Consider the following 72,089-nt stretch of genomic DNA (forward strand, 5'->3'; position numbering starts at 1 on the left):
CTTTATCCTTCGTTACCCCTTTTGAGCCTTATTTATTTTCTTTCATACCCCTCGTTCGGAATCAATAGCAATGACTAGGAAATACGAGCCTGGAAGGTAAAGAAAAAATCAAAAAAAAAAGAAAAAGAAAAAAACGAAAATGAAAAAGAAAAATGAAAAAAACAAACAAAAGAAAGTCAGAAGAAAAAAGAGGAATTGGGAACTACGTTTGACCTGATTCCTTAAAGAGGATACGTAGGCGCTTCACGGCTCGGTCATAGGGTGCATAGTGCGCATAATGTGCGTAATATGCATAGTGTAACAAAAAATTTAAAAAATATATATAATAAATAAATAATCCCCAAGCAAGAAACTGGGGCAAGAGTTGCGCTTGTTATAAACAAATATGATTTCGAAGGTTGTAATTTTGAACCCCAAATTGATTTGTTTTTGAGCCTTTAATACCCTTTCTTTCTAAGCCTATCCAAAAAACCCACATTACGGTCCAAAGAAAGACCTTCTGACCAGTCTGCAAAAGATGCCAAGTCAGACAAATGAGAGTCTTACCGGCGAACATAACATTCTGTTCCACAGCAGAAAGGACTCTAATCTCCAGCAGAGAGAGTCATACCGGCAACACTCCAAATCCCCAGCTGGAAAGTGATATAAATGAGAGAGTCTTATCGGTGAAAATCTTCACGGACACCATAAGGCGATGAAAGCTGAGAGAAAAACCCAAAATGAGAGAGGCTTGATAGTGAAAACCTTTCGGGCACTACAAGTCGAATAAGATTAAGAATCAGATGGGGAATTGCCAATTGAAGATCTTGAAAGATGATTGACAGCAGAGGATAGGCCACATATGCAGGTCATGACCATTAGAGTCGGTGTCTGCGTTTGATAGTTTTTTTATTTATAGTTTCTTTCGTTAAAGAGTCATCTTTTTTCTTTTGTCTTTTATTCTGTTCCCTTTTATCTTTTCCTTTCATAGAAATTTCCCCAGTAGAGTCTGTTTGGTCAGAACCAGTGGGAAATGACTTCAAAATAGGCCATCAGCTTTCCAAGATAAGATCTGACTAATACATCCAAGTGATATAGTCAGGAAGGAACAAGCGCGAGGCCAATGTCAAGAAAGATATCCCCAGCAAAAGGGAATTGACAAAAGGATCGACGAGTGTCAAGAGGGATATCCTTGCCGAAATCAAAGGTTATTAAACCTCAAGACCAAAGCCCGTGGACAAAACAAGGAGAGCAATGAGTATGATTTGGGAAATTCATATGAGACTAAAAGGTCGGGAAAATGCAAGTCTCCGAGCCATGCCACGAAAGAAGAGAGATATCCCCAGCATAAAAGGATTATCCCCAGCAAATAATATCATCCCTTGTGGAATGCAGAGTAAGGAAGGAGAAAGGGAAAAGCCATCCCAGTGGAGTATCACAACCAACTACCACGCTTTAAGCTAACAAATTTTGTTTGATTTAAAACAGGTAAAGGAAATGGCATTGATGTCGGAAATGCATGCCACAAGAAAGATTGTCAAACTGGGGCAGAAAATTTTCTTTTCAGTTAGAAAATTTTCTGGAAAATCAGGTACCCATTTGGGGAAGAATAAAGATAGCACCAAGGAAGTGGTCTTTGAACCAGGGTTGCCCCCAACATAATAAGTTTCCAATGGAGGAAATTGATCCCCAGCAGACAGAACAAAGGGATGACATTTGTGCTCAGAAAAACAAAAGCCATTATCATCCCTAGGAGCTTCCAGAAGAATGAAGCATCGATTTGAAGGGATAAAATTCCCCAGCAGCGTTATCCTCAACAACGTTATCCCAAGAAGATAACACTTTTATCCCCATCAATGTTGAGAGAAAATAAATTCTTAAAAAAAAAAAAAAGAAAAAAAAAATTGAATTTGAAGGAGGGGAAGAAAGAAGACTACCGCAGTGGTATTATCCCCAGCAAGCAAGAACAAAGCAGCGCGAAGGAAGGAGAAAAGAAAAGAAGAAATTACGAAGGTAAGTTTCTCAAATCATTGATCTTTACATTTTCCTCTTAGGATAAAAAGTCCTAATCTGATGAACTTCCCTCCCGATACAAAATCTTGGTCTGATGAAATATTTCTCCCAAGATAAAATCTTAGTCGGATGAATCTTTCTCCTAAGATCACAACAAAATGGACCTAGTCTGACGATTTATCTCCTAGAGTTAAAATCTTGGTCTGATGAAATTTTTCTCCCAAGATAAAATCTTAGTCGGATGAATCTTTCTCCTAAGATCACAACAAAATGGACCTAGTCTGACGATTTATCTCCTAGAGTCAAAATCTTGGTCTGATGAAATTTTTCTCCCAAGATAAAATCTTAGTCGGATGAATCTTTCTCCTAAGATCACAACAAAATGGACCTAGTCTGACGATTTATCTCCTAGAGTCAAAATCTTGGTCTGATGAAATTGTTCTCCCAAGATAAAATCTTAGTCGGATGAATCTTTCTCCTAAGATCACAACAAATGGACCTAGTCTGACGATTTATCTCCTAGAGTCAAAATCTTGGTCTGATGAAATTTTTCTCCCAAGATAAAATCTTAGTCAGATGAATCTTTCTCCTAAGATAAGATATCAAATCCTAGTCTGATGAATTTTCTCCTAGGATAATAATTAAAAAAAAAAGTTTGAATTGAAAAAAAAATGGTTGAAGTCAGGAGCCCCCTGAAGAATAGAATGGCGATTTATTGGTTGAAGTCAGGAGCCCGCCTGAAGAATGGAATGGCGATTATTTTCAAAGTTGAGGTTGAAGTCAGGAGCCCGCCTGAAGAGAGGAAAGGCGTTTTTAAAATATTTTTGTTGAAATCTTGCCAACCTAAAGAAAGGAATGACGATGTATTGGTTGAAGTCAGGAGCCCGCCTGAAGAGAGGAATGACGATTATTTTCAAAGTTGTTGTTGAAGTCAGGAGCCCGCCTGAAGAGAGGAAAGGCGTTTTTAAAAAGTTGTTGAAATCTTGCCAACCTAAAGAAAGGAATGGCGATGTATTGGTTGAAGTCAGGAGCCCGCCTGAAGAGAGGAATGGCGATTATTTTCAAAGTTGTTGTTGAAGTCAGGAGCCCGCCTGAAGAGAGGAAAGACGTTTTTAAAAGTTGTTGAAATCTTGCCAACCTAAAGAAAGGAATGGCGATGTATTGGTTGAAGTCAGGAGCCCGCCTGAAGAGAGGAATGGCGATTATTTTCAAAGTTGTTGTTGAAGTCAGGAGCCCGCCTGAAGAGAGGAAAGACGTTTTTAAAAGTTGTTGAAATCTTGCCAACCTCCTGAAGAGAGGAATGACGCTTATTTTTAAAAGTTGTTGTTGATGTTGGGAGCCCGCCCAGATAACAGAGGCATACATTTTAGTCTTTACATTTCAAGCATTGAAGTTGGGAGCCCACCCAGATAACAGAGGCATACATTTCAGTTTTTATATTTCAAGCGTCGAAGTTGGGAGCCCGCCCAGACAATAGAGGCATACATTGCAGTCTTTACATTTCAAGCATTGAACTTGGGAGCCCGCCCAGATAACAGAGGCATACATTTCAAGTCTTTAATTTTCAAGTATTGAAGTTGGGAGCCCGCCCAGATAACAGAGGCATACATTTCAAGATCAAGTCAGAGGACAATAAAACAGAGGGTTACAATAGGAATCCCCAGCAGGAAACAATAAAATTCCCCGGCACCGGGAAACAGAAGGTTGCAACAAGAGGTCACAGTACAAACTCAAGTACATGTGTCAAAAGAAGAAAAGCACCGGAAGAAATGCAAGCAGACAAGGAAGCAAGGCAACAAAAACAAATTGTACTCTAGCCTAGCTTCTTGTTTTCTTTTAAGCATGGTGTAACAAGGAGATCGGTAAGCAGTGGTAATAGCATGCAACAACAGTAACAATGCAGTCCCACGGTAGTCCCAGCTACCAAAATTTCCCGAACTACATTGACCTGATTCCTGTTTAGCCCAGGATATGTAGGAAACCTTTGAAGCAAAGGTTCGGTCAAATCTTTTTCAAAAAATGCTTCACACGGAGTACTCGGATGGGCAAAAATCGCTCGCTTTATCTTTGCACGAAAACCCTTCGTGTCTTCGGGCAAAGAGGGGCAGCTGTAAGCACGTGATTTTTGCCCAATATGAGAATTACTCCCAAAAAAAAATTTCAAAAATAAAATGATTTTTCTTGATGTGCAATTTTGTGATATTTTGTGATATTTTGAATAATTATTTGTATTTGTCTGTGCGTGTTTATTTTCTAAATCAACAAAAAATACAAAAATATGTCGCATTTCTTATGTAGGATTTAATTCTACAATTGTTAGTTATTAAATTTGTTTTACAAAAATTAAAAATTACAAAAATAGGCATCGTTTGCATTTTTAGCATTTAATGTCCAAATATACAATTTTATGCTTAATTAACACTTAATTGTGCGCTAATTGTTATTGGAAGTTAATTTGCGCTTTTATAACTTAATTTAGTTCTTAATAATAGTTTAAGTATTTTTAAAATTTTGTTTTAGAAAAATAAAAGAAGAAAAAAGAGCGAAAATATAAAGAAAGTCGGAATTGGGCCTCTTCTTCAATTTCAAGCCATAGGCCCAAAAAATGGCCCAATCTTCCCTACGACCCAGTCCATTTCGAACTGGGTCGACCCAGTCCATAACCCAACACCCCTATTATCTTACAAACAACACAAAACAAAAGAAAAAAAGGAGAAAAAACCCTAAAAATTCCTAACTAATCCGCCACCCCCCTTTCCTATCTTCTTCTTCTTCCTCAAGCTTCTCCACCTCCTATGGCTTCCCTTTGCCTTCAACCTCAAGAAGCCATGACTACACACACACACACGCACGTCACCCTCACGACCCCGGCTCAACTAAATGACCCCAGCCCTATCCGCCATTGAAGCTCGTCAAGCTCGAAGCTTGCTCGACTATGGCTGCTTTCAGCTGCTTTTGCTTACGTCCAAACACGCCCCCAGCTGCTGCTGCTTCGTGGTTCAAACTTCAAGCCCTGAGCTGCCTCGTCCAGCTTCATGCCTCGTCGTTCATGGCTGAACATCCATTGCGACAACCCAACTGTTGCTGCGTTGTTCTTCTTCGTCTCCGTCGCGGCCAAGATCACGCAGCAACTGCTGCTGCTCACGTTTCCGCCATGGACGAGCAAGCTTTGATGCTGCCATGGCCAGCTGCGGACTGCTGCTCCTTCCTCTCCATCTTCTTCGTTTATTCGTCGTTGTTTCGAATCGGTTAGTTGGTTTATGTTTTCAAATTTCGTCCATATTTTTTTGTTGTTCGTTGTTTTTCGGATTCAAAATCGATAAATGATTCAATGTTTGTTTTGTTTGTCCGTAGTTGAAATAATTTTAGTTTGTTCATATGTTTCGTTAAATTAATTTTCAGATTTCAAAATAGAAGTTTAATTAGTTGTTTTCATGTTTATTTCATGTTTGTATTATTGTTTAAGTAAGTATTTGTTAGTTTGATGTTTGTTAGATTCAAATTGAAATTTAATCAACTATTTCTTCAATTTGTTTCATGTGTTTATGTATTGTTAGAAATTGTTAATATTGTTAAGTTCAAGTTTAAGTTCATAATTGTTTCTTCGTCGATCTTGTTATTTGTTTAAAGAATTTAGTTGTATTAAAGGAATATATTGTTTTAATCGTTTAATCCGTCATGTTTGTTGTCTTAAAATAGATTCATTCATGTTCATACTTTGTTTGGATGATCTTGAATCCGAATTTTGTATAGTTTGATTTCTTGTTTACCATTTATGATTATTGCTTGAATTGTTCTCATAATCTTGTTTAAAGTTTAATATAAGAATTGTTTGTTGTAATGTTGTTAGAGTTGATTTTAAGTTCAATATGATTGAATTTAGAAATCTTCATACTTTGTTTGTTGTTGTTGTTGAATCCGAAAATAGGATTGTTTGTTGCTAAAATATTGTTCAATCAAATTTTAGTTGTTCTTTGTTGTTCAATTTGTGTTCATGTGATTTGTTGTTGAAATGTTGTTAAAATCGTGTTCATGTGATATTGTTGTTATGATGTTCATCCATGTTCATATTGTTGTTTGAACATTGTTAGAAATTGATCATATTGTCTATATTTTGGTTAAGTTTGATTAATTGATGTGTTATAGCTGATGGGTAGTTTGGTAAATTTGTAGTACGTTCAGGGGTAGTTTGGTAATTTCAGTAAGGTCGGAGGGGGTAGTTTAGGAATTGTACATTTTGAAATTGTTTATTTGAAGCATGGGGGACAAAATGAAATGGGGTGGGTTGTGATATGATTATTTAATATAAAGGGGGGACAAGATTTAATTTAAAGGGGAATCTTGCATTATTTTAAATGAAGCATGGGGGACAAAATATAATGGGGTGGTGTGATATGTTTATTTAATGTAATGGGGATGAGTGGAAAGATAATGGGTTGGGTAGAGAAAAAGTATTGATTTAATTGATTAAAAGATTTATGGGATGGGATTATATATATGGGAAGTCTTGAAGACAAGACATAACAAGAAATACAGAGAGAGAACACATACAGACGAGAAAAAATACACACACAGATAGAGAGAAAAAACGGACAGAGAATAGAAGAGAGAAAAATTCCGAAAAAATATTTAAGCTTTCAAAATAAAAATAAAAGCTAAAAAAATCTACTGCTTTCTTTCTTTGTTTGAAATTAGTATTAATGGTTGTTGTTTCATTTAAAGCTTAAAGCTTTTGTTTTTGGGATTACTACTCCACCGGTCTGTTACCGGTTTGTTACTGTTGCTGGGCAGTTGTTGCTGTTGCACTGTTATTACTGTTGCTGATTTTCATCTTCATTTTCTTTTGCTTCCAATATCAGGTACATATCTTTTAAACTCATGTTGTGAAGAGCTTCAACATGGCAAGTAAATGAAGTTTGGAATTATAAGGATGTCTTCTACTCATTTAAATTTTATTAGTTTAAATTTCAGTTTTGTTTTAGTTGGTTAATATAGTATTAAATCAATTAGTAGATTAGTTCTCTTTCTTAATAACTAATGGCTTAGTTATTTTAGGAACGCGATCAACTCATTTCTTTTAATATATGAAATAATGTCAATGATTTTTTTTACAAAATATAGAGTTAAGTGTTTGCAAATAGTCGCATAGGCAGAGAATAAGAATTGGTTTATTTATCTCAAACTCAATCTTTGTAAACAAATTAACCAAACAATTATAACTTTGGACTAAAAACAAGTATATGAGAAGGATATGGGATTTACAAGCACGAATTGCAACATTTTATGTCAAGGATATGTAGAAATAGAATTCGCATTAAATATAACAATAAAAATTCTTCAGAAACTATTAATTTGTTTATCAAATTAATTCTTTTTCCAGTTTTATATGCGATTCGATTTTTGGATATGTTAATGTTGTATCCACGATAAAAATGGTAGTATTTTTAGTTACATGTTGTTTGTTTCTTTTTCATATCATTAATTCTTTAAAATTTGAATAGTTTTGAGGTATATAATTCATACGCGTAAAATAAGACTTGTAGCAACGCCTAATAAATTTTGAATTCTTTGTCAAGAAATTTGGTGGCATCCCAATCGGTAATTCTCCATGATTCTTACATTTAAAAATAGATGGATGCAATAAACATTTATGGAAAATCTATACTACTATTAAGAATCTTTTGCGTGATTAGGGATGCGTTCGCGTAACCTGATTATATTTCTAAAAGCAATTCGGATTATGCGTTCGCGCAACTTCGAACGAACATTTAATAAAAAGGGGGCTCTTCGGAGAATATCAATATTAATTTCATATAACTCGAGATGTGCGGTTCAATATTTAATTATACAAGAGCGACGAACGTTCTTAATTTTATTTTTAGCACAATTTCGAACTTAAGTCTTCTTTTTTTATAATAAAAAATTTCGAAAAAATAATAATAATAATTATTATATTATCATTGTGTATACGTACGCGTGACACGATTTTCACGTTAAAAAATATTAATATATAAAACGAATACACGTACGCGTGATTCGATTCGAAGAAGGGTCTTTAATTATAAACAATCTAAATAGAAGCGGTAACAATAAAATCATGCAATAAAAATGTATTTAACAAATCAAAATAATCAAGCCGAATATAACAGTTGAGCGACCGTGCTAGAACCACGGAACTCGGGAATGCCTAACACCTTCTCCCGGGTTAACAGAATTCCTTATCCGGATTTCTGGTTCGCAGAATAATAAACAGAGTCATATTCTCCTCGATTCAGGGATTAAAATTGGTGACTTGGGACGCCTTAAAATTCCCAGGTGGCGACTCTGAAACAAACAAACAAATCCCGTTTCGACTGTCCTTTAATTGGAGAAAACTCCCACGCACCCTCGCGGGGGCGGAAAAAGGAGGTGTGACGGCCCTCGAGGGATGAAACTCGACCGTGGTCTCGAGCCTTCGAGATATGTTTTCGAGGCGTCGTAATGATGGAATATTGGACCCTCCGATTTTATCGTATACAGATAGTCTCTGAGTTTCTTAGAGTAGAACGATAATAAACGACCTTGATATCCATCTTTTCGAACTTCCCGCGGTGACATCATACTTATGGCGTCAGCTTTTGTGATAACTGAGGCGTCTCGTTGACTTTGTCTTTTCAGTGCCATTTAATGTACTGCCGATACTCATTCTCCAAGGTGATAATATCGTCGCTGATTCAGTTCCCAAAAATGCATTGATTGCATTTGCCGATACGTCTTTCAAAGATGTTAATGGAACCGTCGGTTACTTTTTCCAAAGGGTATTGATTGTGCATGTCGATTGTGTTACCCTTTCTTTATAAATGGGAGCTTTCCGGAACCAATTCTTTATTCAAGTGTTCTTCAATAGCCTTTCACCCCTTTCTTCTCTTCATCCTCATCCATTGTTATTTCCCATATTTTGGGCTTGCGACCTTAAGGTTACATGGCGACATTCTCATCAGTTGCGCCGTGGCCTTTTTCCAAGGCTTTCCTTTACCGAGTGAGATCGCACTAACTTCTTATTGTTGTTGTTGTTACTGTTGTCATTATTGGCTCGAGGCGATGAGATAGAGGGGCCGATTTCTTCCGACTCAGGAGGATGTTTGGACTCTACACCGCTGCTCAGGAGGGTGTTCGGACTTTACACCACTGCTCACCTCCCTACCTCGGCCTAGTGTAGCACTTCATCCCTTTTGTTTTCAGTGGGTTGAGGTGGCATTTCTGGCCGGTAACCTGCATGGCACAATGTCCCAAGAAGTGGACTCATAGTAGTCGTGCAGGTAAGGCCGACGCTCGCCAAGTCTTCTACTGGGCTGTGATTTCCTTAGCCTGGTAAGAGCTTTTGCTCTTTGGCGGGCTACGTTTTTTTCTTCATCTTTTTCTGCTTTATCACTTTCCTCTTCTTCATCTTCTCCCTTGAAGATGCCGTTTTAGGAGATCGAGATGAGGCCCACGAGAAGATGGTGCTCGAAGATACTGCCGCCGAGGATGCACCCTAGAGATTAGATTAGACTCTTTGCTTTCATTTCTTTACTTTTTGCTTCTTTGTTTCTGTGTAAGGACCCCTCTGGGGCTTTTGTAATCATATGTAAGGACCCTTCGTAGGATTTTGTAATCATGTGCTTATGAATACAAAGATTTTCTTCAATTTGCCTCTGATTTATGCTATATTTCTTTTTATTTGCATTTGTGGAGAATTTGAATGCACAACTCCACCAATTGGTATGAGTATTGAGCCCGGGTGAAAGTACTTCTTCTGGCCCTTGATCGATCAAAAACGATTCCCCATAAAACCCTTTGCCGTTCATTGGATGGAGCTTGGATTGGTTTGATAAACTCGGGCTGTCGGGATCCCCGACTCTGAGTTGAATGAGAGTAGGGCTTCGATCTTTCAGCATGAGACTTAGCCTTTTAGACTTCATGATAATCTTTGACGGGGGGATTTGTTCGGACGCCTAAGAATAAAGATAGCCTTTAGGCTTTCGGGAGCAGTCCCCGAGTGGGGTTTGCTCAAGCTCGGGTTGCCTGGGGACTTGTTTTGAACTCAGTGTAGATAGACTTAAGGCATTGCAGATAGATCTCGAATGAGGGCTTGACCGAGTTTAGATGGTACCTCGAGGCCAAGCCCATATGCGTAGAGTTTTAGCGCTTATTTTCTTCTTGAGAGAAGCCCTCGAGATTAGGTACCATCTCGAGTCTCGTAATAGTATTAATGGCCCATTGAGCACATCTTCTTCCTAGTGGAGGTCCTCGAAATTGGGTACCAACTCGGGACGTATAGTGATGTTATTGGCTTCCTGGAACCTATCTACTTCTTGGTGGAGATCCTCGAGATCGGGTACCATCTCGGGACTTGCAATGGTGCCAATGGCTTCCTGGAGCCTATCTTCTTTTCAATGGAGATCCTCAAGATCGGGTACCATCTCGGGACTTGCAATGATGAAAATGGCTTCCTGGAGATCCTCGAGATCGGCTACCATCTCGGGACTTGCAATGGTGCCAATAGCTTCCTGGAGCCTATCTTTTTTAGTGGAGATCCTCGAGATCGGGTACCATTTCGGGACTTGTAATGATGCAAATGGCTTCTTGGAGCATATCTTTTTTAGTGGGGATCCTCGAGATCGGGTACCATCTCGAGACTTGGTTGATGCGGGGGTCTCCGACCCCGAAACGTCGTATGGCGGTATTAAGTATATGACAAGGTTATGAAATGACCTAGGCGATTTCGCCGACATATCTTCCCATGGCGATGAAAGCCCTAGCCAGTATTTTTAATCGGCCTTTAAGGCAGGCGGGTAGTCTCCGCTTTCTCCATATATAGGGTTGTCTTCACCTTTTTGGAGATTTCGCTGTTCTGAGTAGCTATCCTCTTTTATAGAGTTCTCCTTTCCTGCGTTAGGTCCTTTCTCATTTCAATTTTGATGCCCTTACTCAAGTTCCCGCTCCAATTCTTTAGTTTTACCACAGTCATGGCTGCTACGTCAGGGTCCGCTTGGCAAGGAGAAGGGAGCTCCGCTTTTGGGCATTTTGTTTCGGGAGGGAATCTCCCGTCAGAAAAGACTTCCAACGTTCGAGGTTATTGGGAGTATGCCTCGAATTTCATTTCTTTAATAGGAGAGGAGCACCATGATTTGGTGAGGAAAGATCGTGGACGGGGAGAAAAGGTAGCATTGCAAGTACCTTCCCCGGAGGAGAGTATCATGGGCCTTGCCGAGGGATTTTTAAACGTGTACACGTACCTTTACGCTGGGCCCCCTTGACGGGGTTGTGCTTGAATTCTGTCGAAAGTACCAGGTTACCCTGGTGCAGATTCACCCATCATTTTGGCGGGTAGTATTGATGATAAGGTTCTTTGCGGAAGAAGTAGGTCTTGAATTCACTCCTAGTCATCTCATCAGGCTGTATCGGCCCTTTCACCATCGAGACCTACTGACCTTGCGATGCTGGTCGACCACGCATTTCGTTATTGATGATGAAGAAGACGGAGATCGGGGATGGATGTGCCAATTTGTCCGAGTATGGACTATCGATATTATTCTAGTGGAGTTTCTGCCATTTCCTGAGGAATGGAATTTTACACATAAGTGGTACACTCGTGCCTTCGTAGTCTTGTTTATGGCGAAGGCGGGCTCCGTAAATGTGCCTTCTTTTCCTTTTTTGTAGCAATTTCATAGATGTTGTGCAATGTCCCCGACCTGCAGGATTGGGCTCAAAAGTTGGCGATCCACTCGACTTATAATGAGTGTAAGTGGCGAGATTTATCTAAAGATAGGTGGGAGGCAAAACACCATGGTACATGCTATGTGATTTGCTCCCCCCTTTCTCTCGGAAGGGTGCTTTTTCTTTCTGTATACTAACTCTATCATCGTAGGCATTGGGGAGTCCTTTAAAGTGAGGTCGTGCCCTTTAGGAGAGGGGGAAGGATTGCCGGCTTCAGCACCGAGGGATGATGATAATAGCATTAAGAAAAAAGGGGCTTTGCAGGGCGATGATGATTATAGCAAGACGGGTCCGGCCCGAAGGCTCAGAGAGGGCGTATCAGCCGAGCCTACAGCACCCGGGATCTCTGGCTTTAGAGACACGGTGTCCCTCCTCCGCTGTCATCTTCCTTTACCGCCGAAGGTACTTCGAGGAATGAAATTTCTCCGTTGCGGGCTTCTTCTCCCGTTGAAGGTACTTCGAGGGGTGTTCGACACCAAATGACGCATATATCGGGAGATCGTGCCCCAAACCGGGGCGGTTCTAACGGGGTAGATAGAGTTAGACTAGTAGATGTGCGCTCAACTTTCGAGGAAGCCCAACGGCTTTACTTTGAGGTAGGTTTTGGTCGTTCGTACTGGTTTTGTAGCTTTGTAATTTTCACTTTCTTACCATGTTTCTCTTCCGCAGAATTTTAACAAGCTCAAGTCTAAGCTGCTTCGCCGTGAGGCCAGGCAATGAAAAGCCATAGATGGGGAGAAATTCCTCAGGCTCCTTTGTGATGAAAAGGAATATGAGTTGGCACACTTGCGGTACGAGGCGAGTCGCAGTTTGAACTACGAGAGCTACCTCGAGGAGAAGGTAACTTCTGTTTCAAGGGAGTGTGTATTTCTTCTTCTAACTTCTGAGGCTAATGTTTTGTTTACTTCAGTTGTAGAAAAAGACGGAGGACCTGGAGCGTCTTCGGAATGAAGCTGGCCGAGCCAAGCGCGAGTACGATGAGTTAAAAGCTCAGGCGGACGTTCAGGCTTCAGCGGGGAAGAGTGCTCTAGCTAAAGCCTCCGCCTTTGAGGTTCAACTCCGCTTAGCTCGTGATAATAGCTTGGCTCTAATAGATAGGATTACAAAGCTCGAGTCTGAGCTTTTGAAGATAAAGGCCGAGGTTGTGGATGCCCGGGCTAAAGCCGTAATGAGACAAACTAAGGTTGACAAGAAAGTGGCGGTCTATTTGAAGGACGCTGTCGACGCCCAAACTGAGCTGAGAAAGACTCTTGACCGCGAGGGCAGGAGCAAGGAATACGCTCTGTGTAAATCTCTAAGGGAAACCCTCGAGGAGATCCATGCTAGGGGTTTTGACCTCTCGAAAGAGGTGAAGCGAGCAAAGGCGGACAAACATGGCGCTAAGTCACTTCTGTCCGACGCCGAGGATATGGAGGATAAGTCCAACGGGCCATAGTCCCCAAAGGGGACGTATATTTCCCTTTCTGTTTATGTTCATGGTACTTTCAAAGTACGTTATAAATGGAACTTTTATTTTCTTGCATATATGTATAAAAGGAAAACCTCGCGGCTTATTTATCCTGCATTTCTTTTTGCCTCGATTTTAGCTAGATGAAATGGTCCTTGAGTTAAAAGGAACCCTTAGATTCATGGTATGGCCCTGGGGCTCATTAGGATGGCCCGTAGGCTCTTACGCGCTTGGTTGATACGACCTTTTAGTATAAGCCGGCATTCGACCTCTTATGCTTGTGCTCTTAGGCATGTTTGGTCAACTATTTTGGGTTCAGTCTCCGAGTCGGGTATCAACTCGAGCTCATTCGACCCTCAAGTTTTTGAATTTCAAGTTGGCCCTTAGTCTCTTATGCGTTGGGTCGGTACGACCTTTTGTTTGGGCTGGCGATAGTGGCTCTTACGCTTTGGGTATATGCGACCCTTTATGTGGGCTGGCGATAGTGGCTCTTACGCTTTGGGTCGATGTGACCTTTTATATGAGCTAGCGTTAGTGGCTCTTACGCTTTGGGTCAATGCGACCTTTTATGTGAGCTGGCGACAGAGGCTATTACGCTTTGGGTGGATGCGACCTCTAATATAGGCTTTATTTTTCCCTCGATAAGGATTTTTTGGAATAATGTTTGCCTGACTCTTCGACGGTTTGATATGAACCTCGATTGTAAGTCTTTATATGGTGATGATCGAGCACCTCGAGAGGTTTGGCTCGGTGGCTGAGTATCTCAAATCATTATAGTGGGAGCTGACATGGTCGAATCTCTTTTGCCTATGTCGAGGGTAGCCTGTTTAACCGGTTCTTTTCAAAGTACATTCGAAGTAATTGAAGGCCTGTGATTCTATAGCGACAGTCGGGCGTTCCCGAGTCGCATTAGTTTTGCTGGTACAACCTTGTGACCGTAGTCATTTGTGTTTGGCCGGAGCCTTTCAGTCTCGAATGAAGTAGTTTCGGCGTCTATATCGAGGGCATGCCTTTTTAGGGGTCTTACAAGTTTGATATATAGCCTTAACTTTGAGATCGGTTTTATGCCTTTAGTAAGGTCTTACAAGTTTTACATGCCTTTAAGGTCTTACAGTTTTTGATACTTGGTACAAGTATGGTTAATACCGCTTGAGGTCTTACAAATATTGTTGTTGCCTTATGTAGGTCTTATAAGACCGAGTCTGCCCACTTGGGGTCTTATGGCCTCAGGTTTTGATAAGTCGAGGGACATGGCGATTGACGGAAGTCCCCGAGTCATCGAGGATTTCCCGGTTCGGGAGACATTACTTTTAAACTTGGCATTGCCTCATTGAGGGCTTATGATTTCAGAGTTTCCGACCTAGAGGTCATGTGGCCTTGAGTTTTTGACGCCAGTCCCCAAGTGTTCGGGGCATTTTTGGCTCTGGAGCCGTTTTGTGATCTTGTTGTTGCCTCATTGAGGGCTCATGGGTTTGAAGCTCTGACCCGGGGGTCATATTGTTTCGAGTTGTCGACGCCGGTCCCCAAGTATTCAGGACGTTTTTGGCTCTGGGGCCGTTTTTCGCAAAAATGTCGAGCTTCCTTAAAACACAAAATGCTTTTGAGAAGTATTCTTTGATTATTTGGTACAAGTATACACATTTTTGCTGTTTTGGGCTCGGTTGTTCTATGCGGACATGGTTCGTTTGATCGTTTGGCCCGGTACATTATTTCCCTATCGAGACCCCACTTAACGTATCTTGGCTTCTCCGAGTAGGTGACCTTCCAAGGGGATGCCCCCCCAGTATTTGAGGTTGATTGCGAAATAAGCCTTGAATACTTGTTGGGTCTTCTTTAGGTAGCATATAGATGTTGCCTCATTAAAAACCTTGCGGGTAAAACCCTTCTTGGGATAAAAAACATGGTCGAAGAAAAGAGTTCAACGCATGCTTTTGAAACCTTAGGCCTTCGAGTTGGGAAGCACTTCGGTCATTTCGATCGGATACCTGCATTCAGGTTAGTATAAAATGTAACTAAAAAAGGGAGATGACCATACCTTAGTGCTGACAGCGCTTCAGACCTCGATGCGATTCAGTCGCTTGCTATGAGGACTCGATACAGTCTTTTACTTTGTTCAATCGGGCGTAGCTGAGAATGTAACTTGTTATTGCTATTTTATTGTTTGCCTATCCTTTGGCTCCTTTGGTGGTGGAGGCATTGGTGTCGGTGCTACATCATGCACCGCCAACATTTCCTTTACAGCATGATTCTCCCCGTAGATGGTTTTTATCCCATCCTTTGTCGTGAATTTCATTATTTGATAGAGGGTGGATGGTACTGCTCTCATGCGGTGTATCCACGTCCTTCCGAGCAAGGCGTTGTATCTCATGTCTCATTCGATGACATGGAATTTGGCATTTTGGGTTGTGCCGACCACATTGATTGGGAGGGTGATTTCCCCTTTCATTGTTTCGCTCGCCATGTTGAATCCGTTGAGGACTCAAGAGTTGGGCACGATTTGGTCAAGCAGTTCGAGCTGCTCTACCACCCTCGACCTGATGATGTTGGCCGATCTACTTGGATCCACAAGTACACGTTTAATTTGAAATGTATTTACAAGGAAAGAGATTACCAGTGCGTCGTTGTGGGGTTGAGACAAGGTCTCGATGTCCTCGTCGCTGAATGTAAGAGTATCCTCAGGTATATAACCTCGAGTTCACTTTTCTTTGGTTATGGATATTTTTGTTCTTCTGATCATGGGTTCTTGCGAGTCATCAATGCCTCCCAAGGTCATGTGGATGACATGTTGTGGCTCATCTGTTTCGTTATTCTTGGTCGCCTCTCTTTCCCAGAACTGATTTTTCGCCCGGTCGCTGAGGAATTATCGGAGGTGACCTTTGCTGAGTAGCCGGGCTACTTCTTCCCAGAGCTGGTGGCAATCCTCGATCCTGTGTCCATGCATGTTGTGAAATTCACACACTAGGTTATGATTTCTTTGCGAAGGATCTGATTGTACAGGCCTAGGCCACCTGGTGTCTTTGATTTTACTAATGGCAAACATGATGTATGATACATCGACGTTGAAGTTGTACTCTGACAAGCGACGTGCCTCTGTTGGCCCTATGTGCCTATCGAATCCAGCTCTGTTGGTGAGTCCCCGAGGATTCTGACCTCGGTCCATCCTTCGATCATTGTAGGGTATGTTGCGCCTCGGGGCGTTTCTCCTGTCTTTGGTGTATGGTTGGCACCTTTCGTTGTTTGGCTTTGGCTCATTCGCTAGAAGCCTGCTTAGGTATACCAAGCCCGAGGGGGCTCCTAGTTGGGCATCCTCGACCCTGATTTTTGATTGATATCGGTTGTGCACGTCCGACCAGGTCACGATGGGATATTCAACCAGATTTTATTTCAACTGCTTCGAAACCATCGAGCTTCATTCATTCAGACCTTGAGTGAAGGCCTGCACTGCCCAGTTGTTGGATACTGGTGGTAGTTCCATTCGTTCCATTTGAAAGCAAGATACAAACTTTCGTAGCATCTCATTCTCCCTCTGCTTGATCTTGAAGACGTTAGATTTCCTTGTTGCTACTTTGAAGGCACCAGCATGTACCTTAATGAAAGAATATGCTAGCATGGCAAATGAATCTATCGAGTTTGGGTCCAGGTTGTGATACCACATCATTGCCCCTTTAGAAAGTGTTTCCCTGAACTTCTTCAGTTTGACGGACTCGATCTCGCCGTCTTTTAGGTTGTTGTCCTTTACTGCACAAGTGTAAGCAGTAACGTGCTCATTGAGGTCGGAGGCTCCGTTATACTTCGGAAGGTTGGCATTCTAAACTTCTTTGGAATGGGTTTTGGAGTCGCTTCCTCTAGGAACGAGCTTTGTACGAACTTCTTTGAATCCACACCTTTCAGGTTCGGGGGTGCGCCCGGAATTTGGTCGACCCTGGAGTTGTAGGTCTCAACCTTTTTGTCGTTGGCTTCTATCTTCTTCTTTCCCGACTCGATCCTCTTTGTGAGGTCCTCGAGCATCTTTATGATAACAGGGTCGGCTACCGACCCATTATTGCTTGATCTTTCTGGTGCCTGTTCGGTCCGAGGGGCTATTCCCGGGGACGCTATACTTGGGGTTTTTTGGTGACTCTACAGTTGAGTGATTGCCAGTTGTTGTGCCTACAACATCTCAAAAATAACGTGAAGGCTAACCTCATGTTCCTCCCGAGCTGGGGTTTTTCGGACTTCTTGTTGATCTCCTTGATGCACGCTCTTGTTAGTGTGGTAGCTTATATCGACATGTATGGCATCACGTGAAACTACGTCCATGGGAGTTATTTCTGGTGTATTCTCAGGGTTTCGTGGTGGTGCACCAACACCTGAAACATCCACACCATTCTCTCCATGGTTCTCAAGATTGTTGTTTACTGAGTTAGACATATTGACCTGAAATCAAAGATCTTGGACAAGAAAAAAAGTGAAAGATAACTTGCGTTATGTAGCTAAACCAGCAAGAAAATAATCACTATTATTTTTAGCCCCACGGTGGGCGCCAAACTGCTTACCGTGAAAATGGTAATAACAATTAAATTTGATTTTGTGATTCTAAAAATACGTGATCTATTTTTTTGCTAGTTGTTAGGCAATAGATGATAAAGTAAGAGATTAGAAAACAAGATTATATCTAGAAAATGATGTAATAGTCTAACCGATCGGCTGGAGATCGGGGCCTCGAGCCGTCGTATATGGGACCTCGAGGTCGAGTTGGGTGACCGACTTGGAGTGGTCGAGGGAGGAATAACAGTTACGAGAGCTATGACAGTGGCTCTTTATGATTAATGATAGGTAATAAATTAGGAACAATGGATAAAACGCAATAAATGTAAGCAATAAATGAGAGTAATGAGATCAAGAAAATATGTTAGAGAGCAGAGAGAATGTTCTTGTGTATTTAGTATTGAGCAACATGTATTTACAAAATGACAAGGATCCCCTTTATATATGAGGAAAAATCCCAACATAGTACAAATACATTTATTATAAAGATATGGAGATGGGACAACTAGTTGATGTCATGATTCGGGTTTGAACTTAGCTCACTAGGCTTTGTCTGCTCTAGTGATGCGCCTTGGGAACTCCCCACTTTCTCTCCGTAACTCTCGGTATGTGCTGCTCTGAGGTCGAGCATTGATGGCCCTCGAGGGATGAAACTTGACCGTGGTCTCGAGCCTTCGAGACATGCTTTCGAGGCATTGTAACTACGGAAGATTGGACCCTCCGATTTTATCGTATACAGATATCATCCACCTGCAATTATTTATAAGAGTGTCATAAGTCGCACAATCATGATTGATGTAAAAAATTACCTGTTGTATCTTGTTTGACTCAAAAGATATGGGAACATTTTTGAATAAATCAATCAAAAGAAAATGAAGGGGTAAATCTTAGCTAAGCATAGTAATCTCTAGAACAGAAGATAGACCAGGAAAATATAGAGGATAAGAACTTTTTATCTCCTTTTAAAGAAAAAACAACAATAATCCAGTCAGTCGTTTATGTAAGCAAGTTTACAGCAAGTATTATGAGTTGGGAAAGATGTCCCGAGAGACTTACTTGGTTGTTTTACGGTCTATATATATAAGGGACCCAACCCTTCTAAGCGCTAAAAGACAAGTTATAGGGAATATTCGAAATAATATTCCTAAGGTCCCCTAATGGGCCTGCCCTACTGCAAAGGTCGTACAACCTCTTGTTCGCCTTAAGTTCATCCTCTACAGGATGTCATACTTCGAGGATCTTGTCATTCGTCATACTCATCAACAGTCATGGTTGTTCAAATTTGGACCCACATAGTTAGTCCCTCCTCTTGTCGAGGTTGTAACTTGGTGCGTCCTCGATGAGCGGACACCATGAATTCTTACAGAGAAATTTGATCCTACGAGGCGTTACGGTCTGGCCAATGTCATCTTCACGTGCGTCATCATTACGCGTGTTTTCGAGACAGAGATTGATAGCTTGTTGCTCCAATTTTGGTGCCACTCTGTAACCTTCCGCTTCGATTCTGGCGCCACCCAATCCTATAAATAGGTGGAGGGTTTGTTTTTTCGAAAATTCTTGGCCATTTCATTTCTGATTACCCCTCCACATTTCTCCGAGCCTGCCCTGGCAACCTTCTACTTCTTCTTCTCACACTCTTTGTTCACAACTTCTTATTCTTCTCTTTTTTTTGCTGTGTCACTGCCTCTTTTAACGAAAGTATGCCAAGATCACATCGATCTCGTGAAGGGATTTCTGAGGCTTCCCCACTGTACATGGCCCCCCTTCAGGCGGTGGAGATATGGTGGTAAAAGAAAGTGATAGTCTTCCTACGGTGGAGGAGTTACTGCCGAGACACCCCATGTCTCGACGTCACTTCCTCAAAGATCCCCCTTATACTCCTACCCCTGTATTCTCTAAAGACAAAACAAGTTCACATTGATGCTCTTCGTGCAAAGTATGGCATTCCCGCTCACGTTGACATGGTTCCAGCGGGAGGGATTTCGTAGAGGTCCACAGACCTGGGTACTGCGTTTTCTACGAGTACCCTTTCATGATTGGCTGTTATTTTCCCCTCCTCCCATTAGCGGAAAAGTTTTGTAGGTTCTACAAAGTTTTCCCGACACAACTTTCACCATATACGCTTAAGATACTTCTGGTGTTGACAAAGTGTGCGGAGTTGGCGAAATGCGATGTTTCTATCCACCACCCTTTGCACCTGTTCTCAGCCAGCTTCCATATGGGTACTATGGTGCATTTGAGGCACCGTGGCACAAAAGTGCTGGTGGTTGGGACTAACGACCGAGCAAGTCGCAAGTTTTGGCATAAGTATTTCTTTGTCAAAACTGAACACATTGTTTTTGATTCCGCCAGGTTCCCGGAGCAATGGAAAGAGACTCGTAAGTGTCTCCACTCATTTTACTCTTCCTTCATCTATATCGTTATAGGGTTTGTTTGCTTCTCATTTGCAGCTATGGGAAGTTCGCCCCACCCTATTGCTGGCATAAAGGATTGGGTAGCCCGTCTGTTGCCCCATATAGTGGAAACCCAAGATTGGCCCGCCTTCATAAAATGTTATGGCCCGAGAGTTCCTTTTAGTAAATGTTTTCCCTTTACCACTTTGTTGGTTATATATCGTCGTCCATTGATTCGACTCTTCATGACGACAGGTCGAGGAGCTTCCAAGCGGAGGGTGCCAGTCCCTGCATTCCAATAGGTCATCGCTGCTATAGGAATGCAAATTACTTTGAATGAGTCTGTTCGAGGGGGTCATCCTCAATCAATTCAAGTAGAAGGTCCCTCTCGGGTCATGGTCGTGAGGGAGGAGGCTTCTTCAATACCGACCCCGCACCTCTTGGACGAATCCTTTAACGGGGACGAGTCATTGTCAAGAAAAAGAAGGGGAATGGAGCTTGGGAAGGATGTGGCCATGGACGCTAGTCGAAGTAGGGCATCGTAGACGGCACCTGTACCCACATTTATGGTCGACACCATTTTAGCGGGGAGATCTCGACAAATGGAAGTAATTTACCCAGGGGCCGGCTCCGTGCACTCCGCTGAGGGTGGCACATCATCCTATGTTGGAGAAGGCCGTCGTGTTGAGGGCGAAGGCTTAGTTCAGATGTCGACCCAGAGGACGTTCGCGAGTTCGTAGGTCGCCATACTCACGTGGAGGTCAGAGCAGAAGGATCTGATCGTCACATAGTTATCCTGGGGGACTACAACTTGTTGTTGAACTACGATCAAGTGGCGTATGTTTTAGCCCCTCTATGTGCTACCCCTAAAAACGAGGTGCTTAGGGCAATGAGAAACATGGATTTGTCCCAGAACATCGCCGGTATGGCCTTATAGGTAGGTGCTTTCTTTTCCTTTTCATCGTAGGCTTGCGTTGTGATTTTCGACCTGTATTTTTGTTTTTAACTTCTTCTTTTTTTGTGCTAGACCCTTATCATGGAGACCGAGAGTCGAGAAAGTAAGAGGATGACCATATACGGGAAGATGTATTCCAAGTATCAACAGTATCGCGCTACGCATTGTGCAATGACCGATATTTATAATCAGGACCCTGACTTTCAGTTGTTCCGTGAAGGACTCAAATAGAGGGAGGAACAACTAGCGCATGATAACTGGGGATTATGGTTCATTTTACACTCCTTCTTACTTGAGTTTTGATTAAAAATGTGTACAAAATAGTCCCAAAGGCTTACATGTTGTATTTGTTTGCAGGGTTTGGTAAAAAGGTGACAATTAGTCAAAATCAGCTCAAAAAGGAGTAAAGCATGCACAAGTACCAAGAACAAGTCCAGGCACAGTGGAACAGATCCACTGCGGCCGCATTCCATTTAGTGCGGTTCGCAGTGATGAGATTCAGAGAGTGAATAATCCGAAAACTCAAGCATTGCGGCCGCAAAGCATTTTATGCGGACCGCAATGGACTCATCGCGGCCGCACTCGATATTATGTGGTCCGCAATGATGGAGTTTGGAGATTTATTGCCAATGCGGTCTGTGGTCCTCTTTGTGCGGACTGCAGAAGAAGCCACCACAGACGCGGTGCATTTTACGCGGCCCGCGGTGGCCAAGTTCATAGAGCAGAGATTTAAAGCCAAAAGCCTCACCGCGGCCGCACTCGATTTTGTGCGGACCGCACTACTCCCGCATGGGTATTTTTGTCCAGAAAATTCGGCCTAGTATAAATACTTTCTTTTCTCATTTTTAGGTCATGAGTTGTAATCTGACTTTGAGCTGCGCTCATGAACAATAGCTCTTAACCATTTTGAGTAATTTTAGAGTAGTTTTATCATTGAATCTTCAAGTATTAGCTTGTAATTAAATTCTATGGGTTTTTCTTCATCTATTTCTTTATTTTCTTCTATTATCATGAGTAGCTAGACCCATTAGCTAAGGTTGTGGATCAACCCTAGTGTGGGTATTTGATGGGTTTTGAGTTTTAGGGCTTGAATGTCTATGGGTATTTGATATTTGGACTAATTTGTATTTTCCATGTTGAATTAGTGGTTGCAAACACTAATTTATGCCTTTTTGACTTGGGCTCTTCTTGAGAAAAAGAGCTTGAGTCTAGGAAAATTAGTCCAACAAGGAATTGAGGCGTATTCAAGAGATTGATAGCCCAATTAAAAGTTTAAACCTAGAGATAGTAATACCCAACTTGAACCTCAATTTGCACAAATTATCATACCCAATTGGTCTTGAGAAAGTCAATTAGGGCAAAATCACTCAAACTACCGAGAGGTACAGAGTGAGAAGTTTTGTGCATTGGTTATATCGTAATCCCCAACATACATGACAACCTAGCCTTAGACTTGAGAACCAGTCAAGTATCCACCTAGGAGAAAGTCACTTCCCTAGTGCCTCCTTAACTATTTAGACAACCTTTCAAGTATCTTACTCTTAGCTTAATTTAGCATCTTATTAGCATAATATTAGAAGTAATCAAAGACCAATGATGTTTGGAAGAGCAATTACACATCTCTAATTTAGATAGGAACCTAATTCCCATTTCTATCTCCCTGTGGAATTTGACCCCGTTCATCTCGGGTAAAAGCTGCTTCGACCACTCTCGCTACTTTGTAGTAGTGCAGGGTTGGAACCGATCACTTTTTAGCGCCATTGCCGGGGAGCTAACAGTTTTGGCTATCTATCTAAATAGTTTTGTGTATTGTTCTTCTTTCCTTCTGTGTTGCTAATTTGTGTGTGTCACAACTCCAGGTACAAAATGGCAGTAAACAACGCACCTCTTGGAGATCTTCCATTGGGGGAGGAGGTAGATGACAATATTGATGATGAGGTTCCTATTGTACCTCAAGGACAAAGGAAAGGCCGCCAGGCCAATGATAATATTCCAGACCCTTCCTCACCACCTCCAAGAGTGGCTCATCGAGTTCTACCCAACCAAGGATATGCAAGTGCAATTGTGTCGCCCCGGATCCGGGCGGGCAATTTTCAAATTACAAATGTGATGCTGACATTGCTAGAGAAACGTGGGTATTTCACGGGCGCTACTAACCATAATGCTTACAAACATCTCAAGGGTTTTGTGTATACCTATTGGGGGAGCAAGCAAACTAATGTGTCGGAGGATGCACTTCGGTTGATACTATTCCCTTTCTCACTTAGAGGGAAGGCATTGGATTGGCTTGAATGACTTCCCAACCATTCCATCACTACTTGGTATGGGTTGGCGGATAAATTCATTGCAAAGTTTTTCTCGCTGGGGCATATGGCAGCATTGCGAGATAAGATCTTAGCTTTCAAGCTGGAGCCCATCGAACCATTACATGAGATATGGTAGCGATATAGAACCATGGTAACGTAATGTCCCAACAATGATATGACTGAGGTAATGATCCAAAAGACTTTCTACCGGGGCATTAACACAATAAACCAGTGCATAGTGAACCAACTTGCTGGGTGTAATTTCATGAAGCTGTCTTATGATGAGGCTTGTGACATTCTTGATGAGATGGATGACACGTCCTCCGCTTGGCAAAGTAGAGCCAATGTGCCACAGGGTGATCCCATGGTCACTCACTTGCACAAAGAGCTACATGACCATGGGCAGGCTATAGCAGAGCTGACAACAACAATGAACCAGCTAGCAAAGGCATAGTTACAACAGGTTCAAAATCCACGCCAAGTAAATGCTATGGAGGGTGTCAACATGCTAGTGAACAAAAGAAGACAAAGAGGTCAATAGAACCAAGGGAGTTCAGATCAATTTGATTATGATTGTGGTGGATTCCAAGATGATGGTTATGATGGGTAGAATGAAGAAGTGCAATACGTGAATAAAGGCCAAAGGGGCAATTCTTCCAACCAACAACAATGTATACCCCAAGGCAATTGGGGCAATCAACAACAACAAGAGAATAGTAATTGGGGGAACAACAACCAAAATTCTAATTGGGGCAATCAGAACAATAATTAGAACAATCAGGGTAATTGGAATGGCAACAACAACAACTGGGGCGGTAACAACACTCAAGGTGGTTGGAACAATGGCAATCAGGGTAATTGGGGGCAAGGCTTTTAAAGGCCCCCAATGTATCAACAACCGAACAATCCACCCCCATTTCCATCCCAAGGTCTTAGTTCGTCCAACAATGAAATGGGGAGAATTGAAATGATCTTTGAACAGATGATAAAAAAGAATGCGGACTCTGATGCTCAGTTGGCTTCCCACAATACTTCAATCAGAAACTTGGAGGATCAATTAGGCCAAATATCACAATCTTTAAATACTCGCCCTAAGGGGGCTCTACCAAGTGATATGGTAGTTAACCCGAAGGGTAGGAACAATCATTTTATGGCGGTAACTACAAGAAGTGGAAGATGCGGTGATGTGAATGCCTCCAAACAAAAAGAAATTTTGAGTGATGAAGTTGAGTTGCAAGAAGATGAGATTCCTTTGGTGGTTGAAAATGTGATTAATGAGAACGTGAATGAGGAAGTGAGGACTGATATTCAAGATGCCTAGGCGGAGACTCAGAATGACGTGAACCCATCTAGGGAACACGTAATAGATATAACGGAAATAGTTGTGCCTAAATCCAAGACTCTTTTGCCAAGGCCACCTCCACTTTATCCTCAAAGGCTCGCGAAGCAGAAAAATGAGAATCAGTTTAAAAAGTTTATTGATATGATGAAGAGCTTATCCATTAATGTGCCTTTGGTGGAGGCTCTAGAACAAATGCTGGACTATGCTAAATTCATGAAGGACTTGGTGACAAAGAAAAGATCAATGGATTGTGAAACTATCAAGATGACCCAACAAGTTAGTACAATAATGCACTCAATAGCCCCGAAGCTAGAAGATCCCGATGCTTTCACCATTCCTTGTACCATTGGGAATGCGGACTTTGCAAAGGCTCTATGTGATTTGGGGGAAAGTATCAACTTGATGCCCTACTCAGATTTCAAGACTTTGGGTATTGGGCAACCAAGGTCGAGTTCCATGAGATTGCAAATGGCGGATAGAACTATGAAGAGACCATTGGGTATTATTGATGATGTTCTTGTCCGGGTGGACAAATTTATCTTGCCAGCTGATTTTGTGATCTTGGATTGTGAGGTAGATTATGAAGTTCCAATAATATTGGGAAGACCTTTCCTTGCTACTGGGAAGGCCTTAGTTGATGTGGAAGCAGGGAAACTCACCACCCGGGTGGGCGATGAGAAAGTAGTCTTTCATGTGTGCAAATCAATGAAGCAACCCAACAGTTCTGAGGTGTGCTCCTTTGTGGACCTTGTCATGACAGTGATAGTTGGTGATACTAGTTCAATTGAGGAACCTCTAGTGTTGAAGTTGAAGTCGTTGCCTCCACACCTCAGGTATGAATTCTTAGGCCCTGTTTCAACTTTGCCAGTTATTCTTTCCTCTTGTCTTACTAACATGCAGGTTGATAAGATATTAGCGGTGCTTCAAAAGTAGAAGAAGGCAATTGGATAGACCTTAGCTAACATTCGGGGGGATAAGCCCCGCATTCTGTATGCACAAGATTATTCTGGAAGATTATGCAAAGCCCTTCTTGGAAGATCAAAGGAGGTTGAACGAGGCAATGCAAAAAGTTGTGAAAAAGGAGGTGATCAAGTGGTTGGATGTCGGGGTTATGTACCCCATCTCTGATAGCTCTTGGACTTTGCCAGTGCAATGTGTGCCGAAGAAGGGTGGCATGACCGTGGTGGCAAATTCGCAAAATGAGTTGATTCCTACCAGGACAGTCACTGGGTGGAGGGTGTGCATGGATTACCGCAAGTTGAATAAAGTGACCTGCAAGGATCACTTTCCATTGCCTTTTTGTTGATCAGATGTTAGATCGACTTGCTGGGCGTGCCTTCTACTATTTCTTGGATGGGTATTCTGGATACAACCAAATCTTGATTGCGCCGGAAGATCAGGAAAAGACCACATTCACTTGTCTATATGGCACCTTTGCCTTTTCTAGGATGCCTCTTGGGTTGTGCAATGCGCCGACTACATTCCAGAGGTGTATGATGTCCATTTTCACCGACATGGTGGAAGATATTTTGGAGGTATTCATGGACGACTTTAGTGTTGTGGGTGATTCATTTGAAAAATGTTTGAAAAATCTTGATAGTGTTGGCCCATTGTGAAAAAACCAATATTGTTCTTAATTGGGAGAAATGCCACTTCATGGTTGAGGAAGGCATAGTTCTTGGGCATAAAATTTTAAAGCATGGTATAGAGGTGGACAAAGCAAAAATTGATGTCATTTCAAGGCTCCCTCCCCTATCTCTGTCAAGGGAGTTAGAAGTTTTTTTGGGCATGCGGGGTTCTACCGGAGATTTATCAAAAACTTTTCAAAGGTAGTGAATCCCTTATGAAAGTTATTGGAAAAAGATGCCAAGTTCGTATTCGATGAGAGATGTATACAAGACTTTGAACTTCTTAAGCACAAGTTGACCACCACTCTTATTATTACCTCACCCAATTGGAGCTTGCCTTTTGAGCTCATGTGTAATGCGAGCGATGTTGCGGTTGGGGAGGTTTTGGGTCAAAGAGTGAACAAAATGTTTCATCCGGTGTACTATGCGAACAAGACAATGAATGATGCTCAAGTGAACTATACGGTGACTGAGAAGGAGCTTTTGGCTATTGTGTTCACGATGGAGAAATTTCGGCCGTATCTCATGGGTGCCAAGGTCATAGTTCATACCGATCATGCCGCACTCTGGTACTTGATGATGAAGAAGGATTCCAAAGCTAGACTGATGCGATGGGTCTTGTTACTTCAAGAGTTTGATTTGGAGATTGTGGACCGGAAGGGTAGTGAAAACCAAGTGGCGGACCACTTGTCCCTCTTGGAGGAGGAGGGGAGGCCTCGTGATGGCCTAAAGATCAATGATTCATTTCCCGATGAGAAACTCCTTTCGGTGTCGGTAAATGGTATGCCATGGTTTGCGGACATTACTAATTTTCTTGTGACTGGTATAATCCTATGTGAGCTCTCTTCTAACCAAAGGAAGAAGCTCAAACGGGATAATTTGGATTTATATTGGGATGAGCAGTACTTGTTCAAGATCTGCACGAATGGTGTGATCCAAAGGTGTGTCCCAGAGGAGGAGCAATTGAGTATCTTAGAGGCTTGTCATTCCTTTCCCTATGGTGGCCATCATGGCGGGGCGAGGACGACTTCAAAAGTTCTTAGTTGCAGGTTTTATTGGCCAACTTTATACAAAGATGTAAGTGAACTTGTGAAGAGATGCGATGAATGTCAAAGAGCGGGTGGAATTTTGAAGAAAGATGAGATGCCTATCAATACCATTCTTGAAGTTGATATTTTTGATGTATGAGGCATTGATTTTTGGACCCTTTTGTTAGCTCGTATGGGAACACATACATTCTTGTGGCGGTTGACTATGTTTCAAAGTGGGTTGAAGTAGTGGCTTTACCTAACAATGAGGCCCGGAGTGTTGTTGCATTTCTCAAGAAGAGCATTTTTACAAGGTTTGGCACTCCTCGTGCAATCATAAGTGATGGGGGGTCTCATTTTTGTAATAGAGCTTTTGACATTTTGCTTGCAAAGTATGGTGTCAATCACAAAATTTCTACTCCTTATCATCCTCAAGCGAGTGGCCAAGATGAAGTCTCAAATAGGGAAATCAAGAGTATATTGTCAAAGAAGGTCAATGCAAATAGGACTAATTGGTCAAAGAAGTTGGATGATACTCTATGGGCTTATAGGACTACTTACAAGACTCCGATTAGTATGTCTCCGTATCGGTTGGTGTTTGGGAAAGCTTGCCATCTACCGGTTGAGTTAGAGCACAAGGCCATGTGGGCTTTGAGGAAGCTGAATCTTGAATGGGATATGGCAGCAAATCTTCGTATGGAGCAGCTTAATGAACTTGATGAATTCTGATTCCATGCCTGCTCCAGTTCGTCCTTGTACAAGGACAAGATGAAGTACCTTCATGATAAATATGCTCGTGGCAAGGAGTTCAAAGTAGGTAATTTGGTTCTCTTGTTCAACTCTCAGTTATGTCTGTTTTCGGGAAAGCTTAAGTCGAAATGGAGTGGACCTTTTAAGGTGGTGTTTGTGACTCCGTTTGGTGCACTTGACTTGAAGAACAAAAAGGGAGATTTTCAGAGTTAATGGACACAGGGTCAAGCACTACCTGGGCAAGATTGATGATAGCCACATGGTGGCACTGCTTCATTTAAAGTGATTTGATGGTAACCTGCGTCGTGCCACAACGTTAAATCAGGCACTTCTTAGGAGGCAACCCATGTGTCTTTCTTTTTGTTTTTCTTTGGTTTTCTTTGTAGTATAGAATTTTCTTTTGGACTAACTGGTTGTGAGATGTTGTAGGATTGTTTTGATGCAATGCAGGACCAAGTGGGAAAAAATGCACACACTCTGAAGTTTGTAATGCGGACCGCGATCCATTTTATGCGGCCGTAAAGGCCTTAGTGCGGGGGTAACAATTCAATGCGGACCGCAGGGTTAATTGGTCAAAAATGAGGAGTCTCTGAAGTTTTCCACGCGGCCACAATGAATTTTGTGCGGTCCGTGGTGGACCACTGCGGTCGCATTGCATTTCTCGCGGTCCGCAGTGGACATCTCCCCAGTACCTCTTGTTTCTGGTTACTGCGGACCGCGGTGCCATTTTGTGCGGTCCGCGGTGGGTAGGTGAGATGGGACCTAGTTCTTTTTTCTATAAATAGGACCTAAGTCCCTCATTTCAAACTTTTCGACCCTTTGCTCTCTAATAGAAAAAAGTTACTGTTCATACAAGCCCTAATTGCACGATTTCATTCACTCACTGTCAATCATCTGTGTTGCATCTCACTAACCGGTAATCTTAATTTTTCCATAGTTTTTAACTTTGTTGTTTTCTTTTAATTAGCTAGTTTTTCTTCTTTTTCTTCCCGTTTTCCTGCAATTCTGTATCGTAGGTTTGTTTCATCATGCTGGGATTAGGGTTAATTAGTGATAACTAAGGACTAAACACCTAAGGAATTAATAATATATGATTGTAGGATTAAATTGAGAAAAAATTTGAACCCTAGGTTGGTATTGTTGTTGGGTGTTTACCGCGGATCGCGGTGGATTTTGTGCGGTCTGTGGTGCTTCTGTGCGGTTCGCAATGCTATTTTGTGCAGACCACGGTGGTGAAACTTCTGAAAGTTGATGATTGAGGACCGCGACCGCGATGGATTTTGTGCGGTCCGCGGTGCCTCAATGCGGACCACAATTCATTTTGTGCGATCCACGGTGCCTAGAATCAGAGAGTGGGTAGTCTGATCCCCACTTCAGTGCGGACCGCGGTGCATTTTGTGCAGTCCTCTGTAGCATTTTTGTGTCCACACTTCATTTTGTGCGGTCCGCAGTCTGCAATTCTGACTGTTTGCAATTTATTTTCTGCACTGTTTCATATGTTACTGGATACTAACAAGAGTAGAATGTGTCCTCTTTGCAGATCATGGTGAAATCATGAGGCAGAGGCGATAAACAAAAAGGGAAAGGAGAGTCCTCCCGAGGTAGGGGACGAGGCATGATTAGATTGACCCGCAAGCCCGACAAGCCATCAAAAATACCAGAAAGATCATAAGGGCTGCTGATAGAGCTATTTACCACTCGGGGAGTGAGTATGTGCCCTTCCGGGAGGCGTCTGACTCAGGCTCCGTGCCAGAATATGTTTTTGACTGGTTGGAGAGGAACATATTGAGGGATACACCTCCGGGCTCTCCTACTACCCAAGCATCAGTGCATATATCTTCTGAGTTATCTGAGGGCTCAGCTGCAGGAAGTGACAATGAATATTCCACCTCGCCTACAACTTCACTATCCGGAGAGGATCCCGTAGAAAAAGAAGGAGAAGAAGAAGTAGGAGGGGTGAGCCCCAGGTAGGAGGGGTAGAGAGAACCAGGAACCCGAAGGCATGGCAAGACATGTTTGTGAATGAAGTGGCCTACCACAAGTTCAGAGAATTGTAGCTGAGAGAAAGTTAATACCTGAGAGGAAATTCATCACACGGGACCTTTTGCCTCATAACCCAAATGTGTTGAGGCAGTTCAAAGAGAGAGCAGGCTGGGACTACTTCATAGGACATATGGAAGATGCCAATGAGCACTTAGTCAAGGAGTTCTACACCAATGTTGCCCACATCAAAAAGGGTACCACAGTGACTAAGGTGCGAAATCTGAAAGTGAAATTTGATGGAAAGATGATAAATGACTACCTGGGCTTCCTGGAGGAGGATGAAACCTTTTACTTAGACAAGGTAGCTTTGGGGGAGGATGCCCGTCCGTGGCTAGCTAAGTACTTGGAAATCCCAGGTACCACCCCAGCATGGTTGACAGCGGGGGTAAAAATTCTAAGAAGAACCCTTAACTTCGAAGCAAAAGGGTGGGAAACATTTGTTTGTAGCAGGCTTGACCCCACCACTCACAACAACTCACTTCCTATCTCCCGGGAGATATTGGTGGCATCGATCATGGCTAGGTACCCGATCAACATCAGAAATGTGATGTCTAGGGTGATTACACGGGTGGTGAACGAAGGTGATAGATCCTACACCTTCCCCAATTTACTTACCATGTACTTTGAGGATCTAGATGTGGAGAAGAGGAGATTTGATGTGAAAGTGCAAGCAAAGGCACCGTTCTCCTGGTACAGCACCAAGGGTCCTGACAACGCCAAGGACCCTAAGGGCAAAGCCACTACTTCAACTGGCCAGTCTAAAGATCCAATAGCAGTAGTCGCTCCTACTCAACCTCCCTATGCCACACTAGACATGGCCCAGGACCCTCCACTTCTACAGTTCCGGAGATCCCCTCATCCATAGCATATCCTTTGACTGCCCACCGCCTGAGCCAGACCCTTGCCAGTATCAATAATTAGATGCACACAACCACTTCTAAGCTGTCTATACTATATACTTCGGTGGCATCCCAGTCTGCACCTCCTCCGCCATAGGTCCCACAGTTAGTCGAGGACACTCTCAAGGAGCTTCTGGACAACCAGAAGAAGCTCCTAGAGAACCAGAAATTGATCATGGATGTTGTTGATTCTCATGGAAAGGCATTGAAGGATCTTGCTAAGGAGGCAAAGAAAATGAGAAAGACGCGTGCTTCAAAGGAGTCGGTGAAGGAGTTAAGAGTGGAGGTAGAGAGGTTGAAGGCTGATCACTTGCCTCTGGATATTTTATTGCATGACCCGGACCCAGCAGCCTAGCCTTAGCCAGAGCAGGAGACAGAGAGGCCACCCAAGAGGAAGAGGGTGATTTCTCGTACGGATGGTGTTGTTATAGAGTTAGAGGACCCGTAGGGAGGTTCCTCTAGCCACCCTCAGATTCTAGTACTGGCCCAAGACTCAGTACATGCCCAGGTCCCAGTGGAGACATAGATTACAGGGAGCCAGTCACAGGTTCCCAAGCAGACCGAGGACCCAAGGACCCAGACTCAGGATCCTATGCAGACGGAGGGCCAATAAGGAGTTTCTTTTTCCTCTCTATCTTTTCTTGTGCTTATTTTGGGTAGTTAGTATTGAGGACAATGCTAGCTTTCATTTGAGGGAGTAGCCCTATTTGGATGGCTGTATATATGACATTACCTTTTTCTTTATGCTTTCTTTTTACCTTTGGTATGTATATAATTTTATCATTTTATTGTACTTTTTACTTTTGGTCTATATATAAAGTTGCATTCTAATGTATATATTCATTCTCCCTTAGGTATATTCGACTTAATCCCCTTTTGTGTATATTCATTTTACTTTCTGTACTTTTTACTTACATAGTTTCTTATTTTATTTTTGTAGCTTCTTGTTTTGAGTTTTTGCGTGCAATAAGCCTTTGATTTTCTTAATGCCACGGTTCTTTCCAAAGGTGGAATTTGTATGAACTGGGTGGCTCTTCCCGATGATGGATGACATGACAACCTTCTTAAGGGTTTGAGTTTGTCTTCTTTTTGCTTTTTGTGTAAATAATAGCTAGTGAGTAATGGTGTCTCAGGCAAAGCTTCACTTGGGCCTAACACATTTTCCTTTGATACTATGATCAAAAACAAATTGTTGTGTATAGGATGGTGAAAGTAGTGACCTTGAGACTCTTGTATTGGCCGATAATCATCAAGTGATTTTTCGGGACCATTGTGTTGCTCAAATCTTAGCTAAGGTTTTTGTGGGCCCCCGACTCTATCTCTTTAACAATCCCATAGCTTGTGTGGTGAGAAGTTGAATTGCAAGTCCAAGTCCCGGGCCATTAGTCTAGAACTTGCCCTGAATGTTTGTCTAGGAGAAATCCTAAGTGTAATTTAACTTGAGACGTGATTATAGGCTCTCCTTGATCCGAATGATGTATTGAACACTTCCATATCCTACCAATGATAATATCCCTAGTCAACCCTTTTGAGCCATAGACCTTTTTCTTTCACAAACCATGATACAAGCCTTTACCCGTTCTAAAAATACCCTCTCTTGGCACCCGTTCTTTTCTTAGCACAAGGCAAAAGCATAAGTTTGGAGGGAGAGACGAGGAATGCAACAAAGTGGAAAAAAGGTACAAAATGAAGAAAAGGAAAGACAATGAAAAAAAAAAGAATGATCAATGTAGAAAAAAATGAAGGGATTCAATAAAAGTAAAGAGATGAAAGGTGTGGAAAGTTGAGAAAAGAGAAAGATTTAAAATGAACAAGAAAGAGTGACAACGTGTCTCTCTAACCTCTTAGAAATAATTTAAATGACTTAAAAAGTAAAGTGAATATGTGCCGAAATGAAACAAATTAAAGTGCTAAAGGGAAGATGGAACCTACTTAGACCAAACACTTCCTACCCTGAACCAAAAGCCTTCACTATATCTCCACAAAAGCCCTATATGATCTTGAGTTGAATAAAGCTTACATTAGTGGTGACTTACATAAAGGGCAAACTTATGGTACTTAGAGCCAGACTTGTGACCTTTCTTTGAGAGAGATGAGTGTGTTTCACTATCCTTGTTTTGAGTGCTACAATCTAAAAGTGAGGTTTGCTGAGGGAGAGTTGAGGAGTATGAGTTTGGGTTCCACAATGTCCAAAGTAGTAAAAAGAGTTTCTTTGATGGGTTGAGTCAACTCTTGATGCTCTTGTATCCCAATTGAATTGAGGGTAATTATTAGTCCCAATTGATGCTAGATGAGGTCACTTTAGGTCGGCTGAATTTTCTTGTATTTACTCTTAAGGTGTGGGTCTTATTTTATTTTTTTGAGGACAAGCAAAAGCATAAGTTGGGGGGGGGGGAGTTGATAACTAGGGATTATGGTTCATTTTACACTCCTTCTTACTTGAGTTTTGATTAAAAATATGTACAAAATAGTAAAGGCTTACATGTTGTACTTGTTTGTAGGGTTTGGTCAAAAAGGTGACAATTAGTCAAAACTATCTCAAAAATGAGTTAAATATGCACAAGTACCAAGAACAAGTCCAGGCACAGTGCAACAGGTCCACTTCGGCCGCATTCCATTTGGTGCGGCCTGTAGTGAGGAGATTCAGAGAGTGCATAATTCAGAAACTCAAACATTGCGGCCGCAAAGCATTTTATGCGGACTTCAATGGACTCACCACGGCCGCACTCGATATTGTGTGATCCGCAATGATGGAGTTCAGAGAGTTGGAGTTTGGAGATTTATTGCTAATGTGGTCCGCGGTCCTCTTTGTGTGGACCGCAGATGAAGCCACTGCGGTCGCGGTGCATTTTATGTGGCCCGCGGTGGTCAAGTTCAGAGAGCAGAGATTTAAAGCCAAAAGCCTCCCGCGGCCGCACTCGATTTTGTACGGACCGCACTATCCCCGCAGGGGTATTTTTGTCCAAAAAATTCAGCCTAGTATAAATACTTTCTTTTCCTATTTTTAGGTAATGAGTTGTAATCTGACTTTGAGCTGCACTCGTGAACAGTAGTTCTTAACCATTTTGAGTAATTTTAGAGTAGTTTTATCATTGAATCTTCAAGTATTAGCTTGTAATTAAATCTTATGGATTTTTATTCATCTATTTCTTTGCTTTTTTCTATTATCATGAGTAGCTAGACCCATTAGCTAGGGTTGTGACTCAACCCTAGTGTGGGTATTTGATGGGTTTTGAATTTTAGGGCTTGAATGTCTATGGGTATTTGATATTTGGACTAATTTGTACTTTCCATGTTGAATTAGTGGTTGCAAACACTAATTTGTGCTTTTTTGACTTGGGCTCTTCTTGAGAAAGAGAGCTTGAGTCTAGGAAAATTAGTCCAACAAGGAATTGGGGCATATTCAAGAGATTGATAGCCCCAATTAAAGGGTTAAACCTAGAGATAGTAGTACCCGACTTGAACCTCAATTGCTTGCACAAATTACCATACCCAATTGGTATTGAGAAAGTCAATTAGGACAAAATCACTCAAACTATCGAGAGGTATAGAGTGAGAAGTTTCGTGCATTGGTTATATCGTAATCTCCAACATGACAACCTAGCCTTAGACTTGAGAACTCGCCACGTATCCACCTAGGAGAAAGTCACTTCCCTAGTGCCTCCTTAATTATTTAGACAACCTTTCAAGTATCTTACTCTTAGCTTAATTTAGCATCTTATTAGCATAATATTAGAAGTAATCAAAAGATCAATGATGTTTGGAAGAGCAATTAAGAGCAGTTACACATCTCTAATTTAGATAGGAACCCAATTCCCATTTCTATCTCCATGTGGAATTGGACCCCGATCATCTCGGGTAAAACCTACTTCGACCACTCTCGCTACTTTGTAGTAGTGCAGGGTTAGCACCAATCGCTTTTTAAAGGTCGAGGAGATGAGGAGCTTATGAAGGCTGTCACCCGTAATAGTGAACTTGAGGCCTCCCTTAAGGTGAAGGAGGATGAGCTTGAGTTAAGCAGGGGGTGATGGCCAAGAATGCAGACTTACAAGCAAAGGTGGCCAGTTTGACCGTTGAATTAGATAAGAAGGCGGTAGAGATTGAAGGGATTAAGGGTGAACTGAGCATCAATGCTGATAAGCTGACGACGACTATTTCTGGATCAGCGATCTTGGAGAATACCCTCTGTGTTTGTAGGTCGGAGCTGACCGAGGAGAAGAATGCCTCTAAGCTTAAGGTCGCGGGGCTTGAGGGGCGTGTTAAGGAGTTGGAGGCGGAGCTATTTGTATTGAATGGACAACTGGCCTCGCTGAGAGCGGAGGATGCAAGTTGACTCTCACAACCTTCTACGTCTTGTGCTTAGGCCGATCTGATTGTTCCTTGTCGTTTATATGAGTTATGGGTCCATGTTGAGGCCCGATTTGACGTATACAAGGCTTTTCACACCGAGAGGAGGGCAGCTAAAGCGGAACTTCAGGTCGTGCATACCGAAGCCCGTGCAACTCGTAAGGCATGCGGGTATGATCCTCTTACACCTGATGGGGATGATATCAACTATGATGATGTGAACCATCTTGCTTCGGACTCTTGGCACGAAGATGCGTACCCAACCGGGGATGACGTGTAATATTTTATTTGTATTTACTTTTTGTTTTGGGACTTTTGTAGGGGGCATGCTTGAGCCAGTTGTAAAGATAGGTGTAAGTAACATTTTGATGCAATGTAGAATTTATTTTGTCGATTAAGTGGTGCTCTTTGCAATATCTATGGTATCCGGGATACCTGTCGAACTGTTAAGTCAATTTAGCTTTGGATGAGGTCGATTCCTTTTTTCTTTTGGCAGTGGCTTTAGCCTTTAGGGTGCTACTTTCGAATGATCATCGAAGTGGCATCCCTTCGTAGTTCGAGTGAGGTCAAACTCACATTTTTATCGATGGACTTGGCCATTAGGATGTTGCTTTGAATTATCGTCGAAGTAAGATCCCATCTTAGTTCGAACGAGGTCGAACTCACATTTTCGTTGATGGCCTTGGCCATTGCGATGTTGCTTCGAACTGTCGTCGAAGTAAGATCCCATCTTAGTTCGAATGAGGTCGAACTCACATTTTCGTCGATGACCTTGGCCATTGGGATGTTGCTTCGAACTGTCATCGAAGTAAGATCCCGTCGTAGTTCGAACGAGGTTGAACTCACATTTTCGTCGATGGCCTTGGCCATTGGGATGTTGCTTCGAACTGTCATCGAAGTAGGATCCCATCGTAGTTTGAATGAGGTTGAACTCATATTTTCGTCGATGGCCTTGGCCATTGGGATGTTGCTTCGAACTATCATCGAAGTAGGATCCCATCGTAGTTCGAATAAGGTCGAACCCACATTTTCATCGATGGCCTTGGCCATTGGGATGTTGCTTCGAACTATCGTCAAAGTAGGATCCCGTCGTAGTTTGAACGAGGTCGAACTAACATTTTCATCGATGGCCTTGGCCATTGGGATTCTCGCTCACATCAGAGGTTTGGTCATATTCCCGTAGGAAATACACGTCGGCTTTATACATACAATGGATATTTGATTATATTCTTGTAGGAACATATGTCGACTTTGTACATACAATGGAGATTTGATTATCTATACTCTTGTAGGAACACATGTCGACTTTGTACATACAATGGAGATTTGATTATCGATATCCAATCCCTTCATTACTCAGCCCGGGGAACACGTTGACGGCGGGGTAATGAATAATACTTCGAACCTCGAGACGTCCCACTTGCTGCCTCATTAAAAACCTCAGCGAGAAAACCGATTGGGACAAAACCTGGATATGGGAAAAAGAGTACGACTAAGGTGGCGCCTACTATCAGAAGTGGAAGTACTTGAGATGGGAGACATTCCAATTGTTTTGGAGCAGTTTCCCCCCCATTGTCTCTAACTGGAATGCTCATTTGTTTGTTGCCGCCGTGATTTTGTATGGTCTGTCCCAGTTTTCCCTTATTAGGGTCTTTGCTACTTGTGTTTTAACTTTGAGGACGTAATCTCTAACCTTGAGCGATCGTACTTTGGCCTTCTTGTTATAATACCTTTCTACTTGTTGCTTTTGGGCTACCATTCTTATGTGGGCTATGTCTCTTCGTTTTTCGATTTCATCCAGATCCTGTAGCCTACTTTCGTCGTTGTTTGGTCCGCTTTCGTTGGAGTATCTCAAGCTAGGCTCTTCGACCTCGACAGGTATAACTGCATCAGTCCCGTAGACTAATGAATATGGCATCTCGCCTGTGCTGGTTTTTGGCGTAGTTCGGTGTGCCCATAGTATTTCTGGTAGTAGTTCAGGCCATAGCCCTTTGGCGTCCTCGAGCTTCTTTTTCAATATATTCAGTATTACTTTATTGGAGGATTTGGCTTGGCCATTGCCGGCGAGATGGTATGGTGTGGAGAGTATTCGTTTGATGTGCCATTTTTTGAAAAACTCAGTCGCTTTCTTTCTGCCGAGATGAGGTCCGTTGTCACAGCTGATTTCTTTGGGGATGCCGAAGCGGCATATTATATTTTTCCATATGAACGCGATGACCTCTTGCTCACGTATTTGAGTGTAGGCACCTTCTTCCACCCATTTAGAAAAGTAATCAGTTAAAACCAAAAGGAAGCGTACCTTACCTCATCCTACCGGGAGGGGTCCGACAATATCCATCCCCCACTTTATGAATGGCCATGGCAAAATGACGGAATGCAGGAGCTCCCCTTCTTGGTGTATCATAGGGGCATACTTTTGACACTGTTCACACTTCCTGACGTAGTCCGCGTCTTCTTTTTTCATGGTGGGCCAGTAGTATCCGGCATGGATGAAGCAACAGACGAGGGCGCGGTTTACCATGTGGGCACCGCAATGCATCTCATGTACTTCTTCTAGTGCTCGCCTAGTTTGATTTGGTCCAAGACACTTGGCTAGGGGGCCGCCGAACGTTCTCTTATAGAGATCACAGTTTATAAGGCTGTCTTTGGCTGCCTGTATTCGAAGCTTTTTGGCTTCTTTCTTATCTTGTGGGAGCATTCCATCCTGCAAATATGTTACGATACAGTTGCGCCAGTCCCAAGTTAGGTTTACAGAATGTACCTCGACTTGGTCTATTAAGGAATGGAGAAGAGTGACCACATTTTCCTTGTTGATATTTTTGGTGGTTGCCTCTAGCTTGGCAAGACCGTCTGCCTCGATATTCTGCGCCCTGGGTATTTGGTCGAGGTGGCATTCATCGATTCTGGCAGCAGTTTATGAATTTCTGATTGGTACATTTGTAGTCTCTGTTCTTTGATTTGGAAAGTCCCGGTGACTTGGTTCACCACGAGTTGAGAGTCACAATAGAGGACGAGTCGTCGAGCGTTATATTTGAGGGCTAATTTTAATCCTGCAATCACAGCTTCATACTCGGCCTCGTTGTTAGTCATCTCGAGACATCGTATGGACTGGTGAATTACTTCGCTTGTAGGAACCTCGAGGACGAGTCCCAGTCCCGATCCCAATGCATTAAATGCGCCGTCGGTGTAGAGGACCCAGAGGTCAGAATGTGCGGAAGTGCGGAGTGCCCTTTGCTCTACTTCAGGTAATATTTCCACGCTAAAATCAGTGACGAAATCGGCAAGCACATGCGACTTAATAGCAGTTCGCGGTTGGTATGTTATGCCATGCTCGCTTAATTCTATAGCCCATTTGGCCAATCTACCCGATAGTTCGGGTTTGTGTAGAATGCCCTTGAGGGGGAAGGTTGTCACCACTTTTATGTGGTGACATTGAAAATATGGTCTAAGCTTTCGTGAAGCTACGACTAGTGCCAAAGCTAGTTTCTCAAGGTAAGGGTACCTTGTTTCGACATCAGTTAAGGTTTTGCTGATATAGTAAATCGGAGGTTCCGTACCTTTGTTTTTGCGGATCAGGACTGCATTTACCGCGACTTTGGAGACTGCTAGGTACACTAGTAGGCATTCACCTAGGTCTTCCTTGATGAGTAGTGGTGGCGAAGATAGATACGCTTTCAGCTTTCTCAGGGCATCGACGCATTCTGAATTCCACTGCAGTCCATGGTCTTTCCTTAGCACATTGAAGAATTTATGGCATCTGTCCGATGATCGTGAAATGAACCTTGGTAGGGAGGCTATTCATCCTATTAACTTCTGCACCTGCTTCTTGCTGGTCAATGTCTCTGGTAGTCCTTCGATGGCCCTGATCTGATCCTGGTTGACTTCGATACCCCTTTGTGACACCAGAAAACCAAGGAACTTTACTGAAGTTACGTCGAAGGCGTACTTTTTGGGATTTAGTTTCATTCTGTATTGCCTCAATATCTCGAAGGCTTCCTTCATATGGCCAATATAATCCTCTTTCTTTTTCGACTTTACTAGCATGTCGTCGACGTAAACCTCCATGGTCTTACCGAGTTGTTCTTTGAACATCTTGGTGACTAACCTTTGATACGTCGCCCCTACATTCTTGAATCCGAACGACATTACCTTGTAGTAGTACGTTCCTCGTGAGTAATGAAAGTGGTCTTTTATTGGTCTTCTTCAACCATTAGAATTTAGTTGTAACCGGAGTAGGCGTCTAAGAAGCTCAGTAGTTCGTGTCCCACCATTGCGTCGATGAGCTAGTCGATATGTGGTAACGGAAAGGAATCCTTTGGGCATGCTTTGTTCAGATCGGTGAAGTCGACACACATTCGCCATTTTCCGTTCTTCTTTTTGACCATGATCACATTGGTGACCCATTGAGGATATTTTGATTCTCGGATGGAACCATTAGCGAGTAATTATCAACTTCTTCATTGACCGTCTCATTGATGGTGGAATTGAACTTTCTCCTCATTTGTCGTTCTGACGGGTAAAGAGGATCGACATCCAGCCTGTGTGTGGCGATGTCCCTTGGGATTCCTGACATATCTGAATGGGAAAAGGCAAACAAATCAGCATTGTTAGTTAAGAACTCATGATACTTACCTGGTTCTGAGAGGTTGTGTCCGATATAGGCCTTTTTTGTGCTATCGGTGTTGTCCAGTTGGACGAGGTCGAGATCTTCTACGGTTGCCTTGCAAGCTTCTACGACATCCGGGTCTTTAATGGCCTCTATTTGTACGTTAGGTTTGGTTCCCGATATGGTTGATTGCTATGCTTTCGCCCTTGCCCCTTTTAGTTGTTTGGTGTGTGAAATCTTGGGTGATCCGATAGCATTCTTGGGCGGTGCGTTGCTCACATCGGATGCTAAATATCCCCCACAGGGTAGGAAATTTGAGTATTTGATAGAAACTTGACGGGACGGCTCACATGGCGTGTATCCATGGATGCCCTATGATTGCATTGTAGGCTGTCTCCTGGTTCATGATGTGGAACGTCGTCTCCAGGGTGACTCCTCCTGCCAGAACGGGTAACACTATCTCTCCAGAGGTTTGCTCTACTGCATTATTAAAACTCGTTAGTGTTATGCAATGCGATACTATTTTATCCTCGAGCCTCATCTGCTTGAGGACTCGTGGGTGAATAATACATGCACCACTTTCATCATCCATCATTATTCTCTTTATGTCGGTATCTGTGCTGTGTAAAGTTATAACCAAAGCATCATAGTGAGGGAAAGACAAACCATTGGTATCCGACTTATCGAAGATGGTACTATCTTCGAGGTCGCCGTACCGTTCGTGGGCGACTGTCCATTTGAGTTTGTGTGTGGTGGGGAACTTCACATGGTTGATTATCGTATCGTCGTCACCGCAAATGATCATTTGTATGGTACGAGCTGGCGCTGGTGGTTTTGGAGGTCCCTTAGGTTGATCGCACCCACGAGCGAAGTTGACTCATCCTCTGTCGCTTAGCAGTTCTTTTTGGTGTCCCTGATTTAGCATCCTTATCACTTCATGTTGTAGACCTATGCAGTCCTCGGTCTCGTGCCCTATTTCCTGGTGAAATTCATATAGAACGTTCGATCTTCAGGTTCTCGGATCCGACTTCATCTTTTGCGGCCACTGCACCTTTGTGCCGAGCTTTTCCAGTGCGTACACTATTTCTGAAGGAGAAACACAAAGGTTATGAGCAGATAACAATGGAGGCATACCTCTTTCGTTTCGGGATAGTGCGGTATGTCGAGGCGCGACATCTGCATTTCGCGGAGGAGGTGGGTAGGATGTTCGGATATAGGGCTGGTGCCTTTCTCGATTGAAACAGGGTAGTTGGTCCCTTCGGCCGTCGTTGCGGCGATCTCTCCTTGTTTCGGTTTGGACCGATGTTAGTCGCTGGATCGGGCCGTTCAGGTCATCCTCGTCTTCCCTCTCTTCGGCGCAATAGGCATTATGGATCTCTTCTCACGTGGTGGTGGGGGGTACTTCATGAGTTTACTTAGCATCTTTTTGGTTGCTTTTGACCTGTTTCTGTTTAACCCATTTTTGAAGGCTGTTACCGCCATCCCTTCTGACACGTTTGGTAGGCTCATACTTACCCTGTTGAATCGGGCTAGGAAATCCCGAAGTCCCTCGCCCATCGTCTGCCTGATGGCGAAGATATCATTTACCCTAGCTTCTGCCTTCTTCGCTCCCACGTGAGCGGTGACGAACTTATCTGCCATTTCTTCGAATGTTGATATCGATCGTGCTGGTAGTTGGGAATACCATGTCAAAGCTCCCCCTGTTAGAGTTTCGCCGAACTTTTTCAGCAGCATTGACGGCACCTGTTCTTTTAATAGATCGTTACCTTTTACTACGATAACGTAATCGATTAAGTGATCCTCCGGGTCCGTGGTGCCATCATATATTTTCAAATATGGCGGCATTTTGAAGGGTTTCAGAATAGAGTGGGGTGTTGCCCCTTCGTTGTAGGGATGTTCGACGAATCGGCCCACATCATGTTTTGGTAGCAACTTCGGGGCACCCGGTATTTTATCAACCCTTTCCTGATGCTCTTTCATCTGGTCGCGGAGTATTTTGTTCTCATTTTCCATCTCTTCCAATTTTTTTAAGATGGCCGCAAGTGCATCGTTGCCTGCATCAATGACATTATGAGTGTTAGCTGTTCGTGGAGTTTCTTGCTCATCGGCGACAGCTACGGTTTCTGCGGGTATTGTGCCTTCGATATCCCTTTGAACAGGTTTCTCGAGTATAATGCTCAAGGTATTTGTCAACCATTCTTCTAATAGCCTCCTCACAGCCAGAGGTGCTTCTCCTGCTGCGGAGGTTGAAATTTCCCTTTCACGCGAGACAGTTAGGCCCTCGTGCGGGGGGGGGGGGAGGGCGAGATATCTCCCTCAGGTGTAGCACTTGGCATTGCATTTTCGTTGTCTTCCCCAGCGGCTTCATTGAGGGAATTCAGGAGGTTGTTCGTGACACCTACTATCGCCTTTAGCCTTGTTTCTCCCTTTTCCGCCATTGTTGGCCTTTGTGAAGCTAAGAAGAGGTAATTATTTCTTTCAAGAATCTAGATGAAACTAAAATCTCAGCTATAGAAATCCCCACAGACGGCGCCAAATTGTTTGACTCAAAAGATATCGGAACCTTTTTGAATAAATCAATAAAAAAAAATGAAGGGGTAAATCTTAGCTAAACATAATAATCTCTAGAACAGAAGATAGACCAGAAGAATGTAGAGGATAAGAACTTTTTATCTCCTTTTAAAGAAAAAACAACAATAATCCAGTCAGTCGTTTATGTAAGCGAGTTTACAGCAAGTATTATGAGTTAGGAAAGATGTCCCGAGAGACTTACATGGTTGTTTTACGCTCTATATATATAAGGGACCAAACTCTTCTAAGCGCTAAAAGACAAGTTATAGGGAATATTCGAAATAATATTCCTAAGGTCCGCTAATGGGCCTACCCTACTGCAAAGGTCGTACAGCCTCTTGTTCGCCTTAAGGTCGTCCTCTGCAAGATGTTGAACTTCGAGGATCTCGTCGTTCGTCGTACTCATCAACAGTCGTGGTTGTTCAAATTTGGACCCACACACATTTGTTTCCACTTCTAGCCGGCTATGAATTGAATCACGCCACTAAAAGCCTGTATTGTGGGCCGGGCCTAGCCCGGGACCGCTAGCAAACGGGCCAAACGGGCCGGTCCCTAACGGTCCTAAAAGCCCACTGTGGGCCGGTCCTCCCAAAATAGACCGCGAGCCCGGGACCGTTTAGCCCGGGACCGGCAGGTGGGCCTGGGCCGGTTCAGCCAGGCCTAACAGGCCTAACGACTATTTTTCAATTTTCTTTTTTACAAAAAGGCCAATTCTAATACATAATATATATATATATAGTTTACAAGAAATTGCCTTAGATAAAAAAATTTCAGAAAAAAATAACCCGGAACACTTAGGCCCGTTTAGGCCCATGGGCCCGACCCGTTTAGGCCCATGGGCCCGACCCGTTTAGCCCGGGACCATGTGGGTCGGTTCCATCCATTAGGACCGTTTGGCCCGAGCGCGGCAAAGACCGACCCGCCAAAGCCCGGGACCGTTAGGCTCGGCCCGTTTAGACCATTTAGGCCCGGGCCCGACCCAGAATACAGCCTTACGCCACTTCTAGCCGACTATGAATTGAATCACGCTACTCACATAGGAGTATTAGTTTCCCCAAATATCGTACCTGCTATGGTCAGTGGACTCATTAGACCTTGCATTGGGTTAAATTAATTTCAGAAATAAGTAAAAATTTCAGAAATAAATATTTTAGTATGAAAAATGTACATGATGTATAACAGGGAAAGAATATAGGGAAATTGTAAAACAACGCCATTATCACCCATAAATATTTTATATCCTTATTCATCAAACCAATATCTTAAGTAAGTTTATTTTCTCTATGAGTAACATCAGTATTAGTTTTTAATTTTTATCACCTGTAAATATTTTATGTCCCTATTCGTCAAACTCTAAACTAATTAATTCTTATAAGAAATTTACTTGTAATTACTTAATAAGTGGCCTAATCATATAAAATATTATATACCCTCAATGCATAAAACTTAAACATTTTCAGAAATAAGTATGATTAGCATGAAGTAATAGGAAAATATCAAAAGTAACTCTAGTTTGTGAGGGTGGGAAACAAATATAAAAAAAAGGTCCACCCGTATAACGGAGGTGGTTAAAAAAGTAATTTTAACTCCAAAGAAACCTCAAAATATTTTGATCACCCCGTAAATATTAATTTCCTTATTCATCAAACCAAAAACATACGTTAACAAGTTTCTTTTCACTAACTTCAGAAGTTCTTAGAAGTGTGAAAGAAAATAAAAAGGTTTTCGGATCTTTTTCATAAACCAAAAAGGAAAGGGAAAAAATAAAGAATCTTTACACAAATAGCCAGCCGAATTCTCTATTTACTTTTCCTAGCTGGTATACATAAATTATATATACTGATTATATACAATTATACACAAATTACACTTGAACTATATACATATTATACATCCACAAGTAATTTTTAATTTAAGTTGGTTGGGTGAAGAGATATTTAAGGTTAATTCTTCAAAAAATCACGTCTATAAATACACTCCATTTACACCTTCTCAATATACTGTGCTGTCTTTTGAGTTTTTTTCTAGGGTTTTTCTTCGTCTCAATTTCTCCTAAAATCATCCATCAATCAATGGCATCAACAACTGAGCAAAAGAAGATGTTGATTTTAAAATCCTCGAACGGCGACGAATTTGAGATCGAAGAATCCGTCGCCGTTCAATCAATAACCATAAAAAACATGGTGGAGGACGATTACACCATAATCCCACTCCCAAACGTCGATACTCAAACCCTAATCAAAATTACCGAATACATGATGAAACACGCCGTTGAGAAGACGAATACGAACGAAGAAGAAATTGAAACTTTCGACAAGGAATTCGTGAACGGGAAGAGTTACAGAGACCTGTTTGAACTTATATTGGCTGCTAATTACCTTGACATTAAGGATTTGCTCGATCTTTTGTGTCAGTCGATTGCTGATAGGATTAAGAACAAATCGGCGAATGCTGTTAAGAAGATATTTAATATCACGTCCGATTACAGTACTGAAGAGGAAGAGGAAAAGGTTAGAATTGAAATTTGACCGCTCTACTGATTAGGGTTTGTTTATATTTTTAGTTTTAAATTAATTATAGTTTTTGGAAAATTCGTTGATCGTTATCGTGCATGAGTTGGGGTCTTTGATTTTCTTTAAAGCTTGTTTTGATGGTCGTTACTTATTGTATTGTATCCTATTATTACTTTAAATACGATTTTTGTTGCAATTATCTTAAACTTTATTATATCATAGTCATTACCTTATTTTTTTCTCTCATCTCACCCTTCATTATTATTAAATAATTTAATTTGATCATTTACCCTACCTTTTTATATAATAATTTTACCCCTTATCATAATTTTTCTTTGAAAATTATGGTTTCAAATCGCAGTAGATATATAAAATAAACTGCTTCTAATTTCGAGAGTCAAATTTTGAGCATGATTGTCTTAAACACTAAATATAACGCTCATAAAAAATTTCGACTTGTACTCAAAGGCGGAGCTAGAATTGTAGTCAAAGTACGGGTTTGGAAGAACTCATTAATTTTGGTTCATATCCAATATAATTGTTGATAAATTTAATTCTATCTGCTTATGCCATTGCTTTGATATTTAGTTAATTTGGTGCTCGTAAAGATTGTGTGACTGATATTGTTGGAAGGAGAAAGCAATTGTTTACTACAAAATTCGCGGTATATAGAAATTACATTACAATCACGAAATGAATATGAAGAAAAAGGATTTTGTTACGCAATAAAATGTTTGAATTTTTTTGTATATTTCCTTGATTTTTTCCTTTAAAATTTTTCGTGATTCGAAGATTGAACCAACGTATTTATAGTAATGATTACATCCTTGTGTTATATTTGTTATCTAAAAAGTCTAGCAATGCTTCAACACTCTGGATTGATCTCGACAAGAACTGCTGAATGCCTGAATGTGTCTCTCCAATTATATAAGGAAATTTTGGATCCCTATGTATAATTGTGGAGGGGACAAACTCATTTGATTGGCTAGTTTAAGTTATCGACCAATCAGATTGAAGCGGCGACATAATCACATTTTTTCACATTTTTTTTTGTGACAAGATTACATTCAGTTATACATATGGTGTATTTTTATTGACTTTTTGATTTGATTTGGCATGTCACATGATATGTGGCATGATTTTATTAATTTCTTCATTTGCTCAAGTGATCATCGTGCAACGTCTTTTGATACAACAACACAAATTTGGGCAGCACTAATCATTTGATGTCTAAATAAATGGATTAATCTATAAAAAAATAAATTGAACTTTTAATTAAATTTGGTACTTCAATAATAAATTTAATTATATTAACTCATAATAATTATTTGAATTGATATTTTTTTAATTAAAAGATAGTCCAAACTACTTTATGAATTTAAATTCATAAAATTAAATCCTACATTAATATCTTAACAAGGATTAATCACGTTGATTTACGGAGAAGAATATATTCTTCCAAAAATTAACCTTCTTTCCACTTTTGATCCACTTATATTCAAAAAGAACACAATTCTCATGCTAATAATCGTGCTTAGTACACTTTATATTAGAATGGAATTAAGGAGCATTAGCATATACGGAAAAGCAACAAAAAAAGAAGCGTAGAATGAAGATATCAATAAAAAAAATTGTGATTTGATTAAAAAAGAATTAATCTCAGAATAGATGTTATTTTTGCTTTCTCTTTTTCTTTTTTTATTTTATTTTTGATAATGGATGGTCTTTGCATTTGCATGTCTAAACTAATTATAGTCTGTTGGGCCAAAAGTGCTTCTTCTTTTTTTTTTTAGCAAAAAGTTTTTTTTCCCACAATTAAAGTGTTTGACCAAACTTTTAAAAGAAAACAAGAGTATTTTTGAGTAGAAAAAAAAATTCTTTCCAAAAGTATATTTTACTTTTGAAAAAAGCATTCTTAGAAGCACATTTCAAAAGTTTGGTCAAACATTAATTGTTGCTCAAAAGTATTTTTTAAATTAATTAACCAAACACAAACTACTTCTCATCAAAAATAATTTTTTGAAAGACACTATAGGCATACAAAAGTTATTGAATCTAAATCCATTAAATAATTTGGATTATATTTTAAATTCAAGATATTTTAGTCCAAATAAATTTATCGGGCTAATATAATTAGATTAATTATATAAATCCAACATATATGGATTAAATAAATAAGTCTTAATACAGTGGGCTAGCACATTTAATTGGGCTACAAGTGATGAGCCCACTTCACTAAGCCCAAGATGTAATCTTCCTAGAGGCCCAATTTGGTGCCACATGTCAAATAACATGGCATGCGAAATCAAATGGAAAAGCCAATAGGATCATGTCACGTGTCAAAATAACAAAGCATGTCGAGTCACATTAAAAGGCCAATGAAACCGCGCCACGTGTGCAAGTGACATGTTCTAGCCAATCAACTACGGCCTTGTCACACTTCAATTTGATTGGTCGGAAAGAGTTTGTTCTCATCACAACTCTTTCCTCCCACAACTATAAATAGAGGTCTTTATAGCCCAGAAAAGTCACCAGAAATTATAACAAGAAGCAAAAGAGAGCTCGTGGATCAAACAATGCAGATTTCTCTAAAAGTTACAAGCATTTAAGCATTCTAAGGATTACAAAGATTAAGATGAAGATTCAAGAACAAGCTGCAAGCCCTTGGATTAAAAAGATGTCAGGATCAAGATTAGACCTCAAGCACTTGGATTAAAGTAAAATAAAATTCAAGATTAAGCTCAAAAGCTCTTTTATTTACTCTTGAAAAGTAGAATCAGAGGATTCATAGATATTGTAACACTCAAACATTCGAAATAAAATACTTTGATTGTTGCAATATTTTTCGGTCTTGATTTTATTTTCTCGACACAATTTATTGTCTACAAATTCTGGTACGCCTAATGGGAAGAACTCTACCTCTCTGTAATGACCCGGCCAGTTGTTTCATGAGTTACCGCTTCATTTTTTCCATTTCTGCTTCTTATTGTTTTGTTCAGCTATATTATATGTTATCGGGTTGATTGGTTCAGGTTTGGAGAGGTTTTGGTGAGGTTTGAGACACTTAGTCTCTTTTGAGTAAGCTTAAGTTGGAAAAATCATCCGGATATTGATTTAGGTGAATAAGGGCTCCGATGTGAATTTTTGATGATTCAGATATCTTCGGGAGATGATTTGGGACTTAGAAACGTGATCGGAATGTGTTTTGGGGGTCTAGAGTAGATTTAGGCTTGAATTGACGAAATTGAAATTTTGGCGTTTTCCGGTTGATAGGTGAGATTTTGATATAGGGGTCGGAATGGAATTCCGGGAGTTGTAATAGGTCCGTTGTATCATTTGGGGTGTGTGTGCAAAATTTCAGGTCATTCGGACGTGGTTTGATAGACTTTTTGATCGAAAGCGGAATTTGAAAGTTTTTAGAATTCTTAGGCTTGAATCCGATGCAAATTTAGTGTTTTGATGTTATTTTGAGTGTTATGAAGGGTGGAACAAGTTTGAATGATGTTATGGGATATATTAGCATGTTTGGTTAGGGTCCCGAGGGCCTCAGGTTAGTTTTGGGTGGTTGAATGGATCAATTCATGTTGGAAAAAGTTGTAGAAAATCTGTTGTTGGTATTGCAGACATTTGGCCTTTGCGTTCGCGAGTGGACCCTTGCGTTCACGAAGGGATGGGAAGTGAGGCTGTCATTTTGGCCTTCGCGTTTGCGATATGGTTCCCGCGTTCGTGAAGGGTGAGGTCCAGTGGTCATCGTGAACGCGATGAGGGTCCCGCATTCGCGTAGAGTATTTGGAGTGGCTGGATCCCAGGAGCCTTGTTCTTCACGTTCGCGTAGGTGTAGCCGCATTCGCGAAAGTTGGGTCAGCTGAAGCATCGCGTTCGCGAGGGTTCTTCCGCGTTCGCGTAAGAGGATTTGTGGTTAATGGTATTTTGTGCTTCGCGAACGTGAGGCTTTGACTGCGTTCGCGAAGAAGGATTTCAAATCGCTGGGCAGAATGTTTAAAAGGCCATTTTTGCTATTTTTGGCATAAGTTCACCATTTTTTACTCGGTTTTGGAGCTTTTAAGAGAGATTGAAGAGGGAATCAAAGAAAACTTATTGGAGGTAAGAATTTTGGACTTAATACTTGATCCTATTGTGATTTCTACCTAATTAAACGTGAAATTTGGGGAATTTGAAGCCTAAATTGGGGAGTTAGGGCTTGGGAAACTTGAGACTTTAATCTAGGGATTTGAGGGCCGTTTGTGGTCAGATTTTGGTATTCTTGGTATGTATGAACTCGTGGGAGGATAAAAATTCTGTTGATGTGATTTTTATCGAATTTTGAGACGTGGGCCTGGGGGTCGGGTTGGACCAATTTCGAAATTTTCGGTATAATTTGATTAATTTTGCATGGGCTTCGTCCCTTTAGCATATTCTAATGTTACGATTCTGATATTGGGTAGATTCGGCGCAAGCTGAGGCCGAGATGAGGGGCAAAGGCGTTGCGGAGTAGTATTTCATCTAGTTTGAGGTAAGTAACCATTGTAAATCTGGAACTGAAGGTACAAAACCTCGGTATTTCGTATCGTTTTGATTAATGAGGTGACACACATGCTAGGTGACGAGCGTGTGGGTGTTTACCGGTAGGGATTGTGACTTGGTCCATCCCGTAGCGACTATTAAGCCGCGTACTTGATTTGAAATCTTATGATATCCTATATTTTAGAAATTTATACTGTATTATGGGTTGTATGCCATGTTTGGGGCCTTGTGCCGACCTATTGAGACCCTTAGGGGCACTTTTACTGTTTTACTCACTCTATTTGTTTGAAAGCATACCCTCAGTCATGTTTTACCTGTTTATCATTTAAAACTGGTTTTATCACTCTACTTCTTAAAATGTGAGAACTGTTTGGACTGAGTTCCCTAATTTTCACTGTTATGCCCGAGTGGCTGTGAGGTTAATGACTAAGAGAGGTTGAGGACCTAATGGTGAGGATTATAAATATTACGGATCAGGCTGCACGCCGTAGTAATATTATATATATATATATATATTATGGATCGGGTTGCACGCTGCAGCGATACTTAGATGGATCAGGCTGTGCATTGCAGCGATATATATATTGGATCGGGCTGCGCACCGCAACGATATGACGCTTAGGCTGTAGGAGCCCCTCCGGAGTCTGTACACCCCCAGTGAGCGTAGTCGACTATAAACTATAGATCGGACTACACGCCACAATAGTTATTATGATTATTACTATTATGAGAAATTATTGAGCCTGAGTACTGAGTGTGAGTACTGAGTGACCAGAGCTGAGTCATGAGTGACCGAAAGGCTTGCCCGAGTAGCTATATTATGAGTGATACCTTGCCCAAGGGGCCCATTTATGATATTTTTGTTGATTTCACTCTTCTTTTATAATGAGCTTCTGTTGAAAACTGCTAAGTAAATGATTTCAAAGTATTTCATTTGAAACTGAAGCTTTATAAAGAAACTGGTTTTTAAACTGTTGGGTTTGACTTGATATTATATGGGTTACTCTTTTATATGATTTTTAACTGCTCGTCACTGCTTTTAGACTTTATTTACTTTAGTTACTTACTGAGTTGGCGTACTCACGTTACTCCCTGCACCTTGTGTGCAGATCCAGGTGTCCGAGCGACAGAGTGAGGGTTCCCAGCATTTCCAGAGCTTATCGGAGATTGCAAGGTAGTTGCACGGTGTCCGCAACCCTGCTTTCCTCCTTCCTTTCCTTGTTTTTCTGCATTTTTAGACTTGTTATGTATTAAACAGTTGGATCAGTGTATTTAGAGGCTCTAGATTCGCGACACCAGATTGTTGGGCTGTGTTGGTCTATTTTCTGTAATGTTTCTGCACATTTCAGTGATTTATGAATCCCTTATGAAAGTTGAGACTTAACTAAATGTTAGGAAAAAATATTTTTAGTAAAAGAAATTGACTATGGCTACTTGTTGAGTTCGCTTGCTTAGCATTGTGATAATTACTGCATATGTCATCATAACATTTAAATTTTTGTACCAATTAATATATCGAGCGAAAATATAGATCTAAAGAAATATCATTATAGCCGCTCCATGTCTTTATGCTCACTTGTTCGGCTGTGTTATAATCACATAATATATTGAACAATAATTATCTCTTCTGGGGCTTACTTTGATTTGTAGTATCATTGTACAAATATTGGCTTGGTTTTGGAAACATACACTTTTTTGGTAGAGGAAACTAGAATAGTAGCAGTTGAGTATACTGGATTGGAATGCATATATATATATATATATATATATATATATATATATATATATATATTGACAAGTGATCACTGTCAGTTCCAGATCCAAAGAACTACTAATCAAACAAATAACTGGCTCATGATTCCCGATTGGGGCACAATCATTACTAATGTCATCAAGTATTCATGTTGTTGTAGCTATTTGACATAGACCATTATCTTTACACATTCTGGTTGAAAGGTTAGTTTTGTTGTTATTTTTTTTTCTTTAGGAGTGGCCTTAGGGATTTCTTGTTTGCTGATTCGATTTGTTCAATTGGACGTCATTGGTGCTTTTTTCCTCTTTTTCAAATTTATCCCTATTGATTTCTTTGTTGTAGACATCATATTGTTACTAGGTTGGTTGCACATGGTATATGAGGGATTCCATTTCGGTTTCCCTTAATTTCTAGGTATTCCTTTGAGTTCACTCAAAAGGGGTCATGCTTTCCGGTAAGAACAAATAGAACAAAAGAGGAGAAAAGTTATTTCAGAAGTTTCCCAGTGTAGTTGCAGGTCATCCATTGATTTTTCTAATCTTCTTCATTTTGACTAATAACCTATTTAATGAAAGAAATCAACTAATTAGATACTATCATATTTCCAGATGATTATATGGCATGGCTTACTAGCAATTCCAATACTAAGTACTCCTGCAATTCCAATACTAAGTACTCCACCCGTCTACGTATTATTGTCTTTGCTTGTGCTAACTGTAGTGTTTCTCGCTTACTGTGAATATTGAAGATAGAAAGGGTAGATGTTCTCACAACCTCCTGCAATAATTCTCAAGATGTTATAAGAATGACGAGAGATTGTGAAATTTTTGTAGGTATACATGATGAATACATGAATATAAATATACTAACGCATAAGATCTATTATTGACCAAAAAGTGGTCAAACGCATCTCCCAATTACACATCTATAGTTAAGATGAGTCATCAGTAGAATTGGTTGCCTCCTCAAAGTTTGTTGAGGTTTTGAGCAGATTGTGCTTTATGTTATTTCATGGAAAGAAAATAAAAGAGAGAAATACAGTTGCCATGTTCTTCTGACAACTGATAAAAAAATTAAGTTTAAATACTTCAGCGACTTGTGCACGCTGATGTCCTTTTCTTCATTTTTTTGGGCTTTTTATGGATTTGCTTCAGATATTGCTTTTAGATACATTATTTCATTTTCTATGAGTTTCAAGGAAGCACTCGATGTTAAACTGTCTAAATTTTGATGTTTTTTTTTTGTTGTTATTGTGCTTATGTACAGTTCCTTAATACATTTTATGAAAATGAAAAAGGAAAGGTAAAGAGACTTGTTCTTTCTTATATCCATATATTTCTGCTGTCATGAATCCTCATGCAAAGATTTGTCCAGAAATGGATCAATTTTCTTGCCATTTCTTCAATACTCTATATTTGTATATCTCTGTAAGTTTATATGCACACATTTCTGTGGAATCTGATAATTAAATCATCACGATATCAAAATACAGGAAGAGAAAGTAGTTGTTGTCTTGTACGGGGAAGACATAGAAAAGTATACAGACAAGCTCACCATGTTTTTTACTTACTTGATATCTACTGCAAAAGTGAGAGTTCCTTTACCATATGGTGTACCTATCAACCATTTTGAATGGGTTATCGACAGATTTACTGTTATCGAAGAGGTGAAAGATGACAACTTACAATACCCACCGCTCCCGCCTCCGACGAGGTTGAATACTGTACCCTTTGCATAGTTGCACGACCAATAGTGAAATAAAGAATTTGGTAACCATTATTTTATGCGTAGTACCCTTTCACATTTAATTTATTTGTATCCTTACATTCTGGGACTGTGCACATTGGTTTAAATTATAAGCCACTTGCAATTTCCATTAAACAGACATAATTGTCGTTGTGGTAAAATGTGGCTCGGTAAAGTACAATGGCGCTGACAGTAATAAATGTCGTGAAATCGTCGTAATGGATATCAGGTAAGTCTGTTGGCGTTCTATTTACCTTACTACTTTCGCTACAGCTTCCAAACAGAATTGGACATAAATATATAGCCAGATATTGTATCACAACGTCGTTTTAAAAAAAATCATAAAACTAAATTTTCACATAGAAAGATTTTCTTAGCTCAATATTATTAGACACACTAAATTGGTTATAAGAGGAATAGATAATTTGGTTTACAAAGAGGATCAACACAGTAAAATCAAATACATTGTAAATATCCAAATATCAAGAATCCTTGCTTTACGCTTTGAATACCCAAATTTACAGGTGTTGCTTCAATGTTAACGAATGTTGAGACAGCCTTCTGAGAAATGCAAGGGGAAGGTTGTTTACTACATAACCCAGATACAGAAAAGGATGTTGCAACTGCATTACAATAGCCAGAATCGTGACAAACAACATAAATATTAGCAAAAGTTGAGTAATTAACAACTATGACCAACTTAAAGATTATTGATTTTTTTAATTTGGTGACCAATTTTAAGACAAAGAAATTAGTACAAGAAGGACAAGACAATAAGCAGACTGAGCTAACCACAAAAACTAAAGCTAAAAATTATTTCTTCAAGCTATAAAATGCAATTATAACACTTTACAGAAAATACTTAATACTAAATAATTTAAACACAAAAATCAAAGCTACAAATTATTTCTTGAAGCTCGAAGAATACAAAGTGTTTATAATTATAACAATTTACAGAAAATACTCAATACACAATAATGTAAACACAAAAATAAAAGCTAAAAATTGTTTCTTGAAGCTCACAAGAATAACCCGTGTTTAAAACAAAAATAATCTACAGAAAACACTTAATACTCAATAAGCTAAAGTTGAAATAAAATCAACTGAAGAACATGAAAAGAGCTAAAAAAATATCATAAGTACAACTAATTACTCAAAATTAACAAGTAAAATTTTAAAAAATACAGTGACAACTACATACTCTAGTAGTCATTAGTTCCAAACTGAAAAAACTTGTTTAAGTCATGCTGCATTTGTTTACTTAGGCATTCATGATACCTCATTTATAAAACCCTTCTGCCAACCTTCACTCTCCTACCTGAACGTTTCACTTCATTCTGTTCGCATTGTTTGAATAACGATCTTATCGAATTGTCTCTGTTATTTTTAAATTTACATCCTCTTCTTTATTATTCTTGGTGACATTATTACTATTGTATTTTTTTTTTTGGGGGGGGGGGAATAGTGTTATTTACTGTCCATTCCTTCTATTGTAATGTGAGGCCTACTATCCTTACGTTGTGGGAAGACTTTGCCGACACTGATGGAAGCATCCTAGCTGCACAGGTTGCTGAATATCCAATAATTGTAGCAAAACGAATTACCCGAACCAACTATGCTGGTATGAAAAAACTTGCGCTTTTTTTCGTACTACAACAGATCTGTTACGAATTCTTTACTAACATAATTTATCATGTAGGATTATCATTATCAACAAGGTACAACTCGATCATACTGATAAATCCACCATATCCTCAGGTTGGGGAACTTCTGAACTGGTATGGAACAAATATTTATGTAACCAAATTTTATACTTCGATCATTATTTCATGCAAACTAAACATTTGCGGTAAAACTAGATGATCCAGCATATACAATTTTCTGTCGTACCGACGTGTTTCCCTTCTTACCCAAAAAAGAGAAATACTTAGCGGTTTATACATTCAAAAAAAAATTCTTTCAGTCAATTACAGGTTTATACCAATTTGATATCTATGTATCTTCATTGAAATGCTCTTCCGCTACATTGCATCTCATTGTACAATATAACTTTATGAGTTTAAAATGTTAGAGCTTATATGCAAACTTTGTCATTAAAATAATTTACTGAACAACTCTTGAGGATGTGTGGCTTTGTCCGTAGATCATTGACCATTTTTGTATGGTATATGTAACATTGGTAAGACAACCAATACTTCTATGAGCTTCCAGGATGTACTGTTATCCCATTGATCATCTATGAAATAGTACTGCACCACGTTGGTTGTTATGATAATCGCTCTACAATCTGACAAACAAGGTGATACTGTTGTTCAATGCTAGCGAAATTTCTACAAAAATTAGCTTATCCTGCTAAAAACCAGAATTTCTTATCAGTATTATTAGAAAATGTCTACACTATATGTTGGAGCAGTAGTCACCTGAAAAATTGTCTTATTTGCATTACAGTTGTGGTCAACTTGTGACGACCCGGCCAGTCGTCTCATGAGTTACCGCTCCGTTATCCCCATTTCTTCTTCTTATTGCTTTGTTTATCTGTTCTATGTGTGATCAGATTGGTTGGCTCGGGTTCGAAAAGGTTTTGGTAAGGTTTGAGGCACTTAATCTCTTTTGAGGAAAGCTTAAGTTGGAAAAATTAACCGGATGTTGACTTATGTGTTAGAGGGCTCGGGTGTGAGTTTCGGTGATTCGGACAGCTTCGAGAGATGATTTGGGACTTAGGAGCATGATAGGAATGTGTTTTAGAGGTTCGGAGTAGATTTAGACTTGAATTGCCGAAATTGGTATTTTGGCGTTTTCCGGTTGATAGGTGAGATTTTGATATATGGGTCGGAAAGGAATTCCGAGAGTTGCAGTAGGTCCGTTGTGTCATTTGGGATGTGTGTGCAAAATTCGGGTCATTTGGACATGGTTTGGTAGACTTTTTGATCAAAAGCGGAATTTAGAAGATTTTGGAAACTTAGGCTTGAATCTGATGTGTTTTGGTTAATTCGATGTTGTTTGAGGTGTTTTGAAGATTAGTACAAGTTTGTGTAGTGATATATGATGTGTTGGTGCTTTTGGTTGAGGTCCCGGGGGACTCGGGGTAATTCCGGATGTTTGGCGGAAAGTTGGAAGTTGGTTTTAGCAGCTGAAGATGTTCCATTGCCGTCATAACCGTACCTGTGGCTGGGGGACCGCAGGTGCGGTCTCGCAGAAGCGAAAAGGGAGCCACAGATTCAGCCAAGTGGAAGGTTAGCTAGAACCGCAGAAGCGATTGAGAAGGCGCACCTGCGGTAGCGCAGGTCCGATATTTTAACCGCAGATGCGGAATCTGTCAAGTAAGTGGAAACTGCAGGTGCGGTAGTCTAGACAGCAGAAGCGGGACCGCAGAAGCAGTAAAAAGGCCGCAGGTGCGAAAAGCCTGGGCCAAAATGTATAAATTATTTCCTTCGCAAATTTTTGGGTTGTTCTACCATTTCTAAGTCGGTTTTGGAGTTTTTAGGAGATTTTAAAGAGGGATTCAAGGGATATCGTGTGGAGGTAAGATTGTTGAACCTAAAACTCGTTTCTATGGTATTATATCACATATTAGAGCTGTAATTATGGAGATTAAGGGTTAAAAATTGGGAACTAGGACTTGGTATTGGAGACATTGGCTTGAGGATTTGAGGGGCCATTTGTGGTCGGATTTTGGAATTTTTGGTATGTATGAACTCGTGGGGAGATAAGGAATCTATTGATGTAAATTTTATCGAATTCCGAGATGTGGGCCCAAGGTCAGGTTTTGGTTAATTTCGGAATTTATGTTGTAAATTGATTATTTTCATGGGCTTCATTCCCTTAGCATATTTTGGCGTCGTAATTCTGATTTTGGATAGATTCGACGCGAGTGGAGGCCGATTCGAGGGGTAAAGGCAGTGTGGGCTAGAGTTTGGACCGGATTAAGGTGAGTAATGATTTTAAATGTTGTCCTGAGGGTATGAAACCCCGGATTACACCTCTTTGTGCTATATTGAGGTGGCGTACACGCTAGATGACGAGAGTGGGTCGTGCACCATTGGGGATTGTGACTTAGTCCGTCCCGAATGATTGTTATACCGCGCATTTGATTAAAAACTATTTGCTATCATCATGTTTTGGGCTAAATGTCATATTTGGGCCTCGTGCCAACTATTTGGACCCTTAGGAGATTTTTACTGATATTTCCTCACTGTTTTGACTTTGTACTTGTACTCAGTCATGCTATATTCTACTGTTTTCATAACTCAGCAATGTTTACTCTGTCTTAACACATTAAATGATATTTTAAATGATAATTTGGGGTGAGCATCATGTTATACTGTTGCTCGGGTGACTTATGAGATTCTGACTGAGTAAGGTCGAGGGCTTGTGTTGTGAGGATATACTGATTTATGATTATGAGGCCGAGGGCCTGAGTTGTACGCCACGAGGTGGCTTGATATAAGGCTGATAGCCTATTGATTATGCCACGAGATGGCTTGATATTGTGCTTGGGCCGTAAGGGGCCTCTCCCAGAGTCTACATATCCCTAGTGAGCGCGGGTACCCATTGTGATTTAAAATATAGCCCGAGGGGCTGGAGTTGTTCCATGTGTGTCCGAGGGGCTGATTCTGTTGGTATTGTGCCCGAGGGCGGTTCTTTATGTGCTTATATTTTCTAGCTGTCTGTCATTTACTTGCTTAATTGTTTAAAGAAGCTTAAACTGAACTAAGGTGACTTTGTATGTTTTCACTGTTTCATTGCTTTTACTGGCTTTATACTTCTTCTTTATAGCATGTTGATGTGCCTTTACGTGATTTCTTATCACTTAGTCTTCATTTATTATTATTACTCACTGAGTTGGAGTGCTCACTTTACTCCCTGCACCCCGTGTGCAGATTTAGGCACTTCAGGTCCTACTTGCAAGGGTTGAGAGCTTCCAGCAGATTTTGAAGTTCACTAGGTAGTTGCTCAGCATTCGCAGTCCAGTATCTCTCCCTCTTGTGCTTGGGCCATAAAGGGCCTCTCCCAGAGTCTACATATCCCCAGTGAGCGCGGGTACCCATTGTGATATGAGATATAGCCCGTGGGGCTAGAGTTGTTCCATGTGTTGCTCGAGGGGCTGATTCTATTGGCATTGTGCCTGAGGGGTGATTCTTTGTTTGCTTATATTTTCTAGTTGCATGTCATTTACTTGCTTAACTATTAAAAAGGTATTTTAAAGAAACTTAAACTGAGCTAAGGTGACTTTATATGTTTTCACTGTTTCATTGCTTTTACTGGCTTTATACTGCCTCTTTATAGCATGTTGATGTGCCTTTACGTAATTTCTTATCATTTAGTCTTCATTTATTATTATTACTCACTAAGTTGGAGTACTCACTTTACTCCTTGCACCTCATGTGCATATTCAGGCACTTTAGGTCCTGCTTGCAAAGATTGAGAGCTTCTAGCAGATTTCGGAGTTCGCTAGGTAGTTGTTCAGTGTTCGCAGCCTAGAGTCTCTCCCTCTTATCATTATTTCTTTCCATTGTCCTAGTTATATAATAGTTTGTGTAGACTCTTACAGCCTTGTAATTTTATGATAGATGCTCATGACTGGTGACACCCCAATATCGGGCTATGTATATTCCGCATATTGTATTATTCACCTTTATTTTGGGATTTTTATTATGTTAAAGACTTAAATTGTGTATTTTAATTATTAAAAAGGAATTGGGTATTGCGTCGGCTGGCCTTGTCTTTACGAGAGGCGCCATCACGACCGGGTTTGGGTTTAGGGTCGTGACAAGTTGATATCAGAGCCTAGGTTATAGGTTATATAGGTCTCACGAGTCATGAGCAGGTTTAGTAGAGTCTCGCGGATCAGTACGGAGATGTCTGTATTTATCCTCGAGAGGCTGTAGAAACTTTAGGAAAAACTTCATATTCTTGAAATTTTTATCTTGCGAATTTGTTGATCCGAGTACTAAACTTCGGTTATTCTATTCCCTCACAGATGGTGAGGACACGTGCTACCGATCAGGATGGACAACCACCAGTACCACCAGTTATGGCTACTAGAGGTCGAGGACGCGGTCGTGGTCGCGGTAGGGGCAGAGGTGTGGCCTGCACAGCAGGTAGGGAAGCACCTACGGATCCATGATCATGGCCAACTCGACGCTACACTAAGGTAGGAAGAGTGGGTCGCAATAGCTTTTACCCGATATGAGGGTCGGGATCGATTTCCTCAGTGAGCTAGTAATGGAGTTGGATTGTCTGTCTATCCTAGAGATGTGTTTGTACTCCTAATGTCACTTCAAACATTTTTGGGTTTTCAAATTATAACTATTTTTTTTGTAAAACTATTGATTAACACTAAATTATGCTACGAGAATATTGCTGAGTTGTATCTAATAGGAAGACAAGCACTAGGGTCGTGACACTACCTAGGTGGCTAATTGACGGGTAAATGTTACTAAGGTTCGATTGACATAATTGGGGCTTATGCTATAACCATTGTACAATTTTACCCACTCTCACACCTCTCGGTAGAGAGAGTGATTTTGCCCAATTGACTCTCTCGAGACCAAATGGGTAGACAAATTATACCAAGCAATTAGGGTTCAAGTAGAGTAATTACTCTCTCGAGGTTTAACCCGTTAATTGGGACTATCATTTCTCATGAGTCCGTCCCAATTCCTTGTTGGGTCAATTTTTGGGGTCATAGGCTCTCTTTCTCAAGAAGAGTTAAACCCACAAAGCTTGAATCAGTGTTTGCAACCACCAATTCTAGATTAAAACATAAAATCAACCCAAATAGCAAACACCCATAGTCAATCTAACACTAGATGGCAACACCCATCAATTACCCACACTAGGGTTGAGCCACAACCCTAGCTAATGGGTTTAGCTACTCATGCTAGGTAAAAAATTGAAGAAATAGATGAAAAAATAAGCATATTAATTAATTGCTAAAATTAAATTGCAAGAATTATCGTAAATGTAAAGCAAAAGTGCCAAAAATGGCTACAAAATACGTTCTCACGAGCGCAGCTCTCTACTGATGTATCTTATTCCCTAAAAATGGTAAAATGTTCTATTTATACTAGGCTGGAAAAACTAGACAAAAATACCCCTCTGGGATCAGTGCGGGCTACATTAAATGGACCGCGACCGCACTGGGCTTACCTCTGCTTCTCTAAACTTGGACTCCGCAGACTGCGTAGAACGGACAGCGGCCGCGGAGGGAGCTGACGCAATCCGCGCAACCACGACCGCGGACCGCATGGAACTGGCTTTGCAAACTTCATCTCTCTGAATCCCATGACCGCGGACCGCACAAAAGAGTAGTGCGGCCGCGGAGCCTTCACCGCAGTTCGCGAGATGTGTACCACGTCTGCGCTTCTTCTAGCCTGATTCACCAACTCTCTGAACCACCTAGTGCGGCCGCATTCCACTTTGTGCAGTCCGCACTAGGCCTTCTTTTCTTAAATTTCTTGGTCTTTGATACTTGAGCAGGTTTCACTCCTTTTTGAGTCGATCTTTGACATTTCGTCACTTTGTCGATCAAACATGTTATTAAGCACAACTTGTGAGCCTTTTAGGACTGTTTTGTAACAATATATGATCAAAGCATAGGCAAGTAGGGGCATAAAACATGTTAAAATCCTAACTTATCAACTCCCCCAAACTTAAACCTTTGCTTGTCCTCAAGCAAACAAAATAAGACACACCCCTTAAAGGAAAATCCAAGTAATTCCAGTTGTTTTAAAGTAACCTCAACAAGCATCAATTGGGATTAACAATTGCCCTCAATACGAATGGATCATTAACAAAATTTAAACTTTGAGAAACTATGGATCAAGTGTGACACAAGAGCATCAAGAATTGACTCATTACATCAAAGAACTCTCTCAATTACTTTGGTCGATGTGGACCCCAAACTCACACATCCTCAACTCTCCCTAAGCAAACCTCACATTTTTAGAGTATAAGCACGCAAACCAAGGTTAATTGGAAGTCACTCGTCTCTCTCAAGGAAAAGTCACAAGTCCGACTCTAAGTACCATATGTTTGACCCTCATGTAAGTATCCACTAATGCGAGCGTCATCCAACTCAAGATCATATAGGGCTTTTGTGGAGTCAATATGAAGGCTTTTGGTTCAGGGTAGAAAAAGTTGTTGGTCTATATGGGTTCCATCTTCCCTTAAGCACTTCTTTTGATTTATTCTGGCACAATTTCTTTGACTCTTTGAATATTTCACTTCTTTTCAAGGGGTTAGAGAGAAACATTGTCACTCTTTCTTATGCAATTCAAAGCATTTCTCCTTTTTCTACTTTTTTTACACCTTTTTCACTTTTGTTTTTCTTGAATCCCGTTTTATTCTTTGCACATTGGGCTTTCTTTTTGTCTTTTTCTTTTCTTTCTTTTTCATCGCCTTCCTTTCCTTTTGTTTTTGTTCCTTTTACCACTTTGTTTCCTTTTATGTCTCCCCCCCCCCCAAACTTGGACTTTTGCCATTACTTAAGGGACGATTTGGGTGCCAAGAGAGGGTATAATTTAGAACGGGTATAGACTTGTAGCATTGGTTCTTGAAAGAAAAGGTTTAAGGCTCAAAAGGGTTAGCTAAGGATTATATCATTGGTAGGCTATGGAATTGTTCGACTATTGTTTGGATCAAGGAGAGCCTATAATCACTTCTCAAATCAAATTTCACTCAAAAATTTTGCCTCAACAAACATTCAGGGCAAGTTCTAGACCATTGGCTCGGTACTTGGACTCACAATTTGATTTCTCACCACGTACACTCAAGGATTGCTAAAGACATAGAGTCGGAGGCCCACAACAACCTTAGACACGATTGAGTACACAATAGTCCCAAAAGACCACATGATGTTTGTTTGATCAAAACAAGAGTCTCAAGGTCACTACTTTCACCATCCTAAACACAACCCCCTGTCTTTGACCATGGGATCAAAGGCAAATGTGTTAGGCCCAAGTGAAGCTTTGCTTGAGGTACCCTTAACTATAAACTACTAAAAATAAGAGAAAAATCAAAAACGGACTCACACCCTTAAGAAGGTTGTCACGCCATCCATCATCGGGAAGAGCCACCCAGTTCTCACAATACTCCACCCTTGGAAAGAACCGTGGCATTAAGAAAACCAAGGGTTTATTGAAAGTGCCAAAACTGAAACAAAAAGGCTGCAAGCCTATCTACTAAGCTAAGAATGAAAAATTTATACGAAAATAGAAAATAGAATGAATATTTACAATAAGGGATTAGAATATACAACGGGGGATAAATATATATACAACAATGCAACTTTATATACAGACAAAAGAGAAGATAAAAAGTGCGAGAAAAGTACTAAATGTAAAGTTATATACAGACCAAATAAAAAAATTCAACAGAAACATAAACTAAGTCAACTAATATATACAATCATCCGGATAAAACGTAGGGCACACCCCCACAAATAAAAGCTGGCATTGTCCCCAATTCCAACTAAACAAATAAGCATCAAAAAATCAAGAGGAAAGGATATAGGAGCTCCCTAAACCTCGCATGTCTGCATGGGAACATGAATGGTCCCCTGGTCCTCTGTATGTGCATACAACTCTCATCGAACAAGAACTTTACATCTTTCTCTAGAAACTTGCACAACGGATGTACCACTTTAGAAAAATCCTTTATGAACCTCCGGTAGAAACCCGTGTGCCCAAGGAAACTCCTCAACCCTTTAATAGAAGTAGTGAGAGGGAGCCTCGAAATAACCTCAATCTTGGCCTTATCAACTTCAATTCCTCGCTTCAAGATCTTGTGACCCAACACTATACCTTCTTCTACCATAAAATGACACTTTTCCCAATTGAGAACAAGGTTGGTGTCTTCACATCGGGCCAACACTCTATCCAAGTTTACCAAGCACTCCTCAAAAAAATCCCCAACCACGCTGAAATCATCCATGAAGACCTCCAAGATATCCTCCATCATGTTGGTGAAAATATCCATCATGCAACGTTTGGAAGGTCGCCTGAGCATTACACAATCCAAATGGCATTATAGAGAAGGCGAATGTGCCATAAGGACATGTAAAGGTGGTCTTCTCTTGGTCCTCCGGGGCAATTAGAATTTGATTGTACCCCGAGTAACCATCCAGAAAACAATAGAAACCCGGCCAGCAAGACTATCAAGCATTTGGTCAAGGAATGGCAATGGGAAATGATCTCTTCTAGTCACCTTGTTCAGCTTCCGGTAATCTATACAAACTCTCCACCCGGTGACCGTTCTAGTGGGAATGAGCTCATTGTTGACATTTGTCACCATGGTCGGACCACCCTTCTTCGGCATACATTGCACCGGAGAGGTCCACGAACTGTCAGAAATTGGATAAACCACCCCTGCATCTAGCCACTTGATAACTTCTTTCTTCACCACCTCTTGCATCGCCTCATTTAGTCTTCTTTGGTGCTCCAAGGAAGGCTTTGCATCCTCCTACAAGATGATTTTGTGCATGAAAAATGCAGGGTTTATTCCCCGAATATCAGCTAGAGTCCATTCGATTGCCCTTTTCTGCTTTTGAAGAACCGCCAAGGTGGCCTCAACCTGCATGTTAGTAAGGCAAGAATAAAGAATAATAGGTAAAGTAGAATTTGAACCCAAGAATTCATACCTGAGGTGTGGATGAAGTGGCTTCAACTCCAACACTGGTGGCTCCTCGATCGATGGCTTTGTTGGTGGAGTTTTGCGGTGTTCAAGATCCAAGGATAGCCTCTTAGGCTCATATGAATATGAACCCATACCATGCAATGCATTCACGCACTCCACTCTACTAGCAGCATCATTGGCATCCATATTAAGAAGCAAGACCTCAAGGGGATCTTCAACATGGATCATGGAACTTGTGTCATCCATTATCATAGTTTTGACAATGTCTGCAAATGAACACACTTCCGTTCTATTAGGTTGTCTCATTGATTTTCAAACATGGAATACCACCTTCTCTTCACCCACTCGGAAAGTCAACTCACCCGCTTCAACATCAACCAATGCCTTCCTCGTATCTAGGAATGGCCTACCAATATTAATCGGCACTTCAAAGTCCACCTCACAATCCAATATGACAAAGTCGGCCGGCAGTATAAACCTATCCACCCGGACAAGTACATCATCGATTATGCCCAAAGGTCGCTTCATCAATTGATCCGCCATTTGAAGTCTCATTGAGGTGGGTCGAGGTTGTCCAATTCCCAAAGTCTTGAAGACCGAGTACGGTATCAAATTTATGCTAGTCCCCAAGTCACAAAGGGCCTTGGCAGAATCCGCACTTCTGATAGTACAAGGGATAGTAAAAGATCCGGGGTCCTCAAGCTTGGGTGCCATTGAATGCACTATGGCACTCACTTGATGAGTCATTTTAATTGTTTCACATTCCATCTACATCTTCTTTGTTACCAAATCTTTCATGAACTTAGCGTACCCCGACATTTGTTCAAGCGCCTCCACTAAAGGCACATTGATTGTGAGGCTCTTCATCATGTCAATGAACTTTTTGAATTGATTGTTACTCTTTTGCTTTGCTAACCGTTGAGGATAAGGTGGAGGTGGCCTAGGCAAAGGTGCCTTGGCCTTTGGTACAACTGGCTCGGGCATATCAATCGTGTGTTCCCTAGACGGGTTCATGGCATCTTGAGTCTCTACCTCGGCTTCATCATCAATATCAATTCGCACATCATTGTTCACATTTTGATTAACCATATCATCAACAATCAAAGTTACATCATCATCCCACAACTCAACATCTTCATCCATAACTTGCTTTTGCTTTGAGGCATTCACATCACCGCCTCTCACACTTCTTGTTGTAACCGCCATCACATGATTATTATTCCCACCCTTTGGGTTTACTACCGTATCACTTGGTAGTGCACCCTTGGGACGAGTATTCAACGTTTGAGAGATTTGGCCTAATTGCACCTCCAAGTTCCGGATAGATGTATTATGAGAAGCTAATTGGGCATCAGAATCTTGGTTCTTTTTCATCATTTGCTCGAACATGCTTTCAATTTGCCCCATATCACTCCCGGAGGAACTTGGACCTTGAGAAGGAAAGGGGGGGTGGATTGTTCGGTTGTTGGTACATGGGGGCCTTTGAAAGCCTTGCCCCCGGTTGCCTTGATTCCCGCTATTGTTCCACCCTCCTTGATTGTTGTTGTTGCCCCAATTATTGTTATTACCATTCCAATCCCCTTGGTTGCTTTGATTACCCCAATTGTTGTTTTGGTTGTTATTATTTCAATTGTCACAACCTTGTTGTTGATTGTTGTTATTCCAATTACCTCCACCTTGTTGTTGATTGCCACAATTTCCATGAGGACGCCAATGTTGATTCGAAGAGTTGCCTCTAATCCCTTGGTAGTTATTGACATATTGGACCTCTTCGCTTTGGTCATCATAGCACTCATTTGAATAACTACCACCATCATTGTTGTTGTCATATTGTTCACAATTACTTTGAGGATGTTGCCCTTTTTGCCTCCTTTTCAACATAGAAACACCTTCCATTGCATTGACTTGGCGCGGGCTTTGGACTTGTTGCAATTGTGCCTTTGCCAATTGATTCATAGTTGTTGTAAGCTCGGCAATAGCTTGGCCATGATCGTACAATTCCTTGTGCAAATGGATGACCATAGGGTCACCATGGGGCACATTTGCTCGGCTTTGCCATGCCGAAGAGGTGTTGGCCATTTTATCAAGTACATCACATGCCTCTTGGTAAGAAAGTTTCATAAAGTTCCCTCTGGCCAATTGGTTCATAATGCATTGATTCTTGTTGTTGATGCCCTGATAAAAGGTTTGTTGAATCATAGCCTCGGTCATGTCGTTATTAGGGCACTCTTTCACCATTGTTCTATATCTTTCCCATATCTGGTGCAAAGGTTCCATTGGCTCTTGCTTGAAGGCTAGAATTTCATCCCGAAGAGCCGCCATATGACTTGGAGAAAAGAACTTGGCAATAATTTTGTCCGCCAATTCATCCCATGTTGTAATAGAATGACTGGGGAGCCTTTCTAACCAATCCAATGCTTTACCCCGAAGAGAGAACGGGGAAAGCCTCAATCTCAACGCATCCTCGGACACGTTTGTCTGATTGCTACCCCAACATGTATCCACGAACCCCTTCAAGTGCTTGTAGGTATTTTGATCGGAGGCGCCCGTGAAATACCCTCTTTGCTCGAGCAAGGTCAACATAACATTTGTGATTTGAAAGCTCCCTGTCCGATTCGGGGAGGCACAATAGCACTGGCGTATCCTTGATTTGGTAAAACTCTGGGAGCCACTCTCGGCGGTTGCGGAGGAGGGTCTGGAATATTGTTGTTCTTATTTGCATTTATATTGGCATTTCGGCCCCTCTGTGGAACTTGAGGTAAGACCTCATCTTGTTCTAGATCCTCTACCTCCTCCCCCGCTATCACATTGCCGAGAGGGTCATTTGCATTAAGAGCCATTTGTACTTGATTGATCGACAAAAACATAATTAGTAAACAAGAAGGAAAGATAAGCCAAACACAAAACTAACTAAACAGATAGTTCAACACCGTAAGCTCCCCGGCAACGGCGCCAAAAAGGTGATCGCGGCCAACTCGACGCTACACTAAGGTAGGAAGAGCGGGTCGCAATAGATTTTACCCAATATGAGGGTCGGGATCGATTTCCTCAGGGAGCTAGTAATGGAGTTGGATTGTCTGTCTATCCTAGAGATGTGTTTGTACTCCTAATATCACTTCAAACATTTTTGGGTTTTCAAATTATAACTATTTTTTTGTAAAATTATTGATTAACACTAAATTATGCTATGAGAATATTGCTGAGTTGTATCTAATGGGAAGGCGGGCACTAGGGTCGTGACACTACCTAGGTGGTTAATTGACGGGTAAATGTTACTAAGGTTCGATTGACATAATTGGGGCTTATGCTATAACCGTTGCACAATTTTACCCACTCTCACACCTCTCGGTAGAGAGAGTGATTTTGCCCAATTGACTCTCTCAAGACCAAATGAGTAGGCAAATTAGACCAAGCAACTAGGGTTCAAGTAGGGTAATTACTCTCTCGAGGTTTAACCCGTTAATTGGGACTATCATTTCTCATGAGTCCATTCCAATTCCTTGTTGGGTCAATTTTTGGGGTCATAGGCTCTCTTTCTCTAGAAGATTTAAACCCACAAAGCTTGAATCAGTGTTTGCAACCACCAATTCTAGATTAAAACATAAAATCAACCCAAATAGCAAACACCCATAGTCAATCTAACACTAGATGGCAACACCCATCAATTACCCACACTAAAGTTGAGCCACAACCCTAGCTAATGGTTTTAGCTACTCATGCTAGGTAAAGAAATTGAAGAAATAGATGAAGAACTAAGCATATTAATTAATTGCTAAAATTAAATTGCAAGAATTTATCGTAAATGTAAAGCAAAAGTGCCAAAAATGGCTACAAAATACGTTCTCACGAGCGCAGCTCTCTACTGATGTATCTGATTCCCTAAAAAATGGTAAAATGTTCTATTTATACTAGGCTGGAAAAACTGGACAAATATACCCCTCTGGGGTCAGTGCAGGCCGTATTAAATGGACCGCGGCCGCACTGGGCTTATTTCTGCTTCTCTGAACTTGGACTCCACGGACCGCGTAGAACAGACCGCGGAGGGAGCTGGCGCGGTCCGCGCAACCATGACCGCGGACAGCATGGCACTGGCTTTGCAAACTTCATCTCTCTGAATCCCATGACCGCGGACTGCACAAAAGAGTAGTGCGGCCGCAGAGCCTTCACCGCGGACCGCGAGATGTGTATCGCGGCCGCGCTTCTTCTAACCTAATTCACCAACTCTCTGAACCACCTAGTGCGGCCACATTCCATTTTGTGCGGTCCGCACTAGGCCTTCTTTTCTTAAATTTCTTGGCCTTTGATACTTGAGCAGGTTTCACTCTTTTTTGAGTCGATCTTTGACATTTCGTCACTTTGTCGATCAAACCTACGATTAAGCACAACTTGTGAGCCATTTAGGACTGTTTGTAACAATATATGATCAAAGCATAGGCAAGTAGGGGCATAAAACATGTTAAAATCCTAACTTATCAATCCACCAGCCGCCCCAGTGCAGGATCAGGTCCCAGATGTGGATGCTCCAGCAACACCAGCTCAGGCACCAGCTATGCCCATTGTGATTCCGGGTCTTCAGGAGGCCCTGGCTTAGATTCTATCGGTTTGCACTGGCCTATCTCAGGCGGTTTTAGTCACTATAGTCACAGCTACTTCTCAGACCGAGGGAGGCAATCAGACTCCCCCCGCTTGCACACCTGAGCAGGTTGTGTAGGGACTTCAGACACCGGGGGCACATCCAGCCCAGTCGGTTGCAGTTGCTCAGGACTATGTAGCTCCTACCGTGCTAGAGGACGAGCAGCGTAGGTTGGAGAGGTTTGGTAGAATTCAGCCTCCGTCTTTTAGTGGTGTAGAGGTTGAGGATGCCCAGGGTTTCTTGGATAAGTATTAGAGGATTCTTCGTACAGCGGGTATTCTGGAGACCAGCGGGTTCGCTTTCACTACTTTTCAGTTTTCTAGAGCTGACTTCACTTGGTGGGAGACTTTTGAAAGACGTAGGCCTGTTGGTGCAGCACCCCTTACCTAGTAGCAGTTCTCTGTTCTCTTTCTGGAGAAGTTTGTGCCGCAGTCTCGCAGAGAGGAGCTGCGCAGGCTTTTTGAGTGGTTCCGTTAGGGATAGATGACTATGACGCAGTATGAGATAAGGTTCTCCGAGTTAGCTCGTCATGATATTTGGTTGGTTCTGACAAATAGAGAGAGGATTAGGAGGTTTGTTGATAGCCTCACTTATCAGCTTCGTATTCTCATGACTAGAGAGACGGTGACTGGTTATACTTTTGAGGAGGTGGTAGGCATTGCTCGTGAGATTGAGTCTGTTCGTCTCTAGGAGCGAGAGGAGAGGGAGTCCAAGAGGCCTCGAGGATGTGGTAGTTATAGTGGTGCTCTTTCGAGAGGTCAGTTTCAGCACGGCAGAGGCCGTCCATTTAGGCATGCTCAGCCAGCTCGCCCAGGTTATCGTGGGGCATCATCGAGTCATGGTTCTCACAGTTCTCATCAGGGCCAGTCATCACTTAGTGCCCTTCTAGCTTAGAGTTCATCCCGTACTCCATCAGTTTAAGGCTCTTCTATGACAGGTGCATCTGCTAGTCATTCTGATGCTAGGGGTTCCATTCAGTCCCTGTCTCCAGCACCTGGGAGTTGCTATGAGTGTGGAGAGATGGGTTATATATGGAGGCATGTCCTCATCGTCTTGTGGGTTCATCTTAGCAGAGAAGTCAGCTATCAGCTTCAGCTCCAGTTACTTCACCACCACCCACCCACCCAGCTAGGGGTGGAGGTCAGTAAATTAGGGGTCACCCTAGAGGGAGAGGTCGATCAGGTGGTGGTCAGGCCCGTTTCTATGCACTTCCAGCTAGACTTGATGCTATTGCTTCCAATGTTATTATCACAGGTATTGTTTCAGTCTGTCACAAAGATGACTCTATATTATTTGATCCTGATTCCACCTTTTCTTATGTGTCATCATACTTTGCTCGTTATTTGGGTACGCCCCATGACTCTCTTGTTTCATATGTTCATGTATCTACCCCGGTGGGCAATACTATTGTTGTAGACCGTGTGTACCGGTCGTGTGTGGTGACTATTGGGGGTCTGGAGACCCGAGTGGATCTTTTATTATTGTGTATGGTGGATTTTGATGTTATTTTGGGCATGGCTTGGCTATCTCTGTGTCGTGCTATTTTGGACTGTCATGCTAAGACGGTGACATTAGCTATACCGGGTGTGCCACGGAATGAGTGGTGAGGTTTGACTGATTATGTCCCCAGTAGGGTAATCTCGTTCTTGAAGGCCCAGCGTATGGTTGGGAAGGGTTGTCTTTCCTATCTAGCTTTTGTGAGGGACGTCGATGCAGAGATTCCCAGTATTGATTATGTTCCAGTTGTGAGGGATTTTCCCGATGTGTTTCCTGCAGACCTGCTGGGCATGCCACCGGACAAGGACATTGACTTTGGTATTAACCTGGTGCCGGACACTCAGCCCATTTCTATTTCGACGTATCGTATGGCACCAGCGGAGTTGAAGGAGTTAAAGGAACAGCTTCAGGAACTCCTTGATAAGGGGTTCATTCGGCCTAGTGTGTTGCCTTGGGTACGCTGGTTCTATTTGTGAAAAAAAAAGGATGACACTATGAGGATGTGCATTGATTATAGGCAATTGAACAAAGTAACAGTTAAGAACAAGTATCCCTTGCCTCGCATTGATGATTTATTCGACCAGCTTCAGGGAGCGAGAGTGTTCTCCAAGATTGATCTCCATTCAGGTTATCACCAATTGAAGATCACGGACTTGGATATTCTTAAGACGGCTTTCAGGACCCAATATAGTCATTATGAGTTCTAGGTGACGTCTTTTGGGCTGACCAATGCCCAGCAACGTTCATGCATCTGATGAATAGTATGTTCCAGCCTTATCTCGACTCGTTTGTCATAGTCTTCATTGATGATATTCTGGTGTATTCGCGTATTCAGGAGGAGCACGCAGACCATTTGAGAGTTGTGTTGCAGAGATTGAGGGAGGAGAAACTTTATGCAAAATTCTCCAAGTGTGAGTTTTGGCTAAGTTCAATGGCTTTCTTGGGGCACGTGGTGTACAACGAGAGTATTCAGGTTGATCCGAAGAAGATAGAGGCGGTTCAGAGTTGGCCCAGACCGTCCTCAACTATAGAGATTCACAGCTTTCTTGGTTTGGCAGGTTATTATCGTCGGTTTGTTCAAGGTTTCTCATCTATCGCATCGCCCTTGACCAAATTGACTCAGAAGGGTGCTTCATTTATATGGTCGGATGAGTGTGAAGAGAGCTTTCAGAAGCTCAAGACAGCCTTGACCACAACTCCAGTGTTAGTTTTGCCATCAGCTTCAGGTTCATATACTGTGTATTGTGATGCTTCGAGAGTTGGTATTGGTTGTGTATTGATGTAGGAGGGTAGAGTTATTGCTTATGCTTCTCGTTAGTTGAAGTCCAATGAGACGAACTACCCCGTTCATGATTTGGAGTTGGCTGTCATTGTTCACGCGTTGAAGATTTGAAGGCATTATTTGTATTGTGTGTCTTGTGAGGTGTTTATTGATCATTGTAGTCTCCAGCACTTGTTCAAGCATAAGGATCTCAATTTGAGGCAGCGGAGATGGTTAGAGTTGCTAAAGGATTATGATATCACTATATTGTACCATCCATGGAAGGCCAATGTGGTGGCCGATGCTTTGAGCCGAAAGGCAGTGAGTATGGAGAGTTTGGAATATATTCCAGTTGGGAAGAGACCTCTTGTAGTTGATGTTCACGCCTTGGCCAATCGGTTCGTGAGGCTAGATATTTCGGAGCCCAGTCGGGTATTGGCTTGTATGGTTTCTCGGTCTTCCTTATATGATCGCATCAGAGAGCGCCAGTATGATGATCCGTATTTTCTTGTCCTTAAGGACAGAGTTCAACATGATGATGCTAGAGATGTGACCATTGGTGATGATGGGGTGTTAAGGATGCAGGGCCGGATTTGTGTGCCCAATATGGATGGGCTTCGGGAGTTGATTCTGGAGGAGGCCTATAGCTCGCAGTATTCCATTCATCCGAGTACCGTGAAAATGTATCAGGATCTTAGACAATATTATTGGTGGAGAAGAATGAAGAAGGAAATTGTGGGATTTGTAGTTCGGTGTCTCAATTGTCAGCATGTGAAATATGAGCATCAGAGACTGGGTGGCTTGCTTCAGAGGATGGATATTCCAGAGTGGAAGTGGGAGAGGATCACCATAGACTTTGTAGTTGGGCTCCCACGGACTTTGAAGAAGTTCGATGTTATTTGGGTGATTGTGGATCAACTGACCAAGTCCACGCACTTCATTCCTGTGTGTA

The 72,089-nt window shown here is 41.5% G+C and overlaps 1 protein-coding gene across 1 annotated transcript; it reads left to right on the forward strand.

Moving 5' to 3' along the window:
- Positions 1 to 24,913: 24,913 nt before the first annotated feature.
- LOC138869626 (uncharacterized) lies at positions 24,914 to 25,633 on the forward strand. The gene is made up of 2 exons (XM_070147260.1): positions 24,914 to 25,199; positions 25,287 to 25,633. The coding sequence occupies exons 1-2, from the start codon at positions 24,914 to 24,916 to the stop codon at positions 25,631 to 25,633; spliced, it is 633 nt and encodes a 210-aa protein (XP_070003361.1).
- The last annotated feature ends 46,456 nt before the right edge of the window (positions 25,634 to 72,089 follow it).

Source organism: Nicotiana sylvestris, chromosome 5, assembly GCF_000393655.2.
Source record: "Nicotiana sylvestris chromosome 5, ASM39365v2, whole genome shotgun sequence".
NCBI lineage: Eukaryota > Viridiplantae > Streptophyta > Magnoliopsida > Solanales > Solanaceae > Nicotiana > Nicotiana sylvestris.

Bases quoted from the DNA above. Each gene is read 5' to 3' on its own strand.
- LOC138869626 (XM_070147260.1), top strand. From the start codon at position 24,914: ATGAAGGACTTGGTGACAAAGAAAAGATCAATGGATTGTGAAACTATC. The intron at 25,200-25,286 runs GTATTATTGATG...TAGATTATGAAG, and splicing joins AACTATGAAGAGACCATTGG to TTCCAATAATATTGGGAAGA.